Below are 72,089 nucleotides of genomic sequence, written 5' to 3'. Positions count from 1 at the left end.
TTTGGTACCATTAGGGGAAAGCATTTAAGCATTTTGTGTGAAATTTCTACTGGTCGGTAACACTCCTGTTCTTCACACTCTACGTTCCTGAGTCTCGAGCTGTCGACGCGCGACCTTGCAGAATTTGATGTTGACGACGCCTGAAGAATGGAACCGCACGCTTCCGATGCGCTTAGATGGGAAGTAAAATTATGGACCCTGATTAAGTAGTTCCGGGAGATTTGGCGGAGAACGCTGCAAACGTCGCGCACTCGTCATGAACGGCAGAGATCTTCCACCGACGAGACAATTCCTTTCTAGCCACCCGCTGCGTACGACGTCTGAGCGAAAATTGAACCATTACTCCGCAACGAGGTCATCGCCATTGATAGCATGTCATTCATTCGCAGTTGAGGAGTGTGTATCACAACGTCTACATCATAAACAGTTATCCTCAAGTGTAACGAAACCTGTTACTACTAAAGTGTTTCTATTTTTAGTCCTCTACTCTCCGTTGAGATGGCCTCGCGCTAAACGTCGCATCTTCATCAGGCATTTGATTATAGTCCATCAGTCCGCCATCCACATAATTGTAGTCCCACTGTAAGCCACTTATCATGGAGGGGAGACATGCTCCACCACTTCTGCGTAAGTTCAGCTGCTTCTGGGCAATTCATCGATTCGAAGGAGAAAGGAAATGGAAAGGCAATTGCAGACAATTTTACGTTTGAACTTAAAACTTTAAAAGTTAAAGATAAATTATTTTCAATTACTAATCACCATCAGTAAAGAATAAGAGTTCTCCATGATTGAGGCAAAAATATAATCTCAATAATATGTGCGCCTCTCACGTACTTCTAAAATGGCTGCTGCGAATGAAAGATCCTGGAACCGCGCAGGGAAGAGGAATGGCGGCAAAGGAAGCATCCGGCGTCCCTCACCCTTCCGGGGCGCATGCGCGCGAATCACGCGCCGCAGAGGGCGAGCGAGCCCTTCCCTTTCTCCTAAGTGAAAGCAATCTCGAGTCATTCCAGGGAACTTGATTACAAGTACTGTTTTCCTTCCTCGCTACAGGTCTTCCCTTCGCCTTCGACCCACCCGTCGATTTCCTCACGCGTGCTCTTCTGGTGCTCATCAATCCCCATATTCCTCGGGAGGCCCTCAAAACTACATGACATGGCATTCACATGACCAACTCGTTCTTTATCTCTCCTCTCATGAGCACAAAAACCACTCGACCACACCAAGCACTGCCTTAGATCCGCAGTTATGGCTGACCCAAGTAGGAGTAGTAAGGCGGCCGACAGATGAGGTCATTTGCGCCATAGGGGATGGACAGGAAAGGATGAAGGGTGGAGAGACACCCGGCGTCGGCATTAGCTTACTCTTTACGTAAGGGGTCCGCAGCTTAACGTCCCATCCGACGGGCGGCGCACTCACTCAAAGTGCCATCCACAAACCACCTCAAGTAGGGATCGAGATACCTCTGAAAATATTCAACACCGCCGGGATTTGAACCCGGGCCCTCTGGGTGGGAAGCCAGTACGATAGCCACCGCAACAATCCCGATCCCTAGCAGACCCAAGTTTCGCTGCCAAATAACGCGTAATGTTATGAGGACAGTACTTTTGCTCACTGCCATCTTTTCTGCATTAGCCAAACATTCGTTTTTTTATAATACAGACTTGCCTCCCTTTAAATATATTAATATATCCCACCATCTTACGCAAACATTCTTCCAAATCATATGAATACATCAACATGTTCAATGAGTTATTTCGCCAATCACACTCCCAATGCAACCGTTATCCTGGCCACTCCCTGCGCTGTGCACGCATTCATTCCACTACCTCACTCGAACTATTTCAGGCACCAGAGAAAACGTTTATCTCCCCAATATTTATCATCCAAGCATTACAATTATTTGCTCACTCTGTCATCACCCTAATTCATTTGCGTGGCAATTGCGACCACATGCGAATATGGTTACGGAATTGGTGCACAGCAGTGATACCCATTGCAGTTCCAACATGACCCAAAAGAGCTTCGATTAGTATGTTACATACATGTACTTACGACCGCTCTATGGCTTGAAGGCCAACCGTTTTTTTAATCCTTACTCTTGCTTTCGCTCCTTCAAACCGCAACATACACACTTTCGAGTTGGTTAATACCAGGTGTGCGCCCGTAAATGGAGGTCCCTTCCGAAAGACATCCTCCCGCCTCGGCCATCCAAACGCTCTCGGAAATAGAGAGAAGGCATTGTTTTCAACCAAAACTTTTGTCTTTATCCATATCTTTCACAGAATGACAAGTAAATGAGTACATTTAGAAACTATTTAATGCAGATGCCCAAGTACTCGACTCGCGCATAAATTAAACACCATTGAACTTTTAATTTTTAAAATTGAAGTTTTAAATGTTTAAACCTTAAACGTATCCGAACTTTTATTTCGCCCATTTTTAAACGCCACAATTTATAATTTGTAGCGCATTACATGATATTTTTTGGGGAGTACTTTCTCATTTAAGAAAGAAAAATTTTTTAAATATTTTTCGGCAGAACGGTTTCAATGTAGACTTATTGATTGCCGTACATCTGGGGGAAGAATCAGCGCGAGCAGGCGAATACCCTTCTTTAATCTGAACGCCATGCTTAATTATGTTGCCTAAAATTTTGAAACGACTACATTTTTTAACATTTTCATGTTAAAGTTGTATAATTTCAAACTTTTCAAAGCGCAGATTTTTATTTCACTCACTTTTTGGTCTAATATCTTAAATTTTAGTGTATTTAATTGCACTTTGAGGTTGTTCTTTTCCATTTAAGAAAGAAAAATGTTTACCTTTTTCGGTAGGAATGTATTAATCTACAGCTACATAATACCCCGCAAGCCGTCGTAAAGAAGTGTGGCTGGGGGTGGTAGGTCACCAGACATTCCTCATATATTCACTCTATTTCGTCATGAACCCCGCGATGCACCAAAAGCCGCGTGGAAAGGGGGCGACCGAACACAAATCATTCAACATGCCTACATACTATATTACGAGTATTAAATGGTTAGCAGCAACCTACGAGGGTAATCCCAAATGATTTTGCACGCAGCTAACGTGGCTCTAAAGAGATTAAAGGACGGAAAGGAAGACAAATGAGGAATTTCTTTGAATAATGGGGAAGGAGAGGGGATCAAATAAGTATTTTGTTCCTCCTAAATAAGCAAAACCCGACATTCCTATCCTATTCATTCCCTTACTCGTTTGCCCAACATTGACTCCTCTTCAACAAGCCATTGTTGCCAATCAATATGCTCTGCATCCATCATTCCTGACTCATTAAGATTTCTCCCAACAACCCCCCCTCCTCACCCACCATATTCCCTCGGTTGTTTTCATCTACATCTACATAATACCCCGCAAGCCGCCGCAAGGGCGTGTGGCGGGGGCTGTTAGGTCACCAACCGTAAAAAAGAAAAATACCACATGCAAAAAAACAACACGGAAAATTACACCCACAGCAGCGCACACACTCATGCAAAAATCCCTTCATCCAATACTCATGCAAACACATATACCGCAAAACAACTAAAAAACTGCACCCCAGGATACAGCACGAAAGCCATCCTAAAACACGCAAGCCAGGGCACAACAAGCAAGAATGTGAAACATCACTACCACATGAACATGCACCACAAAACACTCTACCCCTGAGGATACTGTAAAAGGCAGGGAATGCGACCCAACGTTGCAGGTAGCAGGAATTTGCCCCCGCGGAGAGGGACGAGTGATTGAAAGGGAAACTTAAAAACAGATGAACAGAACACGAATGAGGTCATTCGGAAAGAATGGGTTATTATAGCAAAACACATAAGGTTAGTGGAAGAGCATGCATTTAAATAAAACTAATTATTTTTTAGACGCTGAGGGTGGCAAGTGGAATTTTTGCTATCTATAACCCTGCAGTTGCTCTCCCGTATTGTCCGTGGGAAGGAGTCCTTGAGTCGGCTAGTTCTGGCATCTATTTCCCGAATTTTATATGCATGATCCAAGCGACTAATGTATGTAGGAGTACGAATAATTTGCGAGACCTCGGTGCTGAAACATGCGGATCTAAATTTATTTAATAATTTCAATCTTGCATTGAATCGTCTCTCAGCCAATGATTCCCACCCCAAATCCATGAGCATTTCGGTGACGCTTTGCGTTTTATCGTAGGAATTTTTTACAAAACGGACTGCCCGGCGTTGAACCTTCTCAATTTCCCGAATGAGACCTTTTTCACTCGGATCCCACACGCTGCATGCGTATTCTAAATGAGGCATTACAAGAGCGTGGTAACAACGTTCCTTGACCTTCGAGTCACTTTGGCCGGCAATGCGTCTAATGAATCCCAATTTTTTATATGCTTGACCGCAGACTTTACGTATGTGAGTCCCCCAAGTTAAGTCTTTTGTGAATGTGACACCTAGGTATTTTACCGTATCAACTACTGCTAGGTCACCTCCAGCTAATTTGTAAGCAATTCCCGTTGATCTTTTAAAGAAATTTACCACTGAACATTTATTATAATTTAGAGTCAATCCCCAGTTAGAACACCATTTAGTAATACAATCTAAATCCTGCTCTAGAATAAAACGATCCTCATCCCCAGATATCTCCCGATAGATCACCGTGTCATCCGCGAACATCCTAATTTTACTTTTCACTTCGCGGTTTAAATCGTTAACAAAAATCAAGAAAAGTAACGGCCCGATCACACTTCCCTGAGGTACCCCCGACGTGACTCGAACGCTGTCGGAACTAGCGCCATCAAGGACTACCCTCTGTTCCCGCTCTGAAAGAAAATCTTTAACCCAATTTATGGCGCCCTTGTTTATACCCGCGACCTTTAATTTATGAATGAGTTTACCATGTGGGACCTTATCAAATGCCTTTTGAAAATCTAAGAAGATGGCATCCACTTGCCTACCTCTCTCACCCGATAAGAGTAAATCATGTGTAAATAATCCTAATTGGGTTTCGCAGGAGCGGGTTTTCCTGAATCCGTGTTGATTGTCACTTAAAAAGTTAATATTGTCAAGGTGTCTCATTATTGAACTGACAATTATGTGCTCTAAGATTTTGCAACAGATAGAAGTGAGAGATATAGGTCTGTAATTACTGGGATCCTCCCTGTCACCACCTTTAAAAATAGGCGTTATTTGCGCGGTTTTCCAAATCTTAGGTACTTTGCACTCCTTGAGGGATTTTTTAAATATAAACTCAAGGTACGGGGCAATGTTTGGAGCTAAATGTTTTATCACCCTAGCTGGTATATTTTCGGGACCCGGGGATTTGTTGGGTTTAATCTCGTTAAGCAATTTTAGAATTCCTTGTTGGTCCACTGTTATTTTTTCCATGGGTGGAGTATGTATTGTTTCTTGGAGATGTGCGGTGGCAACATCATTCGAGAAAACGCTTTGGAGGAATGAATTTAGGATGTTAGCTTTACCCTCACTGTCTGTATGAATTATATTGCTACAATCCCTTAAGCAAGCCACGGTTTGTTTACTCCCATTTACTTCCCTAACATATGACCAGAAAGCTTTGGGGTCAGTGTCCAAGTGCTCGCAAAGTACTTTGCGTTTAAAGTCCAGTAAAGCGTTACGTAATTGTGTTTTGTTTTCAATTTTAGAGGATCTATATGTGTCCCATAATTGTTTATTCTCAGGGGATGATGTGTTCACGCCTGCCCTCTTTACCCTAGAGCGTAGCATTCTCTGCTTTCGAAGGGCTTTTCTAACGTCTTTATTGTACCACCTGGGGTCGCGATTTGCTTTAACGTATTTTCCTTCAAGTCCATTCCCCCTCTTCCATCTCTCTCCAAAACCACGCTTCAAAAGCCCCCAATCGATGCCTGTCTTCTTGCTTCAACAAACAAGTTTCCAGGCCATGCAAAACCACGCTCCATAGTATTCACTAGTCCGTCCTCAACATCTTTGCTCAATATTATACATGTCACCTCCTCCGTGAAGAGGTTTCCATGCCAAATGCAATTCTTCTTTCTATGCTCCTCTTAATTGGACCATTTTGCGCCTAAACACTTTCCACATTGTTAAACTATTCCACCTGCTCTAGTTTATAAACTCCCATGTTAATATTTGGAGCGGTGGCCCCAAATGTGGCGACCGCCAGGACGTCAAACCCTAAATGCGATAGACTCGTTTCCCTCGGGTCGATTCTTTCGGGTCACTCAGAATCGAACGTGACATCAAAGTGGATGAAGTTCTCTCGGGTTTCCAGCAGGGTAAGGTGAACAGCAGTCAATTTGTCGATGGATGCCTCTGCCATCGTCTTCAGGGTCCCTGATGAAGTAGGCAGAGTTAGCCGTGGAAGCGTTGGCCGCTGATGTCGTGTCGCTGACACGACAGGAAATCCGGGAGAATATCATCAACGCCCTTCGCCGGGAAGGCACCAGTTTGGAAGAATTTGCGCAGATAGGAATTTTAAATCGTAAGAGTATATAGAAAAACTGTCCCAAAAGAGGCGGGACATATTTTTTCCCGGATAGATAGACGGATGGCGGTTTCTCTGGCTGGGTTCGAGGGAGAGGTGTCCCAGGAAAGGCTGGAGGTCAGTAGTAGTTTGCTCCCAGGCTTTTTGGAGTGCGGATCGTTCCTTTGCGAAACCTCTGTCACATAACCTCGTTACGCACGGTCATGAACCGGCTATTGGAAGAGCTTCACGCCATCACATTTTGTATGAAACTGGGCAAACCCGGGAAAGAGACCCATGATACCCTCAAGGCAGTTTATAGTTATAATTCCATTTATACATCGGGTGTTTTCGAGTGGCACAAGTTGTTTCGGAGAGTGGTAGAGAAGGTGTTTAAGACGCCGAACATTCAAGACGCCCTTCGACCTCAAATAGTGATGAAAATCTTGCAAGTGAAGGCTTTATTGGACAGGGTTCGCAGATTAAGTGTTGGCATGGTGTCTGATGAACTTGACATTCCTAAAAGTGATGTGCAGCGACTTGTGACCAAAAATATGGTCGTCATGAGGAAGGTGTGTGCGAAGTTGGTGCCGCGAGTGCTCTCGGACGAAGAACAAAAGGAAACTCGCACGCGGATCTACCAAGAGCTTCTCGACCATGCCTCAGCCACCCTACAGCCCTGACATTGTCCCACCAGACTTCTTCCCCTTCCTCTGCTTCAAAGCCGTGCTGAGAAGACGTCACCACGGCTCGGTGGAAGCGTTACAACAGGCCGTGACGAGGAAGCCTCGAAGTATTCCGTACGCCGCCTTCGAGAAGGCGTGCGAGGCGTGGAAAACCAAGTGGCAGTCGTGTGTGTGTGTGTGTGTGTGTGTGTGGACGCACAAGGGTGCAACTACTTCGAAGGCTCTTATGAGTGAATGTATTATAACTGGCAACACATTTTTTTAATCAACCTCAGTCCTACCACCTTCGGGACAGAACTCGTACATACAATCTCTGAAAATGTAACGTGATAGCATGCGTTTCAATACGGTTTCGTGGAGCGCTTCTAAAAAATCCATTAAAAAGTTAAGTTTAGTATACATTTCCCCACTCCCCTTCCAATTAGCTGCATAATAATTCAGGTAGAATGGTCCAATCAAATTGTAATGGTACTACGGTTTACGGTAACAAGTAAGTTTGTCATCATTCAATTTTAAGAGATGTTAGTTACTAACTCATTTCCCGGGATACTTGGATAATCAAGGCCATCCGGTTGCTAAGCATTGTTTTCGATTTCCAGGAAAGAATTACAGTAATGAAACATCACAGGGTTCTATCATAAATAATGCACTGTGGGAAACATCTGATTTATCACACATTTTTTAATTAAATGTTTATTTAGGATATTATTTCAAACTCGCGATTTCATGATTTTGATTTCGAAGTTGCATTCCAAGTGCGTAATCATGAAAAATAAACATCTATTATTATGATGCAACAATTTCAGAGTGTAAAAATCATTCGCCTTGACTGGGACTCGAACCCAGATCCCTCAATATCCGGTCGAGTGCTTTAGCCACTTAAGCTACCGAGGCGTCCTCTTAAACTCTGAATTTTTGGGGCTTTTAAAGGAACTAGATGTTGTGACGAAATGCCGTACATACAATGTCACAGGCATTCGTATTCGTGCGCGAGGCGCCACAGTCCACGAGGTTAAAGCCAACTTTAAACACTTATGGTGTTTACACTTTGACAAATTCCAAAGAAACTGCGGGAGATGCTGCAACAGTAACTTTTAACGGAGTCATCCGCTAATGTGCATTTCCATGCAACAATTTCAGAGTGTAAAAATCATTCGCCTTGACTGGGATTCGAACCCGAATACGAATGCCTGTGGCATTGTATGTACGGCATTTCGTCACAACATCTAGTTCCTTTAAAAGCCCCAAAAATTCAGAGTTTAAGAGGACGCCTCGGTAGCTTAAGTGGCTAAAGCACTCGACCGGATATTGAGGGATCTGGGTTCGAATCCCAGTCAAGGCGAATGATTTTTACACTCTGAAATTGTTGCATTGAAATGCACATTAGCGGATGACTCCGTTAAAAGTTACTGTTGCGGCATCTCCCGCAGTTTCTTTGGAATCTATTATTATCATAAAATACGGCCAAATATTGTTTTATGATGCATTGTAACCCATGTGCACACACCGACACGTAGTCACCGGAGGAATTACGTGTATTGTAATACCAATAGGAAGAAATAATTACAAGAAACATATTGATAGTTGAGAATCAGAAGAGATAGATGAAGAGAGGAAGTGAGCGTACGGCTTGCCCATCAAGAATAAGTGAGTCTAATGGAGCCTTGCGCGAGTAAGGCCAAATGATTAATAAGGATTAGCATCTCATTGAACGTTGGTGTCGGGGGGATTATTAGGGTCCTTACTTAGTTTAATGACACTTTCCATTATAGCAATTATTTCGACCACTTACCCTTATTCAGACTTATGAAACTGTGTACTGAGGGATGAATAGTTCGGATGGGCAGTTTTAAGAAGAGGTGTAAGGCAGGGGTGTCCGTCATCATGGGCGCTGTTTAAACGATATGTGGAGGAAATGATTAAGGAGGCACGAGAAGAACTGGAGATGGGAATGAAAGAAAGTTGATCGACCGTAAGTTAATCAGTCAGCCAAAGGGAAGAAAGCATTGATGAGAGCACTCGAAGGTCAGTGCAATTGGCTGGTATGAGAAAAATGTAAACACAACAAAGGTTATGCGGTTTTCGAGAAAGAGAAAAGTCAAAGAAAATTTTAGATTCAATGAAATGATGCTTGGGGAATGTGATTAGAGCTTCGCTTTTCCACGTCAGTTAGGCCCCGACTAGGGCACGCTTCGGGTGCAAAGGGCAGGGCACGCTGCAGGTGCATTGGGTCCTCAAAAGGCAGGTTTACTTTTGAAAATTAGATGAAGTGCAACTTGGGACAGCTAGGTTTTTGAAAGTTGTTTAGGACAAGGTGGCCATCTCAGGATATTATCGGAATAATTTGGAATGGAAGCCACTAGTTGTCCGTAGGCTTAAATACAGGTTAAATTTTCTGCGTCAATTTGAGGCAGGTTACTTATCTAAGGATCTTAAAGACATATTATAGGCCTCGTCTCTCTATGGTAGATCCTATCACGGCGTAAAACCATGGATAATAGCGATAGAATGGATAGATTTAAAATGGCATTTTTTCCTCGCACGATTAGAGATTATAATAGATATGGCCGCCGGCGCAAAGGGTATAATTACCACCGGTACTGTTTATATTATGTCGTTATCCTTCATGAATTTTAAGTAGACCGATCTTTTTAACGCTCCTTCCGCATTATTTGAATAAATGCATCCTGTTATTGAATATCCTTGCACCATATAAGAAGTACCTACTTTCGTGTGATTACTTTTCATCCAGTGCATGATCGAACTGATATTTGTGTAAAGGTGTCATGATTGCGAGAGTGCATGCACGGTTGGTGACCTAACACCCCCCGCCATACGCCCCAGAGGTGGCTTGCGGGGTATTTTGTGGACGAAGATGTAGATAATGGCAAAAGCACTCTATGAACTCTACGCACTCATTTACAAAATCAGAGATTTCCTTAGTAAACTCTAGGATCTGCGAAATGACCTGAACTGAGAGGAAGTAGGAATATTCGGAAATGACCCTTTCACATCGGTGGGGCAATCGTGATTCCCCGTGCCAAGGAGAGGTGACTCTTTCGTGGGACATGAACTGGCTTGTGAAGAAATCAGCGCCATCAATGCAAATCGCCACTAACATCCCTCATTGAACAAGCATTAATAGTTGTTACTGGATCGACCAGAGAGAGTAGAGGGGTGATAATTGGAGAGTGGGCTTGGGGAATTTGGCTCGTGGTCTCTCGGCATTGGCGTGCGGTTGATCGGGGTGTTCACCTCGGCACCTCCTTTCCTTTATTCGCATGGGGAGGGGCCAGTAGGACAGGCACTCTAGTCAATATGAAATATAGGATAGGCATGATAGTTATGAGGAGTGAATAGTTTGAAATTAGGGTTTCCTGAGAAACGACCAGCAAGCACGCCGTACCACAGTGACACTATGGCCCCTATGACTGGCCGCGGGAATCCTTAATATGACAATGTATCCCAGTAAGTATGAGGAGGGATTTACTGTATTCTTCACTTCACTTTTGTATTTTTATAAACTAACATTGAACAACATTTTGCCATTAAAATCTCAATTTTGTTAAGACAATGGTGACATCAAATTATCAAGAACATCACGAGAAGTTCCGTAGGCGAAACTTCACTCGGCGTCTAATCCGCCTTACGCACCAGGTTTGTTTGAAAAGTTTCGGAAACAATGTTTTCCCGACTGAACGAGGTATGTCCAATGAATACGCGAACTGATGCCATTAAAAGCTTTCTTTTGCAAAATTTAGTCTGCATCGATTTCGTCCCCTTCAAAGTACTACCTATGCGTAGCACTTATTCCATCTTCTTTTCCACTGTTTAAAGCACCTTTGGAAGTCCTGGGCACTTCGGCTTTTTAGTTTTCTCGTCGTTTCTTGCTTTATTATGTCCACATCTTCCTGATGATGTCCCCATCATCACGTTTTTGCATTTTGGGAACAGGAAAAAGTCGCAGGGGGCGAGATCTGGCGAATAAGGAGGATGATCAAGGATGGTGATTGAATTTTTTGCCAAAAACTGGAGAACAATCAATGCTGAATGTGCAAGTGCATTGTCATGGTGAAGGATCCATTCATCGTCTTGAGTGAAATTTGGTCGCACCGGAGACACGCGATCTCTCCAACGCTTGAGAACTGTAAGGTAAAACTCAGCATTTACTGTTTGTCATTCAGAAAGAAATGTATTACGAACAACACCTTCGACATCAAAGGAAACCAGGAGCATTACTTAGATTTTCGATCGGCGTTTTCTTGATTTTTTGGTTTCATTCAATCCACTTGAAAACGGATGTTTTCTTCATTATCACCGTAAACAACTGTCAATATTTCAGTAATTTCTTTATAATATTTACCGCACTTCACCAAAAACTTGATGCTGACTCGTTGCTCCGTGATTTCGTCAATTTCCATTTTCGACAAGCAATAAAAACGAGGACGACAGAAACTAACATAACTGGCACCATGCGCACAGCACGACGATCCGCCAAGCACAGGAGGCTCATTGGTTCTCAGGCAACTAGCGCCGCTAGTAGGCGGGGTTATACTCCGCGTCATCGCCGCTAGATTGCACCAGGTTAGCGTATTCATTGCAAGACCTCATACGTCGTAGAGCGCTCGCTACACGCAGGCCCTGCGGTAAGGGGTCTGACCTTCGACGCGTTTCAAGTGCGAATCGCCTGCGAGCGTTCATATGACTAGTGTCTGAGTGGACCCATGTCTAGTGAATCGGTCCAAGCTCAAAATGCAGCGAACGATTGAACAGCTGTACGCCATCAAATTTTACGTTGGACTGAAGAAATCGGATGCGGAGACGTTGGGCATCATTCGCCAAGGGTTCAAAGATGAAAGTATGTCACAAACTCCATGTTTTAAGTGGCACAAGCCTTTCAAAGGCGGCCGAAGCACTGTAGAGGACGAGCCCCGCGCTTAAACGGCCGTCGACGTCAAGAACCGACGACAACGTGTGCATGAAGTGCTGAATTCAGACCGCCGGTCAAGTTCGCGCATGATCGCAGATCGTCTGTTGGCATTGATAAGATGACAGTGCACACCATTATCGTATATCACTGAAAATTTGGCGATGCGTAAGATCTGCGCTAAACTCGTCCTCCCGAAGGTATTTGGACGGACGACACCACCCTGGTACCTTAAGTGTCGTCAAAGAAGCTTGCATGCGTGCCCTAAAGGACCTTGCGGAATCCTACCTTCTGGGAGCCTTCGAGTCGTGAAGAAGCCCCAAAAGGGCAAAAGTGTGTGTCGACGTTCTCAAGGGATGCACTCGTTGAAGAATAATGAGGCAATGTATCAATATTTCAAGTAAATCTGTTTTCCGAAATTTTCCCGATACATCTTTACAAACCTTGTATAGCAATAGTGGAGACGGAGGAGGGTGATAGCGGTTAATGTTTTCCTTCTTAAGAATACAGAAGAGATGGTTCAATTTTCAATCTAATTGGAATACATTAAGTGAGGCTTGCCCTGCACTGTAAGTTTTTCACTCATATTAATGAAAGGCGTAGTTGGGAACGGCACAGTTATTAACGGAAAACGGGCGGCAGAAAACTTTCCATCAACTTTTGACAGCTTTTCCTAGTCTATATAAAGCAATAAAAGCGAGAAACTGTCGTTGTTTTAAGTCTGAGTATTTTAAGAGTTTAATATTCCAGTGTTGTATTCCGTGTAAATGGTAGGTATTTTTTGCTTCGTTTTTATCGGCTTTTTTCAATTATCGCCCGTTTTGGTTCGGTTTTCAAAGTTCTCGGACTCTTGCAATGTATCATATGGAAATAATACGCAAATTGACAATAGAATTAATAAGAAGTGATATAAGAAATTGAAACAACTTGTAGCAATGGAAACAAAAACTAGTAGTTGATAGCATGAGCTCAAAACTAGGCAGGGTGTGATACGGGCGTGACACGGGGAAGTTCGGCAGGGGCACTGCTATTGTAGTGTGGGTTTCTCGGAAACCCCCACTATTGGTTAACTCTCCCAAGGAGCACCCCCCAGCATACCAGACAATGTATGTTGATGTAGTGCGGGTTTCTCGGAAACCAAGACAAGACAATGTCCACTACCTAATTCCCTTGTTGCTACAATGTAGCTACTTTGAAGTCATCCCTCCCCCCGAAGCCGCGATGCCTTATTAAGCGAGACGCTCCTGGAGCAGGACCCCATTCCTTACCCATTCCTCACTCGATACCCTGTCGTAGTAGTAGCAGTATTTAGGGGAGGCGACCGACAGCTGAGGTCATTTGCGTCATAGGGAATGAATAGGAAAAGATTAAAGGTGGAGAGAAACCCGGCGTCGGCATTAGCCTACTCTTCATAACGAAAGGCGCCAAGGGGTCCGCAGCTTAACGTCCCATCCGACGGACGGCGTACTCACTCAAAGTGCCCTCCACATAGCACCTCAAGTAGGGATCGAGATACCACTGAAAAATATTCAACACCGCCGGGATAAAACCCGGGCCCTCTAGGTGGGAAGCCAGGACATTATGTCTCTGAGTCCGTCGGTCCAGCCTACGACCACACCAGAGACGCCCAGCCTTCCCTGCACCTATCCCGACGACCCGACTCTCTTCCCAATTCCTCACCCGGGATTCCACCCCCGCCTCTGTGTCCGTCGGTCGAACCTACGACCACACCAGAGACGCCCAGCCTTGCCCCGCACCTTTCCCTACGTCCCGTGTCGCCTGTGTCCGTCGGTCGAGCCTACGACCACACCAGAGATTCCCACCCTTGCCCCGCTCGCTCGTCCCTACTCCCCGGTGCCTGAACCCCATAGCTTGAAAAGGGTTAAATAAAGACTCATAAACCGAATACGACTCTCTCATTCTGTGCTACGCTCCCACCAATGATGTCGCGGCCGCCAACCACGCGACACTACCATGATAGCAAAACAAGATTATTAGCTGACGACAAGATATCACATATGCACGAGGCAATACAGATCCCCAGCTGAATGAGGATTGGTACCTTGAGATCCAGACAATATTTCAGAATGGTGTGAAGAATGTGTATTAAAATTGAGCCTTAGGAAAAGTATCGCAATAAACATCTGGGTGAATTGCATCTAACTACAGGATTAAATATAAAATGCACAGGATTGAATTAAGTAACTCGGAAAAATATATGGGTCGGCCCTAAAGAAGGTAGGTTTCTTCAGATAGGTTGTGGGAAAATATAATGATTAAGTGAGAGAGACTGTTTCTTCACTTTGGTAGGACCGCATTTTGAACAGGCGGCCAGCATCTGCGGATACGTGGTGAATTTCCGTTTGGGTTAAATGTGTTTTAGAGAATATCCACTATGTTTGTTAAAAATCACTTCGAGAGGCGAGTGAGATGTCCCGCGGAAGTTGACTCCAAGACGAGACGTAAGACTCTTGGAAAGGTGCAGGGCCCCCGATGTTGCTTTGAATTAGATTGGTATATCCGATCACAAGAATATGAAAATAAGAGAGAGAGAGAGAGAGAAGACACCGACAGATTCAAAGCAGCACTCCTCCTTCCCCTGCACAATACGCATTCAGAACAAAATCGAACCGATTCACCCGGATATATTTACTTCAAGGTAAACATTCAATTATTTTTGTCAAACATGCCCATTATTTCATGGTATAAATAATTATGTATGTGAATAATCGCATGGGCGTTTGTAATTCTGAACTTATCTAACGAATACCTGTGGTGAAAGGAAATTTTTTTTCGTGCAGGGCTGGTGATTTAACACCCCCCGCCACACTCCCTCGCGGCAGCTTGCGGGCTAATGAGTGGATGTCGATGGAATGGATTAAGCTTCCCCGGGAGTCACCTTTACCTCAGAAAGTTCACGGGGAAATCACGCAATCAATTGGTATACATATTCATATTTTTTACAAGGATATGTAAACTTATGAAAACTAAAAATTTTGTAAAAAGCCAAAGCAGGTACGACCAGCAAATTTGCAGTGTTCATAAGTCGTACTCCTCTTGAATACGCAAGTAATCCGATAACAAACTATGGCAAATCCTGCCAAATACGCGAGAATCCCTGGATGTCCCTAGGTGTGCTGCGGGTGTTCCTCGTGGAGGTTTTTCGGTGTCTCACACCTGGAAGGCGACACCTCGTGAGACTCTTGCCGACATGTTCAACATTACCAACTAGAATAAAGGATTCATTCTTCAACATTTTAGAGCGTGTAAAAAGTTGGGACTAAAATTTCGACATGTAGATGTGGCTTTTGTGATGTGACCTCTGTGATGTGACATTTGTAGATGTGAATTTTGTGATGTGACGCTGGGGATTGTGACCATAATGGTGTGCATGGCCATGGATGAATACTTGTACAACTTCCCTCTTCTTACTTTCCAGTCCTGCAATTGATGTGGCGGAGGTCTATCGTGCCAAGACGCGGATACGGTTCATTTTCTCCCTCCTTTTGCGCATGCAAAAGAACCTTTACAGTGGGCATTGTTAACGTTTGTTTGGCAATAGTCTTTCCGCTAGCATGCATATGGATTTGCACGTCTTTTTTGGGTTTTTTCGATGAAATATTTCGCCTTTTTCTTAGCCCTTTAACCACCTTTCCTCTTCTCTATGCCTTCTTTTCCCATCCCACTTGACACTTGCACACTGAAAAAAAACGTTTCGGTGAATCGCGGGGTATTTACGTGGATAGGATTCCAGTGGCAACCCATTCGAGCCGACACAAAAGTCCAGTTACTGGAGCATCGGCTCTCGGAAGGAACGGAAGGAAAAGACCGCTTTCCCGCGGCGTCGTTCAGGCCGTGGGGCTCTCCCGCCACCGCGGTCGGGATCCAAGCGACGTGGGAGGAACGAGAGTCGAGCCTCTTGCGCCGTAAGCGACATTTCTCCTTTCTCTAAATCTGGGCTCTCCAACCTGTTGACGTATCTCGCGAGGCACTAGCAAATCACTCCCTGCATTGGGAAGCTATAATTGCCAGCTGGACGAGAGATCGGATTCAGTGAGGGAGAGGGGGTGCCCGAGGGCCACGCGGCCGGGTTTCCCTACCCCCCCCACCCCGCGCCTGAGGGTTGAGGGGAAGATGCAGTGGGCGTGGTGTGACGTGACGAACGATCGGTAATATATTGAATTGACCCGTGGGCAAAGGGAAATCCTCAGCTTATAGTCCGAATTCCCCCATCTTACCCCTCCACTGAGCACTGCACTTCCGACCAATCGCGCATTGGTAATGGCTTCGCCAATTTGGCGCGCCCGCGACACCTACCCCTCACGATCAACGTGCGCTCCCTTCCCACAATTCCAAATGCCTTCGACACCCCACCCCCGGCCACTCCCCCTCCTCCTCCTCCGTGCCGGCCGACCTTCCTGCACCATCCGCTCTCGACTCTCTTTCTCTCCCCTCCACCCCCTCCCCCCGCGCTCAACTCCTCCACAATATCCGCACGTTCCCGCCAAACCGAAAAACCTTCGTACCTTCCCACTTATCCCCTTCGCGGCGGGAGGGGGTGGGGGGAGTGCCTATTTAAGACAAGGATCGGCGTGCGACTCCTTTAGTTGACCACCTCGAGGGCCTAGTGTCCATCCACCTCGCTTCTCTCTCTCCCTCCAGCCCTCGTCGGCCGTACCGAGTGCCCGTTTCGGCGAGTCGGACGGACGGACGAGCGTCTTTGGCCATCCCCACACACACACGCGAGACCCCGTGTCCACAGCGGGCGTGCCGTAGTGTGCCAACGTTGGGAGAACTCCGAAGACAGAGAGATCAACGAGCGACGGTTCCAAGAGTCGCCGAGAATATTTCCACCGCGAGTGTGCTTGCGCAGTCTTAGTTGGCGAGGCGGGATAGGATTTCTCGAGCGAGTGAGTCCCTTTGTTCGTGAAGATCGAGGATGGCGCCGCAGGAGAACAGCAGCCCGCCCATGAGCCCCCAGCTGGAGAGGGACGCACTGGAAGGGAACGAGAAGGGGGGGTGCCCATTGGGCGAGGGCACTGAGAAACAGCCGCATCCATCGTCCCCGGTCCCGGAGCAGCCGCCGCCCAAGGATTTCGACGACCTACTGCCCCTCCTCGGCGAATTCGGCCTCTACCAGAAGGTGCTCTTCCTCCTGCTAGCACCCTTCTGCTTCTTTGTGGGATACGTCTACTTCAGCCAAATCTTCATCACACTCACGCCGGACCATTGGTGCAAAGTTCCCCAGCTGGAGGGACTCACCGTGGAGCAAAGGTGAGTGCAGCGCACTCTGCCCCAATATCCACGGTCCTCCGTGCCCCACGCCCCTACCCTTTGACCGCGGAGGCGATGAACGCGAATGCCTCCCTAACGAGGAGCGGAGAAGGGGGTAATGAAGAGTTTTGTCGCGGGTCCTATACTCCACGTAATTTCCCATAAAAATGTGTTCATTATGTCAAAATTTTTATTGGATTAATTTTAAATCTCTGCAGATGAGATTCCATACAGAAAGCGTACCATGTTCACTCAATGGACTCGTAAAAGACCTTCCGGAGTAATTCAGGGGAATTCTTAGAAAAACCAGGAATTCGTGACAGAGGGGTCAAATGGTACAGCACATGTGGTCGAGATAATAATTAAAATGCTGGATCACACAGAAACAAATCAATTCATTACTCTGTCATTGAGCCAGTTATTTGAATTGTTAAACTTGATTGTTTAATTCCGTGAAAGTCGCACATATCCGTCGTACCAGGTTGTAAAACGCACTTTCCCGCCGTGCTTTATTATGCGGGAAATCACCGGGAATACTGGTGGCAATGTCTATTAACGGCCCCGAGAACCTTTTCAGAAGTTTCCAAATTTAGTTGCACCTCTCTTTCGCCGAGAACTTAAAAAAAAGCGGCAGAGGGACTTTGTATCTATACACCTTATCGCAATGGTTGTGGTTCCACTTTATTTCTCCTATTTAATACATCTGAGAAAATCTTTAGTGAGTAGCATTGACACTTGTTTAAAATTTCCTTCCGGTGAGAGAGGTGGTTGGGCCATCAATATATCCCAAAACCAAAACTCTTTGAGTGTCTCTCTTCATTTTGCGTTTCTAAGTTAGTTATATACACATACATATATATGCATGTTTGTATAAAAAAATATATACATTTAAATATATATATATATATATATATATATATATATATACATACACACACACCAAAGCTATGTGATTTTACGGGTACCAGATCTTCCTGGGAAACCATAACCGGGACAGGGAAAGGAACTGGCCCCCCTACCCTGATGTGTGAATTTTCACACGCCGTATAGGGCTTAGTACTGGATGAACTCTACCATCACCTACTAAACCGACCTTCGGGTTGATTACTGTGTTCATGGTTTTTTATATGGCTGTGTGTGTACTCCGGCGCCACCTTGCACATTTTTTGAAGAATTTTGAGTGGACGTTATATCCCTTTGCCTAACCCTTTAAACACCCTCCCCTCCACCGCCCTACTCAATCCCTCCCTTAACAGTCATTACCCCCCCTTCCTCCCAAAGTCATGCACTGCACCGCCCCTCCTCTGTACACACAGTCGCGTACCTGCCATAGTGCCTAATTATGCTTTAAATCAATCCCGCTCCCGATTCCGGCGCTGCGTTATGCAGACAATCCTCTCCCCCGTCGCATCTGATGGTGTCAATGCACGGTGGACCATGCTGGACCAAAACATGCAATTCTTCTAAGAGTAACGTGCACATTCCGATGCTGTGGACAGTCAAAATGTTATCATCTCTACCGGTTTCTCTCTTCCACGCCTCTTGACCCCAAATTTCACTTCTTCATCTACATAATAACTCGAAAATCGCCGCATGGACGTGTGGCAGGGGGCCCTAGGTCATTAGCCATTCATGCACGATCATTACTCGTGCATCTGCACAGGCACTAGTTAAAGCGTGGCATCGAAAAAAGTTAAACGGGACCTGCAACATGTCTTTAACATCCTCGGATGGGGGACATGGCTCAATTTCACAATATAAATGAAATCTCTATTTCAACCTACGGTGAACCACTGGCTCCAATCTTAATTCTTCCAATAGTGTCGTGACACTGTTTTGTTCTTCATAACAGCTGTTCACAAATCTAGCTGCTCTATGTTTCACTCGATTTACTTTACCAGGATGTAATTGGACAAGAGTGCAGTGATGCAGAAAATTAGGTCGGAGAAATACTACCAAAGGAATATATCGAATGTTGTGGTCTGCAATTACGTTCGTCCAAAATGTGAAGTGAAAAGTGGAGAGTGGAGTAAAGCTCGTTTCCCCTCTCATCGCAATGCCCAAGTATCCTTCTTATAAACCGTATATGCGAACGAACATCCTTCTTATGAATCCTAAATTTTTATTTGATATTCCGCAAATTTCGCGAATACATTTCCCCCGTGATATATTCTCAGTTATCGTATGCCGAATGTTTCTGAATCTGTGATTATTCAAATAATCCACCTGCGCCGCGTTTCGCTCCAAACGGCTTCACCCGTCCATTCCCCTCCCCCCCGTATTCACCCCCCCCCCCACCTTCCCTCGAACAAGGGGGCAGTTTCCGCCTAGAACCGAGGAGTTAGGTGCTCGGGCTTCGCCGCGTTGGCCTTCGATGGATTCGGCGAGTTGTGGGCGAGTCGCCTCTCCTCCTTTACTTGAAATACAGCCACAGCCGAGAGGGAATCGATATAACCGCAGAATTCACAGGAACCAAGCCTAAGAGGTACACCCTCAGGACGTGATAATTCCTGCAAATTGCATAATGTTTTTCAACCATATTTTTTCTGTATGAATCGAACTTTGAGAAATACCCAATGACAACCCATTCGCTTCTTTTCTATACGTAAAATATTTCAAAAGACATTAAAATTGTGTTGACGAACACATTTGTATTTGGGGATCCAAGGAGTATGCAATACAACAAGCACAAGTGTAACACAAGGGTTAAGATGGCCGAATTCGGTGTCATTCCATGAGTCTTTACGTCGCCGGATTTCAGGAGGAAATTGTAATTTCTGAATCCGATAAAATTGTCGAAAGTATTAAGACTCCGGTAATCTTCAAATTTTCTCAAACAGAAGTTTTCCTTCAAGAGTTAAATCCATTAGACTGTGCTTACGTAAAAGATGTTGGCAGTTACGTCACTTAGCTCACAGTATGAATTAAACGTTCACAGTATGAAAACATCTACCAATTTGAGATTTCTTGGCTTAATAACAATAAAAGTCTCGCAACCTGAGCCTTACTTCGGTTGTACCACGATGATGAAGAACGCCCCACGCACCACTGCCAATGCGGACAGCTCCAACTGTACCGCGGAGCGAGTGGAACGCACGCATGGTCTTCGCGCGATGACTCGCAAGTCAAATTGACGCGCACGAAAAATTATATTTTTGTCTTCGACCTTAATAACAAATACCATATTCTTAATCATACTGATTTACCCGTGGTGAATTTGAAGGCTAACTGTTCGCAACTCGGTTCATTTTCAGCCACATTTCCAGATGTCTTTATCTCTAGCAGAAAGTTGAAGGTTGTCTCGTAAGCGATGAGGTCGAAAATGCATATATAGCCCCATTGTACTACGGTGAGAGAGGTCATGTCAGAGATCAAATGCCGATTAGATTTATTTTTTCATTTATTGATTTAGTATTTCGTTTGTTTAATAGAACCATCTTTTTCAAACTCCTTCTGCATCATTTGGATATCCCTGTCCCCTTACTTTAATACTCTTGCATCATATACGAAGCACCTTATTTCGCGCGATGAACTTTTTTTGGGAGCATGATCGAACTGATATTTGTGTAGAGGCGTCATGATTGTGAGAGTGCATGGCTGGTTACCTCACACTCCCCGTCACACACCCTTGCGGTGGCTTGCGGGGTTTCACGAAGGCGTGCATTAAGATGCCATTTATCCCACGAGTGTTAAGGGATCAGAATAAAATCATCCGACCGCACTAGGGAGGGAAATTATATTTATTGTTTCATTCTAAGTAATCTATGTAGTATTTTGCCTTTACTCATCTGCCTTCAGTTTTTATACTCCTTGTTACCTAAGGCTCCTCTCGTATAAGTTATAGGGGTATAGCTCAATTAGATGGCGTAGTTCGTGTATCCGTAGTTATCGTTATGTTCCTTGTTTGAATTATTTTACAGAAATATATTGTGACTAAAAATTTAGAAAACTTAATTTTTGATGTTGCATGCCTGGTGTGCAATCACCATCTGCCAAACACCCTAGTGGTGGCTTGCCGGGTATCATATAGATGTATTCGGACACACCTACACCACTGACCTCGGGCTTAAGGTGCCATTTAATATATTCAATAATTATATCACCCTTTTAATGCTATTACCTATCCAGCTGCTGCCGTTGTCGTACCCAACACACGTATGTCCTCTTTGCGGCCCGCGGGGTAAAACGTAGGTGCAGATGCAACGGGAGGACCAAAACTTTATCGACATCATCGGATAAAACTTGAAATTCTGATAAACGTAAAAGTAAAAATCCTTATGAAAATACATCGCCTGCTGCAGTTAACCGATTTCCTAACCATTCGCTCGGGTCACTCTCTCCCTCCGAATTCGCTCCCGCTCTTCTCCCACATTGGCCATCCTCACTTCCGCCTGTACCATATGCATGTCCTCCGCTTTTGTTCCTTAACTTTCCTGCGCACAGTCTCCCAATCACACTCCCACCGCTTAGGCCTTCCATTTTCAACGAAACATTCCCCTCCTCTGTTTCTGTCGACGGGTGAAGCATTATTCCAGTCTCAACCACCCGGTTGATCTATCCGTTCGGGCAGTCTCCGACTTGTCGAGATAATTGTCTGCCCTGGCGATATAATGGGGGGAAGTATGTCTTCTCGAATGTCGGATGTAAAACCACAAGATTGGTACCTTTTCCATCGGTGTGATCTAGCTTTTGACTGCTTGCATACACAAGGGTTCCCTTCCAATATCTCGCAGTAAATGTGTTATACTAATTGTTCTTTCGTAAGAGTTTGTCGCGAATCTGGCGGCCCATTCTCCGTGCCAAGTTCAATTTTGCAGGAAAGTGTTTTTGGACGAGGATCAAACACTCGCCGCATATTTTTTTTTGGAGTCTCTCCAAAGAAAAACGGCCCTTCATCTTCTTCACTTTTTCGTCACCACACTTCCCCAACAATGCGTTCGAAGATTTCCAGCGGCTTCTTCAGCCCCCCCCCACCCCACGAGTGGTGCGCGCGTGTGGAAGAGTCGACGCAATGGCGACACCCAAATACTTCACGCGATTTGCAACGCTCGTCCGAACACCTCCGAGGCTATAAAGTATGGTAAGTCTGGTCGTGTTTATTATTGTTTGAGGAGTGCTTAGCCGCACATTTTTTTGATTTTTAATTCCAAACCAACTTTTTACTGCTGAATTCATTGATTAGTATTTGGCGAGCTGGGTCCTTAGCTGTCTCTCTGTAGATTACAGCGTCGTTGGCGACGTATGTAGCCTTTTACTTATGAGGTGATACCATTAATGTAAATAAGAAAAATCATATAGCCAATAACGCCACCATGATGGTCGCCGGGTATTACGTACTTGTACCCAATGAGAGCGAGGACCATCTCTTACTACTTTTTTGTGGTTGGCATGGATGCATCATTGCATTGTCGTCTATTCCGTGCCATCGCAACTTGAGCGTTCATTGGGCGCTGGAGACTTCATCGAAGGCCTTTATCAAATCCAAGGAAATCCCATCTGCTTGCTAGCTCCTTCCCCCGATTGCAGTGGATCGTGAGTTAAGAGTCCGAATTGCGTCGAACATGACCTGCTCATTTGGAATGCGGGGTATCTGCTGGACAGTAGACGGTTTTAAGTGCTAAGGTTGCCATGATGTTGCTAACGACGGCATGTTTCAGGAGGATAGGGAGGTTAAGGAACTTGATTGGCAATTACCGGGGTCTTGTTTATTTACTCGTTAGAATGTAGGTGTGAAGTTGCCTGCTTTCCAGCCAAGGGAACTGTGCCTTCCCAAATTGATTAGATAAGTATGCATCCTAATCAGGGGTGCAATTTCGGACGAGAGTTTTTTCGGGGATGTACTCTGGTTCGGGGAAGCATGCCGTTTAGCATCAAATTAATGACCAAATCGCAAAAAGCATGGACATTAGTTTTTCATTGATGACAAAGAGATTTTATACTAAGATAATTAAAGTCATATTTGTAAGTCAACGTACGAGGATCTCGGGCCGGCAAAACCTTTGACGCATGAAGTCGGTTCAAGTGGTTCCCGAACTTGATAAACAACCCGCCTCCACTTGGTTACTGTTTAACCCGCTTGGAGGCGTTTTATCTTCCCAAATGTGAAATTTTGTATCTTCCCTTCTCGATAAAGTGCCTCCAACCACTTTGCTGATATCTGGTTTTGTTAATCAGTTACGGCCGTTTATGTGAAGGCATGTTTTTCGAGTGCGGCGAAAAGTCGCATCCGCGGAAATTAGCTCTTTGAAGGAGCGGCATTATTATGTGAAATTCCTCGTGAAACTCTGCAAATCCTTATCAGAAGCCTTTGAGCAGATGCCAAGGCTTCACGTGAGGATTCTATGAAACGTGCTACGTGTTGTGAGTGGTTTGCCCGGTTAAAAAAGGGGCGGCAATCAGCGGAAGACGACGAGCGCCCCGGAAGACTATCAACGTCGACTGATGACCCCCACATCGAGAAAGTGAACGATCACGTTCGTTGAACTCGACATTTGACTGTCGGGGAACTTGCAGAAGAGTGTAGCATCTCGATTGGTCCGTGCCTCGCCTGATGCCAGCAGACCAGAAGCAACATGGAGTTCAAGTCTGCCTGAAACTGTTTGATCGAACTGAAGAGGATGAAATCTTCTTGTCCAGGATTATAACAGGTCATGGATGAGTCGTGGGTTTGCGGATATGACATTGATACAAAATACCAATCTTCACAATGAATCGGAGAAACATCCCCCCACCCCAAAAGCTCGACAAGTTCGCTCGGATGTTAAGGTAATGTTGACTGTTTTTTTCGATTCGAAAGGGGTTGGGCATTAAAACTTAACTATCCGGCCTAACTTAAGGCCAGACAGTCAACACGGAGTACCATGCCTGGGGGTAATGAAGCGCCAAAGAGAGAGGGGGTCGGATATAAGCGGCCCGAACTTTGGAGTTGCAGCCAGTGGTTTACTTTCACCACGACAGCTCGCCGGCTCATTCGTCTCTCGGAACTCGTGAGTTTTGAGCCAAAAACAATACCGCTGTGCTTCCCCACCAACCCTACTACTCACCAGGACTGTGACTCACTGTGACTTCTCCTCTTCCCCAAACTAAAAACCGCACTCAAGGAAAAAATTTGCCACCATTCCAGAGATTGAGCAAATTTCGGAGGACCTCATGAGCATTCTGGAAGAAGCGTTGGAGGACTGTTTCAAAACGTGGAAACACCGCTGTGATAAGTGTATTAGTTGGGGAGGAGAATTGAAGGAGACTCCGACCAATCATTTGATGGTGAAGTATTATTAATGGTAATAATTAAGTTCGGGAAGTGTTTGAGCATACCTTGTACAAGCCAAGCAGGAAGGGACTCTTATTGATGCGGTTCGCCACGGTGTAGCTGAAGACAGAATGGTAAACATTTCAAAGTTGGCGACAAAGAGCCAAGAATTCAATTGCGTCAGGCTCCATCGAGTGGCATTAGAAAAGGCTTTTTATATTCCACCGAAGTGCCATGCGGTACTACGGGTTTCATCACATATTTGACATCCTCGGGTACAATTCTAAAGATCACACAGGTGATGAAACTGGTCGTACTTCAATTAAGTTTGTTGAAATCAGCGTCTTTCTTAGTCCTCAGGAAGACCCATGTTTGGCCTATCGTAAAAAGTGGCCCACAGGGACCAAGTCCGGCCCCGCAGCAACCGGTTCTTGTAAAATAGTTGCTCCTCGTCCCAAAATCGTAAACCTCGCACTGCCATAAGGCGTAGAGTTAGCGGTGCCGGTCCCATTCGTCGGAAAGCGTACGAGGGCAGTGAAGGGCAAGGGGACTGAATCTATGTTGCCGTTCACTTCATCCACTTCGTAAACAGAAGGCAAATTATGACCCGTAATTGAATTTATAATTATATTTTTTTAATTTTGTTGGCCACGGAGTAACACAGAGTTCGCGAGAATGGAACATTATAAAAGGGCATAATTAAACAGAAACAAATAACAGTTTAAGGTGTTCGTGTATGACATACGACTATTTGCATTATTCCTGCAAGACCTTTTTGCGTTCGAATTAGCACTTGAGCAACTCATCACTTCCACATAATTACGGGGTTGTTCGGAAGTGCCTCACAGTGACACTGTTTCCTACCAGCCCATATTTATTTTATAGTCCTAAATATGGAATTAAATGTGCCGGAGAACGTCTAGAAATATTGATGACGCAATAACGTCATTTGATGTGTGATGGCAGCGTGTGAACTGTACATTATTCCTCATTCCTTTTTTAAATCTTTTTCATAAATCATTATATAGGATCATGCTTCTTAAAAAGGCCAAAATAATGGTCACTTCAAGTTTTCATTTGTAGCAACACTACTTTTGCATCTCATAGCTCTTTAAAATTACAATTTCAAAAGATTGTGGTAAAAATAATTTGATTTTCTTCTGCTTAACGTTATTTTTACGAAAAAAAAGAGTAAACTGTATAAAATATACGATAATCACAATCAGGAAATACATTAAAAGCATTTTCATTCGTCAATCTGCAGCCATCTCCGTACTTCATAAAGCATTTAAAGACGTGTGCCCGATTACCGTTTTGGAATACTCGCTTTGAGCCTCACCCTAACGTGCAATGGGAGAGCGCGCTAATCTCGGTTAGTTCGGACGCCGCGACCATCCGTCGACACCCTAGGACTCAACCCCAACCCCCACCTCTCCCACACCAAGGTCACCCACTTCCAAATATGCAAGAGGAAATTCTTTAGGCTAGGAATGAATTTGCAACGCGTAAACTGGCTTCTGTAACGAAATTTCAATGTGTGTAAAATTAATATTTTATTTCTAAATTAGCCACCGACTCCCCTTGAGGTGATCTCCAACCACTTTCTTAAAAGTGCCGTTCATTTTCTCCCAGTTGAGACTTCGGTTTAGAAATCTTGGAGGGCGTTGTTCGCGTCGTCGGATCGTGCTAAACGGGGAGCAATGCTCGAAATGACTCACCATGGTGACTCGAGAGTTTGTAGGGATCGCGAGTGCTTCGCTTTTGAACCATTTAGATGCATTTAGCGATGTATTTATTGTAGATGGCATCCAAGGAACCGCCGTTAATGGGAGTGCGGGGGCATAGGGGCCGACATGTCAGAGGAGAATGTCGCGTAGCCAGCCAATCGAATCACCCAATGGCTTATGAACCAATTGAAATATGTAGATACTTTGAGGTGCCATTTTATATAAATTGCATATATATATACATGGCTCAAATGTTCATCTTTTGCACTACAGTGCCAAAAGAAATAAAATACTCGACAATTTAAAGAAACCGTTGACAATATATGCACGGCAATTTCATTTTTAATACTTGTAACTATATTGTTTCCATTGATGGTTTTTCTCTTTTGAATAAACACACTTCTCCTTTCCCGAGTTTAGCCTAGTGTATTTCCCACGGGAAAACAAACAGAGAGCAAATCGTGTTTTTGGTATCCGACGCAATTTCTGTTTCGCTGACGCAAAAGAAGGTTAATCGGCAGAGTCCCCGCGGCAATCGACGAGTTACGTGAAGACCGCCGCTCGTGTGTCGCGGCACCTTCAGTGGGCGTCGGAATGAGAATCCGTTCGATTTCCTTGGCTCGACTCCTCCCCGCGCCATTACATCTCTTCATTCGATCTTAAGGAGACGCCCGAAAAACTAATTCCCTCGCGGTTTGTTTCTCCTCGCGAAGATTATGCTTCCATTTTTTTACATTCCAAATTGCGACAGTTTGTTTGAGCCTCAGTGTTATAACGACAAAGAAACGTTCGAAAAAAATAAGTCATTTCGTCAGCGGCATATGTGCCGATGGCCAATGCCAGCGCGAACTCGGGGCCGCACGCCATACATCTCATCAGCACACAAGGAGGAAGAATCCGCCGTGACATGGCGTGACGCATAAATACACGTGCGTGCTGCGTCCATAGCGACGCCACCGCGTGAAATGGACCAGACATTTTCGGTTCGCCTCTTAATCCGCTCAGCTTGATTCGCACATCCTGGGACTGAGCGCATTTCACGATTATCAGTTTCCGTATCCGAGCGACCTTTCAAAACCCTACTGCATATTTGGTTCCTGTTGCCCACCGCATACCGTTCGACGCCTTCTTTTCTTTTACTCTCGCTCATGAGCGGCTGGCAAAAGTAGAATTTTTAATAAACGATAAAGTACGAGTGTATAAAATGTGCCTTCCAACAACGTGAAAGAGCAGACTCGGCTCCTTAAATGTAACCAATAAAACTATGCAATATTTTATTTTTTAACTTATGCTTCGCTAGGCACGTGAGCCTGTTTACGACCCAACAGTTGCTGACGTCACAAATACTAAAATATGTTTTCTCTGGCGTACGTCACAGAAACTGCCTCATCAATGCAAAGGGATTACGCGCGATTCCCGATGCGCAAAAGGCATCAATGCGCGATTACGCAATCAAAGTAATCGCGCGCGCGCGCGCGCTCTCTCTTTCTCTGTCCCTCCAGAACAAGTGCTCTCGTGATTCGTGGCCGAAATATTCTGCTCTAGGCGGGCTATTAGCGAATTGCACCGCGGGCGAAAATTTCTGCTTCATTCCGGGTTGAACCCGCACGTCTTCCGGCCGGCGCGGGACCGGTCCGCTGCTTCTCTCTATTTTGGACCGTGTCAACACAGTCCCCTTCCCGGCATAACAACGCTCGGGTCGTCCGCGGCTGCCAAGCCTCCGCACACGAAGACATTCGCGGGGCATTCTTTCCGCGTTGACGAGGAAACGGAAAATAAACGCACCATCATGCGTCACGCAGCAACCCGTTACATACCTCTCTCCAAAACGACACCCTTCCTTGGGGACTAACAGACTGCCGGGACTTTGAACAAGACAATGAGGACAAGTCCCATCGGGAGCGGTGAAATAGCCGCGAAATTATGCAAGTACTCAAATTGAGGAAATATACGCGAAATTAATCACCTATGTACTGGGAAGTTTACGCATATGGGAGCAGGGGTAAAGAAATGGCGGCGCCCACCGACGCCACGGAGTTAGCTTTTGACGAACTTAATAAGTGGTGCGCCAAATTTGAGCGTTGGGTGAGTAAAAGGCTCGTCGCTTCACGAAGCACACGAAAGCTGAAAATATTCTTGCGAGTGGGTTGCACGGAGAAAAGAGATCTTATTTCAGGACAAACAATTATTCATTAGCATTGAAATATATTCCCCCAAACCGTCGCGAGGGAGTGTGGCGGGGGGTGTTAAGTCACCAGCCCTGCACGAAAAAAAAATTCCCTTTCAACACAGGTATTAGTTAGATTAGTTTAGAATTCATGCTTGGATTTACTCGTTCACACAAACGCCCATGCGATTATTCACATACATAATTATTTATACCATGAAATAATGGGCATGTTTGACAAAAATAATTGAATGTTTACCTTGAAGTAAATATATCCGGGTGAATCGGTTCGATTTTGTTATGAATGCGTATTGTGCAGGGGAAGGAGGAGTGCTGCTTTGAATCTGTCGGTGTCTTCTCTCTCTCTCTCTCTCTTATTTTCATATTCTTGTGGTCGGATATACCAATGTGATTTCGGAGCTATATTAATAATAATAATTCCCCAGGGGTCGAAGCAAAATCGGGGGCCCTGCACCTTTCTAAACGCCTTACGTTTCGTCTCTGCGCGAATCGCGGGACATCTCACTCGCCTCTCGTCGCAATTTTTAACAAACACGGCGGGTATTCTCTGAAACGAATTCAACCCAAATGGAACCTACCACATATCCCCAGATGCTGGTCGCCTGCTCAAAATGTGGCCCTACCAAAGTGAAATGAAGACTCGAAGAGTGTTGATGGTCTCAGTGGCTACACTTATCGGGGAGAAATTCGACCGAAAACCTTGTAGGATCAGTTGTGATACGAATCCCAGAAACGTGGAGAACAAAACTATGTGGGACTGCAAGTTTGACTTCTTACACGGGAAAGTCAATACTTAAACATCAATGACAGAAGAATGAAGACTGTGGCGAAGGCGTGCTTCGGAGAAGATGAGTTTGGGTGCAGGAAGAGGATGGGCACACCATAGCAGTAGTGGTGTCAAAATGAGAAAGGGACACCTATAAAGTGCAACCAGTATGTGCGTGTATGTTTTGTGCATTCAGAGAAGGCTCTCGTGAGTAAACTGGGAATTAACCCCCAAGAAAACGAAGGTGATGAAATTCTCAAGGAGGAGGCAGACTTAGATAAACATTGAAGTTGGGAGACTAGAGCGGGTGGAACAGTTAAAATTTATAGAAGTTGTTGTAGATAGGGGTAAAATAGTTAGAAAGAACAGTAAAAAAAGAAAGTCGGCGGTTAAAAAAGCACTTGGAAAGGGGCTGGAGTTCAATGCAGGTACCTCAAGGAAAAACGTAAAGAAATAGCTGGTGAGAAATCGAATGTAGGAGTTGGTTTAGCACGTTGAGGCGAGAGGGTGAGCGCGTGTGTCGGAGGCCCTCGAGAAGAGGGGAGGACTGGATTGAGTGAAATAGACGAAGAAGAAAAAAAAACAGGAACCGAAGTAATAGTCATGGGAGAGGAAGAGAGGCGACCGTTGGGAGAGAGGCGGCACGAGTGGAGGAGGAGAGGAGGCCGCAGGCAGCTACGGAGGGGAAATTGCTCCGAAAGCAAAGTGCGGTGGAGTAAGACAAACGATAGGCACTTCGGGTGTATTTTTGGGGGTTTTCGACAAATCCAGAGCTGAGAAATGACTTAACATGTAGAGCCAGGATGCAGCCAAAACCTACCGTATCCCTGTGGACAACTGCCAATAATAATAATAACAACAGTGAGCCTAAACTCATTTTAAGGAATAAGTAGCAATGCAAAGCGATTTTATAGTATCACGAAGAGTCGTTATGGAAGTTTTGATTTCATAAATATGCAGTCTCAATGTGTCGGAAGTAAAAGAATGAATCTCTCCAATGAACTCGCGGGAGAGAGCATGCAATGATTCCGGCGATGCCATTCCTCCGAGCGCCCTCATAGCGTCGTTCTATTTGCTGAAATTCCGTGCTCCCACGTCCTGGAGTACGCATCGCACGGCGGAGTAGTAATTAAGGGCAATAAATGGGGGCGATGGAGGAGGGGAAACTGAATGCGCGGATCTCTTCCTGAAAAGGCTGAACCGTAGGACGCTCCAGGAATCGAAACTTGCTCTGGGCGCTGGTCTGAAAGAATCCAATGGACGAAAAATCAACCGTTAAATTAGTTGACTAAATAAATTAGTTAAAACTCATAAAACACATAAAATAAAGGTAATTCAGCGGGTCAATCCTTAGTTGTTTATGAGTAGTTTAACAGATGCTCATCCCATTTACTTAAAGTTAATTGGATTTATCAACAAAACTTCTCGGATTGACTTTTTCATTATTACCACGAGGTTAACCTCGAGGAATATCTTAATTTTCTTAACTCAGATAAGCTCGGAATGGAACCTTATTTCGTGTCCTTCAAGTGTTGAAGCTCGCGCAATATTTGCATTTCCTTCTTTCGGAGGTGTCATTGCGCCATTTCATCATTTTCCATTTCCTTTTACACACGATCAAGTCTGGAGTGTGACTGCTGTTCCGTTGGACATGAACGGCCTTCGAAGACGTTTGTTCTTCACGAGAAACTTCCTGTGTGTCCACCTACTATTGCATAGCCAACCATTCGCTATGATCATAAATGCACACCTCCAAGTGCCATTATTTCATTAGTCATTAACGATCAATGGCGTGCGAGGACATATTTTGGTATTAACTCTAAAAATTTAATAAAAAGGATTGAAGGTTACCCCAGCAAATACGCCGAAGAAAAAATAACGTAATTAATAATCGCTGATACTTGTGAATAATTTTCCGCGTTCTGTGCTCGGCAATGTTCCGGAGAGTGAAAATGATTTATTAACACCTGCCAGCGAATCCCAACAGAAGGTGAGACGGACGACCGAGCAATAAACGAAATAATTCAAAAATTTGAGATTTTTTCAATATCGCAAATTTTGATTTGTTGGGCTCTTTCGCAATGGAGGCGTTGCGCGTGAATGACATGACGCGGGAACCGTCTGCATCTGCATGAATGCCCCGCGATCCACCGAAAAGGTGCGTGGCAGGGGGTGCAAGCTCCAGGTGGGAGAGGTAAGGTGTGAGGGAGAGGAGGAAGACAGTTCAATTGGTTGGGAAACGGGAAAACGCATTCACTCAAAAACCCCCAAAAAATCGTGTCAATCCACATCACCCATTCACCCACTTCGGTCGCCCCTCAGTCGACTGCCATCCATTGAAACAGTTCGAGCCTTCCGAAGTGGATCTGGAGCCTTCAGCCTTGATCCTCCAGAGTTGAACCCACCGGAGTTGGCGGAGGGTCCCGGTCTCGTTGCGATCGCTTTGGCACGTGGATTGACCGCAGCGTGCCACGAATAACGAGCCTAGCACTGCCCAGCGCGACGCCCGCCGCAGGGATTGAACTGGACAGGAAATATGACCTGACTACGTCCTCCCCGTGAGGAACACCACATTTAGCCTTTGGAAGTGTGCGTCGCAAGGTGTTTGTGTGTGTGTGTGTGTGCGCGCGCGCGGTTTCCCCACACCTGCCGGAGATTTCCTTGGCACGGCTGCTCGAGAGGCCATTACCTCCACAATTAACCTTAGCACAAAAGTGAAAGGAGCCAAAGAGAATCTGCAGCGACCGCAACAACACTCAATGAGCATTGTCTCCCGAGCAGGCCACTCACACACACTTGCAGATTTCCCGCCGAGAAATTAAGCGGGGAGCTCAAGGTCCTGGGTTTTATTTCCCTGCGAATTAGCAGGAGTGCCGCTAACCAATATGCGACTGCGTTCCGTTCAGTCTCCCACTGAAGGCTCGCTTCCTCGCCTGCCAGTCACGATCATCTCTTTAGAAGGGTCTTTCCTCAAAATTCCTCCTCTCTGGTGCTCGGAGGAAAAAACTCGTAGTCTACTCCTCTTGCTTCGTCGTTGAGCAAGGCACCAGCCAATCAGTGAGTGTGAGTGGGGGGGGGGGAGGGACGGAAATGCGTCCCACTGTCCTATCACTCGAATACATTTCTGTCCCGATCCAATCTTCATGCGGCGATTTGTTATTTACTCTGGGATGAAAAGTAACTAATTTAATAGACATTTATTGTAGACACGTTCATTGACTTTAATTTTTGAACAAACAATAGAGAAACCCTCTGCTTGTCTTGAGCTCCTCCGAATGTTTTTCATTTGCTTCGGCGCACTCGTCGGTGCACTTTTGCCGCGGCGCACGTCGCGAGGGCGATTCAAAACTGCGATTTTGGACTCCGACCATCAGATCCGCTGAAAATCTGAACAAAATGCGTTTATACGCAGTGAACATTATTTCGTGCCGTGGCCGTTACCTGATAGATCGTCGGAAACTAGATTTTGAAGACTTGATTAAAATGGCGCGATTTATTTAAGATGTTTATGCATATTTCTTTTGTACATCACCGGAGTAAAACAAAGTTTTTGTGAAAACACCACTTTTCCTCAGAAAAGTTTGACTCGTATCATCACCCGCTAAAAGGTGATAGTGTAGATAGATATGCAACAAAAGCAACGGATTGTTTAAAAAAATAACATCCTCAGAATGAATTGCCATGATGTTATCGAGTTTTCCAAAAGATAGTACAGAGGTTGGGAATAGCATGTTGCCGATTCGACGTTTAGCAAAAACCTGCCGCAAAGAGCGATCAAGCGGTTCAATGCACACCACACTGACCTCGCCGGTAATCGTATTTTCGCCGTTCTCTCCAAGCACACTAAGTACAAGTGAACACAAGTTCACCGAAGCACTTCCTTTTTATAGGTTAGTTTGTAAAGTTGTCCGTCAGTAGTCATTATTCAAAGAAGGTGCCGTAGATTTCAGAAGTCCTTGGAATAATCTACGGACAGATGGACGTCAATTAAAAATGAACAAGTTTTCCTTCACTTCTTCCTTGGGTCGTCCACGATGAAGCAACGCATCAACGCTTTCATTTACCGACTCAGTCATTCAACTGTATTCCAGGAAGTTTAGGGGAATCTAGTTTGCGTAATGTTTGCCCGGGTTCCGGCCGGATTGGCGTATCGTATTCACCAGGGGATGCATCCCGAAAAATACGAGAGGAGTGGGCGTAGACTCCGCAGGCCTCGAAGTGACCGAAATGAGCGGAGTGGTAGGCCGCCCATCGACTCCCGTGTTCCGCGGCGGTACACTTCGCGAGCGGTGGCGTCGAAGAGAGGCAGACGGGAAAACCCGCACTCCCTTGGGCTCATCGATCGCCCCATGTCCCCAGTCCATGGACGTCGAGGTTCTTCGCTGGTTGATAAGCGAGCGCGAACGCTTATTCAGATGGCACTTGGGATTGCAAGAAGTAGTGACGAATGGTCACGGAATGTGGCCAGGGAGTAAAGCAGCCTTAAAGGGGAAAAAAGAGGGATATTATTGCGTAGGGACCGCATTTCCACAAGTATAGGATTACGCTTCCTGAAGAATCCTTAGTGGCGGCGGAAGTCATCGCTGATGCCCACATTTCCAATGAACCACGGGATTGGAGCCGCCTCCGGCCAGCCTTCGTCGCTCGACTGAGGCTGGGGGGGAACTGGGGCTGTGGATGGGGAAGGACCCGGCGTGAAGATTAGTTTCCGTGTTGGGGACATGAGAACAGGCGCCCGAATGAAATCCACGGAAGCAGAAGAGTGGAGGCGAGGGGGCAGGGTGGCTGTGGCCGGGGGCACCGTCGGAAAGAGCACGCGACGCCTCGCCATTGTCAGGAGGGACGCGCCATGATCGCCCGGGAAAGGAAGAATCGGGAAGTGTTCGACGTCATGGGGCGATCGGGCGAGTGCTTTCCCGGGGCTTCAACGTTCAGGGTCGGGCGAGGTCTTCGCGGTCACGGGACGGGAAAGAAACACCAGACAGGGTGACAGAGGGGCGCTCGCTCCGGGCCGCCTCCTCGGTGACGCGCCATCGGCGCCCTGGATTCGAAAGAGCGGAGCCCCCCCCCCCCATCGCCACGTTCCCTCGGACGAGGGCCCACGCAACAACGACGGCTCACTGCGAACGTTGGCTAGGATCGTAGGGTCACGTGCGTAAGTGCGTACGAGTACCCTTCACTTCGTACCCTTTCGCTCCAAACACGGTTGAAATCATTTTTTTGTTTTATTTTTTACAGGAGGCTTACCATCTTTCAGTAATTTCCTAGAAACTGGCCGGCCTTTGCTTCTTCCTTCGTCTATACTAGAGTTGTATAGTTTTTCCATACATATCCTTTGTTACTAGGACATAAATCACTCCTCGTCTGGAAAGCCTCTTCGACCTCATTCCCAATAAACAAGAGAACCTAAAAGGCCGTCCTTTTACTAGCATATTAATAAGTCGTCGCCGAGAAAGATCGACTTCCGAAAGTATTCAGAGGATTGGAAAAAGCGCTGGCATTAGTGTATCTAAATATATAATGGGGACAACTCTGAAGGGGATGACACTAATGTAGACGAATAGATAAATAATTTTCTAAATAATGAAAAATTCCCGTTATTTATTGAACACGCCTTGTACAAGAGAATGCGAATAGTCGCCATGGTCTTTCTATCCATTCATCCATGATCTTGGGCGTATATATCGAATTGTACATCTAGTAGTGTCATTAAACATCCCAATTTTACAACATTCTCAACATAAATTCGCTAGCTTATATAATATTCGCATCTATAAGCCCCATACACTTATACACTTGCTGTACTATTGTCATGCGCCGCTATAGCATTCAGTCGGTGTTTGCTCACTGCATATTCTCTGAACGTTTTCCACAACTTTCCTCAAATAACCTTGTCGTTTGATTTCTCCAAGCCCACTGAAGTTTTAATTATTTCCTGGAATTAAAAGAAGAGATCGACAGGGTACCCTCAAACCTAGAATTTATTCCAAATACTTGAGGTCCGGGATTGAGGCTCTTTCACTAACCCGTTCAGTATGGAATCACTAAGTAATTTGAGTTCTTTTAATTTAACCTCCCACATGGAATAAGACGGGCTCCGGCGCCGGAATTATTTATTCCTCCGCAAATTCGTGTTCGCAACAGAATCAAAGGTTAAGAAATCCAACCTTGCTGATAAAATAACCCCGCCGATATCTTCCATATCTTATGCGAACACTTCGCGTGCATCCTCGGTTACATTATAATTATCATTTCCTCAAAGGTATGAGTTGGAAGAAAATCGCAGCCATAGTACGAAATGTGCCTCATCACATCCCATTGAGGTTCGCCTTGGCTGCAGCAGCTCTTTTCAATATCATTACGAGACACGCTCGATCAAATGATTAGTGGTTTCAAACTTTTTGCTGCTTCAAGAGCCCCAGATTTCTCATTCCGAAAGGTGGCGCAAGCGTTTTCATTTTCAAATAGCACGACCTCAACCGGCGAATACATAGTCAGGCGTGGTATGCCGCAAAAAAACTACGACCAGTGCAGATAAGTGCCAAAGAGGAAGGGGAAATCCTAAAAAAAAGTCTCAAAATAGAAACCAATCCACGTTCTGACCCAAAGTGAATGCTGTAAATGAAATTATCCCAGAGAGAGAGGTTTCGCCGAAGCGGGGGGCAAGGGCGCTTTCAACGTTATCCCATAGTTCAGGGTCGCTTTTCCGACGTATTTTCAACCAAACCATGAAAAATTGTGCGAAATACTCTTATCAGGCTTAGTGGCGCCCGCGCCGCTGCAATTAGACGTTGTTTACTCGTTTCGCTGGGAAGCGTGAGATGGCGGGGCAGAGAGGCAGTTGCCCTCCTGGCCGAGTGGTGGCCGGCCAAACTTTGCGAGGCGGTAAATGGAAGCGCACAAGTTGGCAATAGAGAGAGAATCCAGCAAAGCCAACAGGAAGCGTTTGAAACGGAACAGGAAACTCGCCTGTGCAATACTTAACAAGTTACCTTTACCTAACCTGAAAGTATAGAAAAATAACAAAAAATTAAAATGGCAATATTCAGTAGCGAGTACGTATGGTCTTACATATTCCATATTGAATGTGAAGAGATCATGGAGATCATGAACACGAAATATATGTCCGTACAGCACCTCAATTCTGATAATCACTAAACTCAGCATAGTCAATCGAAGTGATGGAGAATCCTTCGGTTAAATTGCTGCTCTTTGCGAGGCCGGATTTTGCGAGGAGCCACTCACGAGGGTTTGCAGTATGCAGGAGACGGGTCCATTGTAATTCGCACTCTCCCCCCCTCTCTCTCTCTCTCGAGGGACAAGTTCATGGAAGGGCTCCTTGAAGAGGAACTTGGGAGTACAATAATGTTGGCTTCCTATTATCAGATTAATACAATGTGAAAGACTTAAATTAATCATTTCCTTCGACTGTTTTGCGTAAACCACTTAAGTCTGTTCATGCACCACTTGGTTGTATTTACGATCTACAAGGGTAAACCCAGCGCCCCTCGGGAGAGAGAGAGAGAGAGGGAATGCGGATGGGGTCACTCCTTCGGGAGTGCGCAGTATGGCCTCTCGCCACCACCTATTCATTACTCTCTGTGTCCACTCGTACCCGAGTGTGCAGTACTTGTGCGCAAGGGTATAATAACCGCGGTCAAAAGCGCCCTCGTCGAAAGCATAAGGCCGTGAGTCGATGGCCTCTCGGCTGAGGAGGGCAGTTACCGGCTGAGCGCCCTCAGCCCTAGAGGGTGAAAGCTCCCAAAGAAATCGCGATAATTACGCAACCGAAGGGAACTTTCAATAAGTAGTTTCAATGGCAAAAGAATACACTGTGAAGAGTTAACTGCATTGTGGATAGAAGTATCATAAAAGAAATGTCAATGTGAATTTTCCGAAGAAAGTGCGTCGATAAGGGGGGGGGGGGGGCTCGTCCCTCCAGCATCCGATCATTATCCACGGGGGATCCACCACATCGCTCACCCCCCCCCCGTGGACATCGATCGCGATTGCGGAAGGAAGGGCGTGTGCGCCCCCGTTCCCCAATGCCACCGCCCCCACGAGGATGAGTCCGGCGAAAGGGGAAGTCGCCTGATGAAGACGTGTCAGTGGCTTGGAGTTTGCAGTCCCCGGCGCTGCGTCGGCTTCTCGAGGAAACTTCTTCCGATCATTCGCCCACTTGCCTAAATGTTCTACAAATAAGGAGTTTCTGAAACTCATTATTTCACTAATACTGTATAAATTAAACCAATCCGACAAGTTATATCCTATTTTCTGGTATATACAGTAAATAAAAGGGAAAAGAAAAGCCAATTAGGACATCTTTTGATAATTGTCAAGCATCAGTAATTTTTAACATATTCACTTATTGGGGAGTAAAGATAGTCATGTCTTCGCAAATGGTGATGAAAATACTATATCTTAAAATAATTGGGTAAACATTCTGAAATTCAAAGAGGCCATAGTTCATAATTTTCTCCCTCATATTCATATAAAGAATGACGACGAAGTAAGCAGGTCGAGCGAGAACAGTTCCGCGTTTGCTCGCCGCTTTCATTTGGGGTCTAAACACGCAGTTACCCCAACGACGACTGTCAAACAAAGAAGAGAGACTCGGCGACAGAGTCCTTTGGTGTTCCTGCTTGTTTAGCGGTCATAATGAGAACTCCTGACTTGAAGAGGGATATTGTAGGAAGCTGGCCTCGCTTGATCTCCAAACGTTTGCGCCCTTGGAACTCGAATGTCATTATTTCAGACGACACCGCGGGGAAACATAAGAATTGCCTCTCCGCGTTCCTCGTAGGGAGAGGGTAACCGAATCCACGAGCATTTGATCGGAACTCTCCGACTTACTGCCGAACCTTCTTATCTGTAGCCCATTCAATGGGCAATTAGTCCAAGGTCTGAGGATGCAGAGCCGCGTGAAAGACGCGTCGTCATGGAAACGCCATAGTCTCTTTCGCAACGGTTAATGAATACACTTTCGATGCATTCGTGCCACCTCTGGAGGAATGGTGCTCGCCGCGGCGCTCGACTAATTTAACCGCAAAATGCTCCATGTTTGAGTGTTTGGGTTGGCAGCGCCTGAAAGGCCTTTCCCTCGCCGTGAAAGGATATTTTCCGCGAGAACGATTCGGTTTCGAAACGGACATCGGTCTGCAAAGTCAAAATAGATTTGAGTGCAAAATGCGTACACCGTTCGACTGTGGTTTTGGGCACAGGATAGCGGATGAACACACAGAAATGAACCACAAACAATCACAGCTTTCCACACAAAGGGAATTCCTGTATAACAAACTCAGGAAATCCTATGTAATGCGAGGCAATGATTAAAAGATCCAGAAATTATTAAATGACGCGGCTACAAGTAGTACTGGTGTCGAGCGATTGATGGTATTACTGAGAAGAAAACCTCTTTGTCTCGGATGTTTTTACGTTAACTCGTTGCGGAGGAACAACTTGCCGCTTCGTCGCCACACAGCAATGATTGAATTTAAAAGATGGCTCGGCACTGGTGTCTGGGACCATGTGTGCTGAGGAGATGAAGATTCTCCCAGTGATAAGATTGTCCAAGTCTCTCAATGCAAAATATTCGCCAGCATGACGTTACATTTCTATACGGACGGAGTCTTTTCTGTCTCGAACCCTGCGTTGTCATTGGCAACATCATGGGCGTCCGAGGGAGTCCTTTGCGAGCGGACTCGTTTGAATTTGAGGGAGCAAGGAAGAAAATCGTCCCTCTCCTCGCCCCGCCCCCCTGCGGCCGCCCGCCCCCAGCGTGCCCCGTGCCTTTTGAGAATGAGCGCGACGGCCGGGAGTGGTGGGTGGCAAAGATCGTAAGGGGTAATCGCCCGCGGCCAAGGGGGCCTCCCCCCCCCCCACCTTCGTCACTGGTACTGCGTTACCCTAACGCAGCGCGAGGATACGGACAGTTAACAAAGAAAGGGTGGAATTGGCGCGCTATGCCGGAAGGTTAAAACCCTATCGGGAAATAGGATGGGGAAACATATGCTAACAGTTGGAGAAAGTCAGAAAAATTAACAATTGAACGAGGGATGAATCAAGAGTTACCGAAAAATGTATACATTACGGAAAAGAAATTACACCGACAAGCTTGCACAGTACTAGAATATGATGTAGATGAAGTTAAATAGAAGTTCACTTAATGGCGTATTAGAAAGGGTATTAAGTGCACTGAAATCAAGTAAAGCCGTGGGGGTGGAGAACACCGCTGCGGAAATACTTCAAGGTTTAGGAGAACATGGGAGGAAGAATTCTAATGAACTAGTTGGTGGAATTTATGAGGGAGGAATCAGGCCGGAAGACTTCGTCAGATAAGTGTTAGTTTCTATTCTAAAAAGAGGGAAAGGCAGAAATATGTGAGAACTACAGAATAATGAGTTTTCTTTCGCACGCAGCTAAAGTGGTTCTCAGAAGTATCAATAAGAGGACGGAGAGTGGGTCAAATGATTGCTCAAGGGATGATCAGTTTGGGTTAAGGGAGGGGAGGAGCACACCTGATGGCATAGCAATGCAGAGGTCACTAATAGAGAAGAATGTATAATACAATCAGGATGCATTATTGCTCGTAGTTCGAAAAGTCGTTCGACAGAGAGTATTGGATAGAATTTATTCATACATTGCAGAAAAGAGGAATAGATTGGAGGGACAGAAGGCGGATCCGCTACCTGTATATGTCTCAGACTGCTCAGGTGTGAGTGGGGAATGGAGAGTCCGGATGGGTAGTGTTAGGAAAAGGTGTAAGGCAGGGTTGACCATTATCACCTGTGCTATTCAGCGTATATTTGTAAAAAATGATTAGTGGCATTGAAAGAACTGGAAAGAGGAAGGAGGATTCGATGAGGAATAAGGCATAAAATCAAGGGATTGCCAGCTCGCATGCTGAGCTCATTGGAAAGTCAGTGCAATAGGTATGGAAAGAGAATAAATGTAAATAAATCAAAGGATATGCGATTTTAGAGAAAGCGAAGAGGTATTCATAGGGGTTCATTAACTAGAATAGGTGGTTTCCCTATATGTAGCTCGGAAATGTTTCGGACCAAAATGGTCAAAGCAGCAGGGAGGTAAATTAGGAGAAGAATTGCACTTGGGAAAGAAGCTTTCACAAAGAGGAGGGAGAGAGTCACAAAGTTGACAGGGAAGTTGATTAAGGAAGTTAAGAAAATACTTTAAAACTTTGATATGGAGCGTAGTTATGTACGGCGCGGAAACGTGGTCATTGAAGCAGGAGAATAGACATAGACTGGAGGCTTTTGAAATGTGGGTGTGGAGAAGAATGGAGAAGGTGAAATGAACAGAGAAGAAAACAAATGAGGAAGTACTTGGTATTGCGGGCGAAGAGAGGGGTTTGTTGGGAGAAATCCTATGGAGGCAGGAAAAGTGGATGAAGGGGGTATTGATCGGTGGTGAGATGTTGAAGACTGTAATTGAGGGGACAATGTTAGGCAAACGAGGAAAGGGAAGGAACAGGATAGGGATGTTGGACGGGATGAAGGGAGGAAGGAAGTCTGCAGAATTTGCATTAACTTATTGTGTCGGAGTTTGTTCATTTTGGAGAGGCAATTAAATGCTTCGTTGCGGCGTTGTATTAGCCGAGTCCTTCTAAAACCTACTTTATCCGATAGAATACCGATTATAATACTAATTTCTCTGATTGTCACACATTCATATCAACGAATTTGACTCAGCATTGTGATTGTTGGAAATAATATATTTTGTTTGAACTGCTTACGCAACACTTAGCCCCATTTTAAGCGAGAAAAGTCAGTTCATGGCAGTCTGGCCTGTCTAGGTATGAGATACGACAAATAATGCAGCACTAGATGAGATTCGTGTGTGGCTACGTGTAACTTCCCACTTTGGTCGTCACGGGAACGGATTTTCGTGGCTATGATGTCAAAATCTCAGCTAAAATCTCAGAAAGCGAGAGAAATGAAGAAGTTTACGTTCTTGCATGCTCTTTTCCATAGCTTCCATCGATCGTGAAGATCGTGGGAAGTATCCTGGATATTTATGAGAAAACACGACGGAATTCAGTTAACCATGTTGCCAAGACAGTTATAAATAACTAATGAAAACTCTTAATAATTTCTAATCCTAATCCATGATATCGGAAAATAAGTGAAGACTTTCCCGCTCTGGCGCTTTGAAACCTCTCTAGAAATATCCGCAACGAGAAATAGACTGACCGAGCATCGTTTTCCGGTTAATTCCTCTGGACACCCTCACCGTGATTTTTCGGGGACGCATTGTCATCGCACATTTTTCGCGACACCGTCCCCGGCCAACGCATGTTTCCGAGAGGTCCGCATTCCTCGGCCAGGATTGACGCAAATCCTTCCCCCCAGCGGAGGGATCGCGCCAACTTGAAGGACGGCCGGATTCGACGATAATCAATCTATATGCCACCTCTCCGTCCATTTTCTTGTCGTCGCCTGTCGTGTGGAGCGGCGGCGATCGTAACTATTCGCGACCTCATCCATCGACGCCTTAATCTAATAGCAGCTACGCACTGCAGACGTGGACAGACGGTCGTCCCTAATCCATCGGAAGTGGGAACCGTACCAGAAATGAAAGGCCGTCAAAGAAGGTAATAAATTTTGATTTTCGACAGTCAACTTTGCTCTTGGCAATGCCTGCGTGAATTCGTGCTAGGACTCACTTTCCTATATCTCCAGAAATTGCAAAGCAATATTCCCAGAGCAATCACCGTAAGGTACGACATTCACTGTAAGTTATGGTATGCCAAGTCTCTTCGCGCTGTTCCGATTGGATTTAACAGCTCACTCAGGCACGTGCGCGCGCACACGCACGCACGCACAGAGAGAGAGAGATGAGGGCGTGGAAACTGTTCGTTTAGAAAAACGCTCAAGGTACCATAGCATAACATCACTCTGGTCGGTTTCCGTGAGAAGCGCCTTCTTCCGTTTACCCTCGGCGAAATTCTCTCGAATGTACAGCACCGATTTTGACGGTGGATTAACCGAACTTAACCTTTGGGCATTAGAAGGCGTGCCCACTCGGCTTCTTCAACGCGATGACCCCGAGGGGACTCCTTTCTCTTCCCGAGAGGACAAGCGTCGGCGGAAATATCCGCGTGGAGTCACCTCGCAGACGATCTGAATCTTTCCCAATGGAAGGACAAAAGAAAAGGAATTTCATTAAAAGTCCTGATGATCGACGGCCGTTCCGTATTTTTAACCTCCCTCCCTCTTTTTCGAGCGAGCGGCGAGAAGTGAAAGCGGAGTTTCGTTAGGGACGACTCCCGGTGACACGAGCGAGGGAGTGCTCCCCCATTCGCCCCAGAGGGAAAATAAACCGCATCCCTCATGCGGCCGCGCGAGTTCTTATATATTATATATATATATATATATATATATATATATATATATATATAGTACAATACACAGTAACACACAATATAGAAACACAAAAAAAGAAGAACACTCACACGTTATTTCTTGATATTTCGACGGAAACAATCCGTCTTCCTCTGAAGATATAGAAGTAATCATTACTTCTATATCTTCTATATATATATATATATATATATATATATATATATATATATATATATATATATATATATATCCCTACCCGGACTACAACCTTGACGTGATGGAAGGCCTTGTGCGTTCCGATGATCCCTAGAGCTATGCTGGCGGGAGTAATAATAATTGCTCCTGGTAGGGTCACCCATGCCAGATAGGTCGCAGGTTGGGAGCCAGACGAAAGGTAGTCCACGCAGCGTCTGTTCCTCAGTGAGGCGGCTGCAATGGCGTCTGACCCCAGTGGGGCGGCCAGTGATTGATGGTGTCACGTTAAAAACACTATTGAGGAAGGCAACGCAAAACCACCTCAATTACCATTCCCAAGAAAAATATATGATGGTCACTACAGAGATTTTGAGTCCTGGCAACGGGGAAGCAAGGCTTCCGCGGTCGTCATCCCACGAAACCCTTGCAAGGGAAAACCGGCAGCAGCAGGACAGAAGACGCAGAAGAAGAAGACCAAATTAGTTAGAATAGGAACGTGGAATGTTAGAACAATGATGAAGACAGGGAAATTGGAGAATATTATGCGAGAGATGGAAAGGGGAAAAATAGATATTTTAGGTCTATGCGAGGTGAGATGGAAAGATAGCGGGGATTACTGGAGTGATAATTATAGAATAATATACAGCGGCGGGGACGAGAGCCAACAAGGGATTGCCATAGTATTAAATGAAGAGGCAGGAAGAAACGTAGTCAACATAGAGCAGGAAACGGATAGAATAATACTAGTAGAGATAAAAGCAGAACCGACGAACTTGGTTATTATTCAGGTATACATGCCACCGAGCAACCATAAGGAAGAAGAGATCGATATGATATACGATCAGTTAGAGGACATAATCGCATGTGTTCCTGGAGAGAAACATTTGATAGTGATGGGGGATTGGAATGCGACGGTAGGCGAAAGAAGAGATGGTTTTGAGGTGGGATGCTACGGTTTAGGCACGAGGAATGACCGTAGAGAGAAAGCAGTTGAGTTCTGCAGGAGACGGGTTAGTCATCACCAACACTTAGTTTAGACACCACAAAAGACGCAGGTATACATGGAAAATGCCAGGTGACTCAGAAAGGTATCAGCTATATTATATCCTGATTTTACACAGGTTTAGGAACAGTGTGAGAAATTCACACAGCTTCCCGGGAGCAGATGCGGACTCTGACCACAATTTAGTTTTTATGAAATGTAGTGTCCCTTTCAAAAAGATGAGGCAGGGGCGGCGAGTTAGAAAATGGAATGTAGAAGCATTAAATGGATTGAAAAGGAAGGAATACAAACAGGCGGTAGAGGAAATCATGGAGGATGGTAAAGAGCTAGGTACTATCGAAGAAAAATGGGAAAGTGTCAAGAAAGGGTTGTCTAAAGCCGCAAAATACACTATTGGAACCGTTAATGCTAAAAGGACTAGGAAACCATGGATCACGGATGAGATGATTACAAAGATTGATTAGCGGAGAAAATGGAGGAATGTAAATACAGAATTAGCCAAAATGAAGTACAAAGAGTTAAAATATAAATTGAGGCGGGCAACAAATAAAGCAAAAGAAGCTTGGTGGAAGACGCTGTGCGAGGATATGGAAAGTCTGCAGAGGAAGCGTGAAATCGGTGCGCTGTACTGCAAAGTTAAATCTTTATCGGGAAGTAAGAAAGGAAGATCTATACTAACAGTTAGATATAAGACGGGTAAGATAATAGCTGACGCAGGAAAGGTCCAAGAGCAACGGGAAGAATATATAGAAGAACTGTATGATAAAGAACTTAAACCAAAAAAGTTAGACATACATGATGTAGAGGAGGATAGCTGAGGTCCAGGCATACTCGACGATGAGATAGAAAGGGCATTAAGGGAGATGAGACTCAATAAGGCCGTGTGGGTGGATAACATTCCTGCGGAACTACTAAAATGTATAGGAAAATGTGGGAGGAAGACTCTTTTTGGACTGATTCGTAGTATCAATGAGGAAGGAATCTGGCTGGTAGACTGTGTGAGATCAGTGTTACTTCCTATTCCGACAAGGTAAAGGGTACATCATGTGAGGACTGCAGAACAATAAGTTTGATATCCCACGCAGCTAAAGTTGTTCTCAGGATCATAAACAAAAGGATAGAAAGTAACGCAAATGATTACTTAGGGGATGACCAGTTTGGGTGTAGGAAGGGAAGAGGTATGCATGATGACATTGCAGTAATGAGATTATTAATTGAGAGGAATATAGAACAAAACCAGGAGGTATTTGCCTGTTTCATAGATTTCGAAAAAGCGTTTGATAGAGTGAATTGGGAAAAACTAATGAGTATATTGCAGAAAATAGGAATAGATTGGAGGGAAAGGAGGCTAATCCGCAACCTGTACATGTCTCAGACTGCTCAGGTGCGGGTGGGGAACGGGGAGTCCGGATGGGCAGTGTTAGGGAGGGTTGTAAGGCAGGCTTGCCAATTATCATCATTGCTGTTCAACCTGTATGCAGAGGAAATGATCAAAGAGACATGGGAAGAACTGGAGGTAGGAATGAAAGTGGGCGGGGAATTCGTAAAATCAGTTAGGTTTGCTGATGACCAAGCTTTAGTTTGTCAGTCAGTCAAGGGGCTGCAAGCATTGCTTAGTGGATTGGAAATTCAGTGCGACAGGTATGGGATGAAAATCAATATTAATAAAACAAAGGTTATGCGATTTGCTAGAAAGAAAATGGCTAAGCTTAACATTAAAATAGGTCAAAGTAGTAAGGACGTAAGGAGAAGAATTGTGCTAGGCGAAGAGGCTTTTACAAGGAGGAGGGAGTTGATGATGGGGACGCTGAGTAAGGATGTCAAGAAAAGACTCGTGAAAACTTTGATATGGATCATACCTATGTACGGTGCGGAAACGTGGTCATTGAAGCAGGAGGATAGACGTAGACTGGAGACTTTTGAAATGTGGGTGTGGAGAAGAATGGAGAAGGTGAAATGGACAGAGATGAAAACAAATGAGGAAGTACTTGGTATGGTGGGCGAAGAGAGGGGTTTGTTGGGAGAAATCCTATGGAGGCAGGAGAAGTGGCTGAAGGGGGTATTGACCGGCAGCGGGATGTTGAAGACTGTAATTGAGGGGAGAATGTTAGGCAAACGAGGAAAGGGAAGGAGCAGGATAGGGATATTGGACGGGATGAAGGGAGGAAGAAGGTACTCAGAGATGAAGAGGACTTGATGTAGATGTTTTGCTAGGAGTCACAAAATATTTATTTATTAGCTGTGTCCATCCAAAAACCTCCGTTAACCGGAAGATTACCTACTGATAATAATATACACACTTAAGGTCGGTCACCTGTCTCAAACCTCGACACTCTTACCAGACATATCCAATGAATTTCCCGTTATTCAATGCCAATATTTCTCAAAAACATTCCCCGGTTTTCTTCTGGGGGGCAAATTATGTTTCTCTACAATATTTATTTTTATTTACCTCGGATTTGTGGTTTTTCGTAACGCTGCGCACGTTAATATATAGGCTTTAAAAGGTAAACAGATTAAAAAGAAAACGCTTCCAAGTATTAAACTGATTAAATTAACAAATGGGCAATTACTTTTATCATTGAATGGAAATTAGGACGCATTCTTATAATGCTAATGCTACATGCCCAACCGCGTTCTGTCGTTTCCATTCCTGACATTGTGAATAACTGTGAAATGCCGCAACAAATGAGACCGCGAGTGGGCAGGTAAAGCCAACCGCAGTGGGTGTCCGAGGGGAGTCCGCATACCGACAGTAGGCAGTCGACCCCCCCTGTGGCAATCGTGGTACGGCCGACCGTGGAGGGGAGGGCCCATGATTACGTGAGTTTCAAGAGCAACCAATATCCTTTCGAACGAATTTGTAGAAATCAGAATATCTTCCGCTCGAGATGCAGGAACTAGTCGGTGGATTGCATTATGATTTTTCCATCATACATATGAGGGATTTCACGCTTTCAGGGTCTTAAAAGCGAATGATCGCCGTAAATCGGAGGAGATATATCATTAATAATATTTCAATATGCTCATCCGTGTAGCGTGGTTTGTTTGTTCCGCCAGGATGAAAAATCCGTTAACTAAAGAGAGAAAGCACAGCCGTGGGGAAGTGAACTCGTGGAAGACGCGCAACGAGCACCTATGGCTCGAAATGGACGCGCGAAACGGAAGGGCAGCGACCTCCGCCACAGAAATCAAACACAAATCATTGTTGAGAATGGCAGCAGTATTGAAGCACGGGATGGGAAGTAGGCCCAGTGAGCTCGAATGGACGAACGTATTTGTATCAAAAGTTTCCACTGGCCTCTTGCGCTATAACGACTGTCAAGTTGACTTTTAGCCCTGAGAGTCCGCTCCCAGGACGTCGGATGCTCCGCAAAGTACGTAGATTCCACATGAAAATGCAAAATGCTCGCACCAAAGCTTTGGGAGGCCGCAATCGATCACTCTCCCTTGATGGGAAGAGTGTCCCCTCCCCCGTTCAAGCGCCTTCCGTCTCGTAGTGCCCTCTCCTGCGGCCCTCGCCGCGGCTCCGAGACTCGCCTAAGGACCGTCTGTGAAGACGTTATCCCGCGTCGCGTCGTCCCCCCTCGCACAGGGACGCGACACCACTCTCGGCCCACACCGGAGTCGACGGACACACCGATGCGACGAGAAGTTTCACAGAAATTTTCTCCAACCACCGTGCAGCTCGCATTTTTTGATTTTTACCTTTTCCGAAGCTGAAAAAACATTTTACGTAGTAAAATCACAGTTCTCAGCTTTATATAATGGAAAGAATTCATAATTGTAAACATAAATTTTAGTAATTCCCACAAATGTAAAAGTTTTACTCATTTAAAATGTTTAAAGTATTGCTTAAATGATGAAATGCTTTTTAATAAAAACACAATAACTTGCCGATAATTACGGATTAATTTAATGGCCGGTGAGGTGAGGCCACCGTGGCGACTTCACCAAGTGTTAACCCTTGCAGGAAAAAGTAGTGAATCTAACCCGTTGATTGGTCACTAACCATTTATACGCGTAGGATTTATGCAAGGAGGATGGTGTGCGCCGGCGACCGACTCTACTGTAGACCTTTCGCCGCCGGCCTATTGCCGTCCGCACCCGCTTTGCCGCCACGGCCTTGACCCGTCCCTTTGTCCTTCTCCGCAGGAAGATGTTGGCGATCCCGAGAAGGCCGGACGGATCATTCGAGCAGTGCCGCATGTACGGAGTTAATTTCACGGAGATTCTGATGAAGAACGATTCAGGGGACGGTGCCCTCCCGGAGCCCGACCCGGAGTGGCCGCTGGCACCCTGCGCCCACGGCTGGGAGTACGACCGCTCGGAGATCCCCTACGAGACCATCACTTCCGAGGTGAGAGGGCGCGGACCCCGCCGCGAATTCCCGCTCCTCGTTCTCGGGAGAGAATCCTCTTGCATTCGTGTTCTGAATGTTGAGCCTGATGGCCTCGCGATTCGGCGAGCTAGAGCATTTGTTAAAAACCATTGAACTAAAAAAACCTCGCCAACACTAATGAGAACCGTTCGGAGAGAGAGGTTCCGTTCGTCCGGCCAACCCTAAGGCCGCGGGTTCGAATTTCGCCGAGGACATGCGAGCGATCATCCGGGGCAGAGGGGGGGGGGGCAGCGCCGTGCGGGGTCAGCGGAACTGAGCGGCAGCTGGGAATTCATACGCACATCTGGCCTTGGCCATGTCTGTCATGGGGTTTGCAAAGACCAGAAGGCGAAATCCCGGCAAATGACACTTTTAAAAACGTTAAAAATGATCTTATAACAGTCTCCATATTCGAATGCTAGATCCTTAGTTTACCTTATTTATTATTAAATGCATGACATTCATTACCATTTGCATCATAACGCAACAGGCAGTTCATAATAGATCAGGTATTTAGCAATTTCGTACTACTCTTTTTCGGAAAATTCGCGTAAAATGGAATGAAATGTCGACAAGGCTTTTAACGAACCGAAAGCCCGTTATCATTGTTTTTTTATATCCTAAGTTTAATGCATTTCACCTTCTTGGATTTAGGTGACTACATATCATGGGAACAGCGGAGTAATTTCTCTGAAGTATTTGAAATGGTAATTATCAAAAAATGAAAATATCAGCTTGCGCGCCTAGAATAAAATTAGGGCAGAGTGCTGTAGGCGATAGTTGTTTGAAAGAGCGGAACAGGTCCGGCGCAAATAACTACATGCGACTGTCTGGTTTCGAATTTGGAAGAGAACTAAGTGCCCACGACATTACAGGCATTGTTGTCTCACTCGATACCTTCGAAATTGTGTGATGAGTCGAAACGGGCAGGTTACGATACAAGTTTGATATTACTTCCGGCTTCGCAGATGGACTGGGTGTGCGAGTACTCGGGTCTGCCGCCGGCGGCGCAGTCTTCCTTCTTCGTGGGAGCCATCGTGGGCGGGCTGGTGTTCGGCTGGATGGCAGACCACTACGGGCGCATCCCGGCCCTGGTGGGCACCAACGTGGTCGGTGCCGTCGCTGGGATCGCCACCGCCTTCCTCTCCACGTCCTTCTGGGCCTTCTGCGCGCTCCGCTTCCTCGTGGGACTCGCCTTCGACAACTGCTTCACCATGATGTACATCCTCGGTGAGTGGCGCACGCCTTTCAACGTGGATCCTCTCTTAGAAACGCACCCACTCTCATTCTACATTCGACTACATTGACAATTGAATTTTCAGGGTGGGGGATCACATCCTCTAACCTCCCCCCGCCCCTCCCCCTTGCCCCGCACCCCGCCCCCCGATTTTGTATCACTCTCCGAAACGCGTGCCTGCCCCGCCGCGGTTGGCACCCTACCTCGCGCCCTCCGCGAATTCCATTGACTCCGACATTTTCATTTGGGATAATTTACCAGGCAGAGGCACAGTAGAGCAAAAGAAAAAATATGAATGTCAAGTAGATATAATTTGCATCACGGGTCGTGCGAAAGTGTGGCTCTACCCTTCGGGAATCGCTTCGTTGCATGCGACGGAGGATAATTTCAACTAGCGTACATGTCTTCTCTATATTGAAATTATTACAATACCGTTTAAAATGGCAACTTAGCATTAAATGAGCGCTTGAACTGAATTTCATACCACTACTTATTTTTCATAAATACGATTTTGTTGCTAAAAATGCTGCTGAAAAATAAGGATATTTCCTGTTGGGTTTAGTTTTCTGAGCTGTATTATCAATAAATGCTCTAATGTGAACACTTTTTAATTTTTTTACGGATTGAATACTATCAGAATAAGCCAAAAATTTATTCTATATCAGTAATTTTCTGTTGCTTCGAAATTTTAAAAACCACATAAAAATAAATGCACCATATCCATTGCACAGACCTATCCACATTTTAAGCTTCACGGCGAAAGAAACAGAATACAGCCTTGAAGTTGGATATATTCCATCCAAAATCCAGGGAGCCAGAATCCTCACTAATGGGGGAAATGGTAACAAAAGCCAAAGATGGCCCAACTCCATTTAAGGATGGCTCCTAGTTCCTTCCGTAAGAGTCCGCACTTCAAAATTCATTCAGGTATGGATCTCGAGCAAAATCCATGCATCCAGACGGGAGGCCTCTTTCAAGAGCAGAACTGTTAGTCCTATATTTGAGAGAATAAAAATATGGACCCTGTCTGGAATACATAATACTCTCATGGGGTGGTCAAAATTGCACCATGGTTAATGATCAATTAAAAATTAAGCCTGTTCATCAACTCCCTTGGAATATTTCCGTGAATCACATTTTCCCATTTATGTCTGCATACAGTACTGGAGTATGTTGGGCCCAGCTGGAGGACATTTGTGGCCAACATGTCCATTGCAATCTACTTCACTCTCGGGACAGTGACTCTGCCTTGGATAGCATACGCAATCAGTGACTGGAGGTACTTTGCCATCGCCTCATCGGCACCTCTTCTGCTGGCAGCACTCACACCATGGATGGTTCCCGAGAGTGCCAGGTAATCAATAACAAACCCCATTCACAGTGCATAAAACATTCATATACCCATACACCTCCTGCCGTACATCCATGGGGGAGTTGAAGGGTGTGCAGGCTAATAATGACTATGGAACCCACTGCAGTTTTATGCATAAAAATTCAAAGTGTTCACATGTCTGCTTACCTGTATAATTTTCTGGGTATTTCTATTAAACTAAATTCATATGGCATATAAAATTGCAATAACTTTCATTCATGTTTTTTGTCAACTCATTGGTATAGCAATATTGCTACGGTCCACCAGTTTTCTTCAGAGGTATTTTGTATGAAAGCTGATTTCTGTATGCATTTTCACAAACTGTTGCCATTTTATTTAAACACATGGTTCTTTATCATGTTTCATGAAATGCACTTGATTGATAGTACCTGGCAATCATTGTGAGGAAACCTATGCAACTGCCTCAGGATATCTTTGCCATATTTCTTTAATATGTTTTATTATATGGTTAAATTTCCTATGTGCTAATTGTTTAAAATGAATACCATATGCTCAAATATATCTTCAATAAATACCCATTATTAAAACTTAAAAATGCTGACTAACATATCACGAGAAGAGTCAGCAGATTTCCTTGGATCATATTTTCCCAAACCTGTGTACTCCAATTATGCAATACTCACAGAATAATACTAAGCACCAAAATTCAAAATGTGATTGTTTTTATAAAGGAATTTATATTCAGGAGGAATGATGCCAGTTCAAATTTCAAGATCATACCACTCTAAATAGCATTTTCCTTTACCTTCCTGTAGTTTTACCAGTAACTAATAAATGAGATCAGATGAAGCAAGGAAGTTTCAAGTTCAGGGTAGAATGCACATGTGAATGATTCAGCAAGCACCCTGTTCCCATGTGTACGGTGCTCCTCAACACTCGTGGGATGTGTGCATGGGGTCATCAAACAGAAATTCAATCGTGATCCAAAAATCCATATTCTCTGAGGAATGGGACCCCTGACGTGAAAGTACATGCACCCAATGAGTGCTACCAATTTCTCATCTGTAGGGGACATTGCAAAGAACTTACACTCAAAACAACGTGAGGGCATATTTCTCATAAAATGCCATTTACCTTTGTTTCATATGTGATGCCATGAAAACACAGGCAAGACACTGTGCCAATGATTTGACTTTTCCCACTCCATAGCTCTGGCATCAAATTGAGATAGCGAGCAGTGGGGTGATAATACCAGAGAAGATTTGTAAATATACAAGTAATGACAGGATAGCAATGAATTGGCACATAGTTGAACTTATAGTTTCACCAAAATTCTAGTTTAATACCTACACAAGTGAAGAGTTGTGAAAAGAAACATTTCCAGGTGCACGTAATCACCATTTTCTCTCAATTGTATGATAATTAATCAAGATTGATTTTCTGATACATATAATAAAAATGTAAGCTTAATTTCTGAACATTTTCAGTGATCAACAAATGAATGTAAGGTGTGAGTTGAGTTGAATTGGTTTTATGGGTTGAATTGAATAAGTTTTTTATGGGTTCTCCAGAAATTATTTGTTTATCCGCAGAGTGAAATTAATTTGGTGTGTGCAAGTGAGGAGTCTATCTAGGTATATAGGAGTCTGTGTCAGCTAAATATAAACTGTTGTCCCTTTCAGGTGGCTTGTGTCTCAGGGCAAGGTTGACAAAGCAATCAAAATTATGAAGAAGTTTGAGAAAATCAATGGGAAGAAAATTGAACCTAGAGTTTATGAAGAATTCAAGGTAAGTTAATTTGAGTGCTTGGCACACTCCCTGCATGTTTGGCCCTGCTTTAGTTTGGCTGTGGCTCAGGAGTAAAAGGGCAAGTGGCAATGCCGAGTGCCACATGAGCTGTTGGCCACAGTCTCGCGCATGTGGTGGGTCAAAGCCAAAAGGGAGAGCATGGAACAAGTCAGCAGCGTGACATTGACAACTATCACATGGGGCACACATGCAGATAAAAAATGCTCACAGTACCTTCTGAGTTAGTGCAAGCTTTTAACATTTTTGAGAAAGTACAAAAGGGCATGATAAGGAGCAACTTCCATCAGAGTTGGTTCTCATGAGAGGATTTTTTAAGAACACTCCACTAAAATAATCATTCATCAAAATATTTTCGTCTGTGCTGATGTTGTGATTTCCAAAGTTGTCTTACCCCTGTCACTCAAGGAAAAATGTGTATCATGAATAGAAAATTTTGAAGACCTGCAAAAATATTAAGTGGACTTATATCGTTCAAAATCTTCTTAAAATGCTGTCCAATGCTGTTGGTGCATTTTCTATTAATGTGTAAAATGAAAAATCTCCATTAGCTGCCAGAATATTTGACATCAACAACAAGTAAATCCCCTTCCATTCACATGCCAAGTCCTGGTGCAGTCTCCTTCAGTGGCTCTCGTCTGCAGCATCTCCCATGGGTTGGAGGGAATATTAAACAACTTTTCGTCTTACTGAAGCATGCATCAACCAACTATAAGATTTAATGAGGGAATTCCTGGTATAAAAGCGCTAAGTTAATAACTAAAGTCTTGGTGGAGTCTAGACAAATTTTTATGCTGCCTGATAAAATTTAAGGGTTTTATAAAGATTAAAAAAGCAAAATCTTAAATTGGCATCAAGACATAATAGGTCGAGAGGTTGCAACTTCAATAAATCAGTGGAGATATACCATAAATTTTCCAAATAATACATGCTGTGGGTGTTCTTGGGTGGTATTTCAAATGGCAACAAATGTAGAGTAGCTCGACTTGCATGCCTGCTTAGTGACGCAAATCCAGCAATACATTGTTTTCTTTGCAGGAAAGTTGCGTAAAGATCAAGAAAGATGAAGAGGAGGAGAGGAAATATTCCATATTGGACATCTTCAAGACTCCTAGAATGAGAAGGACAACTATACTTCTCATCATCATATGGTAAACACACAAATTTACATGGATATGTTTATTCTCTTCATGTAAGAACTTTAGGTGCATATGAAAATCATGAATTCATTGCTAAAGCTTGCGAGACAGCTTAAAGTTCTGAGGATGATGGACAGTGTACAGAGAGCATCTGAGGAAATGCTTCTCCTTTTCAAAAAAACAAATGGATTCCATTCCAGCATTCCAAACTTTGCTTAGCATAGCATTTGACATTTCTCTTCCTGGAATTAACAGTTAATGCCTGGGATACTGGTAGACTTCACTTTGATTAAAAATTTGTTTTCAAAATACCTTCACCACAAATCTGTTCAAGTCCAGGCTGTCCTCTTTTTCTGTGTCAGATCATATCTATGTCAGAGGAGGGAGTTAGGGATGAGAGAAAGTGGTTGTCTAGAATGGGCAATGTATGGATTGCATTGCAAGTCAGACAAATTTCTATGATAGATGAAATTGATGTCCTATTGTAAGGGCAATAAATAGAAAAGGTTGTGATTACTATCTGGATCAGTACAAAGGGCAAAGATGGACTCCCGTGGTAGCACTGATGAAGGCGCCCTTCTCTCTTGCAGGATGATTATTTCTCTTGCTTATGATGGACACGTCAGGAGTGTGGGAAACCTCGGCTATGACTTATTTGTGACATTCACAGTCGCCTGTGCAACAGAGCTCCCAGCAGACACGACCCTCATCATTGTCCTGGATAAGTGGGGCAGGAGGTGGCTGGCATGTGGCACCCTGGTCATCTCTGGTGTGTTCAGCATCCTTGCCACAGCTGCTCCACAAGGTGAGCAATGCATCCAAATGTAAGGTCCCTTTGAGGAAGAGGAACATTTTTGGGTGAAATTTTTGTGGGACTATGGGATGGAGACACTTCTGCAAGTTTTTAAATATGAGGCAGGCATCACACTGTGTTTCAGTCACCGCCTTAGTATAGCATAGATGTTTGGTTTGTTTGAATCTTTAACATTTTTGCTTTTTCAATGAAAAGATATGGACAAAAATTTCATTCATTATAGCTGTAGTTCAATCAAGATAATCTGACCAATACTCGGTAGACTAATGTGCATCTATAGCCCATCTCGATTAAAATAGGAGGGAAGCATAACATTTCTCCTTTGGAATGGAAGAGACAAGGCTCAATGGGTACAGCAATCAGAGAGGGGGGGAAGGAATGCAAGGGGAGGGGAGAGTGGGGGAGGGAGATCGCTTTCCTCCCCTCCACCCGTGATGTGGCCACCTTCTTTCTCATGTGACCCACTCACACAGACCTCTCTGCCACCACAAAGCTCATTCTCCTTGGGAGGACAGCATACGACCCTTCCGCATTCACCCTCCGATTGCCAAAAATCACTCGCTGCTCATGATGTACACGTATGTACACGTGCTAGCTAAACATATTCGAGTTCCTTCTGAAAAGAGACAAAGGGGTGTATTAAGTTTTCCAACTAAAGTAAAACAATGCTTTAGAGTCTGTTTGAAATTCTCAAAATATTCCAATTGAAATAGGAAATATTACAAAAATTGTGGCTGAGTTGCCACAGAGGAAATGGAATAATGATGGTATCTGAGATGAAATATAACAGCAACACTAGAAGAAATACATGCAAGGTTAATAAAAATTTGTACCATTTATACAAATGTTTGCTCTTAATTTACACGAGAGATCTAATTGAAAGAAGTTTAAGGATGGAATTGTCATTTTGACGATGGGAAATGCTGCTAGCACACACAATACCTCTAGATTTTCTGTAAAAACAAAAGGCTCCCCACATTCAGGTTTCCCACTAATTTAATAATAAGAAGCACTAGAGGCTAAATTTCCAAAGCTAAAAGTCAATTTCCACCATCAAAAAGTACTAAAGACAATGAAAAACTTCTAAATTAACATTGAATTAAATTTGTATAAATGTAAGCTGTTAAAAAAAGCCCAGTCATTATGGAGCTGTGTGTGAACAAATTAAGACTATTTGCAAGCTGAACTTTAGCTTTGAGAAATGGGCTTCCAGTTTTATCAGCAGATTATGCCGAAATCTTGTTGCCATTGTTGCTATATAGCTGCATTGCACACCACTTGATTGGTTTAATGCCCTTAAGGGAAATCTGTTTAAAAGTTTAAGACAATATGGGAGCATAAGTAAAAATGGATTAATTCGTAGCATTTGAGGGGAATTCTGACCGGAAAACTTAGTGAGATCCTATTCCAAAAAAGGCAAAGGCTACATCATGTTGGGACTACAGAAAAATGATTTGGATTTTACAAATAGCTGAAGAGGTTCTCAGGATAGTCAACAAAGGATGGAGAGCAGGGCAAATGATTACGTAGGGGATGATCATTTTGGGTTTAGGAAGGGGACAGGCATGTGCGATGCCATTACAGCAATAAGATTGCTAGTCGAAAGGAATATATAATACAATCAAGATGTATTTGTCTGTTATGTAGATTTCGAAAGAGTGTTTGATAAAGTGAATTGGGAAAAGTAATGAGTATATTCCAGAAAAGACGAATAGGTTGGAGGGATAGGAGGCTGATCCACTACCCGTATATGTCTCAGACTGCTCAGGTGCGAGTGGGGAACGGTGAGTCCGGATGGGTAGTGTTAGGAAGAGGTGTAAGGCATGGGTATCCATTATCACCCTTGCTGTTCAACGTTTATGGGGAGGAAATGATTAAAGAGGAATGGGAAGAAGTGGAGGTAGCAATGAAAGTGGGCTGTGAATTCATAAAGTCAGTTAGATTTGCTGATGACCAAGCTTTAGTTTGTCCGTCAGCCAAGGGGTTGCAGGCATTGCTGAGTGAATTGGAAATTCAGTGTGACAGGTATGGGATGAGAATCAATAATAATAAAACAAAGGTTATGCGATTCTCTAGAAAGAAAAAGGCGAAGCTAAACATTAAAATAGGAGGGCAAAAACTAGAGCAGGTAGAACAGTTTACGTATCTCGGTTGTGTTTTGGACCAAAACGGTCAGAGTAGTAAGGACGTAAGGAGAAGAATTACGCTAGGCAAAGAGGCTTTCACAAGGAGGAGGGAGTTAATAACAGGGACGTTGAGTAAGGATGTTGAGAGAAGACTCGTAAAAACTTTGACATGGAGCATAGCTATGTACGGCGTGGAAACCTGGGCATTGAAACAGGAGGATAGACGTAGGCTGGAGGCTTTTGAAATGTGGGTGTGGAGAAGAATGGAGAAGGTGAAATGGACAGAGAAGAAAACAAATGAGGAAGTACTTGGTATGGTGGGCAAAGAAAGGGGTTTGTTGGGAGAAATCCAATGGAGGCAGTAAAAGTGGATGAGGAGGTATTGGCCCCCTTCATTATTGATTGGAAGAAAAAGGCTAAGCTAAACATTAAAATAGGAGGGAAAAAAATAGAGCTGGTAGAATAGTTTATGTATCTTGCAAGTGTTTTGGACCAACACGGTCATAGTAATATTGACGTAAGGAGGAGAATGGGGCTAGGCAAGGAGGCTTTTACAAGGAGGGAGTCGATGACAGGGACATTTAAAAATTTCATTATATAAAGTTAGGAATACTTACAGAGAATAGTTATGATGCAGCAGTACATAAAATACTATTTTAATGTGATGCATTTTAAAAATGGAAGATTATAAAATACTCTGTGTTGAAGAACATTTTGATCTTCTTGCTAATTGAAGTTCTTTTCATACTCAATTTCAAATTCTAGGGTTTCTAAATTATGCTTAGTTTCCGAGTGATAACTGCATGGTGACGGGTAAATAATATGATATTTTCAAGTGGTTTTCCACAGGTCAACATCACATATACTGATGATAAATGAAAAGAAAACTACTTTTAACCGCAGCTGATACCACTCATTAGTCCCAAGCTCTGACTGAATTGCAGGGAGAATTCTAGCTATTGAAATACACCAGTGCCAATTAAGGTGGCAGCATGCTCCACAGTGTTTAGCACATTTTGCCCACCACAGATTGAAATTGATGAGATTTCCATATCACACAATCTTAAAACATCATAACTTGAACTGACAAAGTCAAATGTTAATATATATATTTCCAGGGGCAGTGGCAGCTGCTCTGGCAATCATGGGACGTTTCAGCATCAACATCTCTTACAACATTGGCCTGCAGTATGCAGCTGAAATATTACCAACAGTTGTACGTGCCCAAGGTGTTGCATTTATACACATCATGGGCTATGTCGCAAACCTGATTGCTCCATTTGTAGTGTACCTGGTAAGTGTGCGACAGTGGATGAAAACGTCCTATTGGATGTTCAAATGTTTCAAGCCTCCCGAGGTTGTTGGGAAAATTATAATTATCATCTCCTATGGCCTTTTCCCACCTATCTCATCAATTTGCTGAATGTGGTACACAGCCCCCTCTACTTCAGCCTTTCACATCCCCTTGTACACAATTCCCTTCTCATACAGATATGAATATGCATTCCAGCAACCCCTCCTCATTCTACCCCATTTCCTTTCCACTTGTTTTTTCATTCTCCAATAGCCCTTCCTAAGCCTCCCAATCCTTTTCCAGCCATAATTTCTATTGTTTCACTTGTAGTTTTCTTTTTCCCTTATTTGACATATTTCTTACTTTCCTCTGCTGTACGCATCCCCTTATTCTTCCTCAGAATGTCTTCAACTGCCTTCTAACTGCCTGCACTCTGTTTGTCCCCAGTCAAGTTGCCAATGCTCAATTTTCTTTCTTACTTCCACCTCCATTTGCTTATGTTTATCAGCATACTTTGAGCACTCCATTATGTTCTGAATCCACATATGCTCTCAGGAAACTCAGTGAATTGATCATGTTGTTACTCAATCTATTCAAAACCTTAATATAAATTAACTGATATCTTCCTCTGTGTCATGGCATTTTCTACCAAATTGAATGCATGTTGGGGGAGAATGGTGTTGAATCTATACAGGTGAGTGGTGGATTTCTAATGGTAGATGAATTAGAAGAAACAATTATGAATACCCTGGAAAGGAAGCATTAAACATTAATGCAGAATTAGAATGAAGTGGTAGGTAAGGATAGTGATGGGAGAAGGGAGGAGGGTATGATTTAGGAATCATTAATGATTGGGGGATGAGGTTGATGGAGTCCTGCAGAAAAGGGGTTCAATAATAACTAATGTCAGGGTCAGTACAGGGAAATAAAGATGTTTGGGGAAAGGTGAGTAGAGCTAAAGAATAAGGTGGAAAGAGCAGCAAAATGAACAAGAGAAGTCATAATAATAATAATAATTCTTCAGGCAAGTCCCTTCTTCCATCTAACTCATCATCAAATACATTCAATGAAAATATAATTGCATTTGAGTGGTAAATAATATAAAACAGAACTAGATAATGACAACAGATTTACAATGAAAATGCATGAGTACCAAGAGTATAGAAGAATTGCAAAATTGTGGGAAAAATGCAAGGAGTGGGGCTTTTATCCAAAATGAAAAAACCCACTGCAGGAAAACCCTCATACATGTAGGGAAATGTGAAAAACCTGCGAAAACCTACAGATAGATAATACTAAGTCATAGAGAATAAGAGCATTAGGAGGCCATGGAAGGGATATTTAAGATGATTGATTAAAGCAGGAAATGAAAGAATGTGAAAATGGAAATGGGAAATTCAAGGAGCTGAACAACAGACTTGGGTATGAAACTGATGGGGGTCAAGGGAATGTAGAGTAAAGTTCTGAGCAATGACAAACAGAAAAATCAGATATATTGAAAAGTGTAAATGCAAAAATGTAATTGTTTAGAAGAATGAAAGTATTGTTGATGATATATAATGATCAGTGTTTTTGGTAATCACTTTTCATCTAACTTTGGACCATTTGGTATTTTACCAGTTAAGGTAGGTTTCAGATGGATACAGCCAATACAATGATACAATTGTACGTTTCCTTACCTCTCCTATCAAAAGACATCATGACATCTAGGACTAGAACAAGCTCTTCTTCAGTTCCGCATCCTTCCTTCCTCCCTTCATTCTGTCCAACATCCCTATCCTATTCATGCCCCTTCCCCATTTGCCCGACAGTCTCCCCTCTATTCTTCAACAGTCTCTAACATCCCACAGCCAATCAGAATGCTTTTTGTCCATTTCTCCTGTCAACTAATGATTTCTCCCAACAATTCCTTCTCCTCCTCCATCATACCTAGCACCTCCTCATTGGTTTCTCATCTGTCCACTTCACCATCTCCTCACCCACATTTGGGGAGAAAGCAGTTGAGTTCTGCAGGAGACAGGGGTTAGTCATCATCAACACTCGGTTTAGACACCACAAAAGACCCAGATGTACATGGAAAATGCCAGGTGACACAGAAAGATATCAGCTAGATTATATTCTGGTTGGACACAGGTTTTGGAACAGTGTGATAAATTCACACAGCTTCCCAGGAGCGGATGTGGACTCTGACCACAATGTAGTTTTTATGAAATGTAGTGTCCCTTTCAAAAAGATGAGGCAGGGGCGGCGAGTTAGAAAATGGAATGTAGAAGCATTAAATGGATTGAAAAGGAAGGAATACAAACAGGCGGTAGAGGAAATCATGGAGGATGGTAAAGAGCTAAGTACTATCGAAGAAAAATGGGAAAGTATCAAGAAAGGGTTGTCTAAAGCCGCAAAATACACTATTGGAACCGTTAATGCTAAAAGGACTAGGAAACCATGGATCACGGATGAGATGATTATGAAAATGGATGAGCGGAGAAAATGGAAGAATGCCAATACAGAGTTAGGGAAAATGAAGTAAAAAGAATTAAACAATAAATTGAGGCGGGCAACAAATAAAGCAAAAGAAGCATGGTGGAAGATGCAGTGCGAGGATATGGAAAGTCCGCAGGGGAAGGGTGAAATTGGTGCACTGCACAGAAAAGTTAAATCTTTATCGGGAAGTAAGAAAAGAAGATCTATGCTAACCCCGTTAGTTAGATCTATGCTGACTCCGTTAAAAGTTACTGTTGCGGCATCTCCCGCAGTTTCTTTGGAATTTATCTATGCTAACAGTTAAAGATAAGGTGGGTAAGATAATAGTTGACGCAGGAAAGATCCATGAGAGATGGAAGGAGTATATAGAAGAACTGTATAGTAAAGAATTTCGACCAACAAAGTTAGACATTGAAAAAGAATATCACGTAGAGGAAGACAGCTTAGGTCCAGGCATACTAGACAATGAGATAGAAAGGGCATTAAGGGGGATGAAACTAAATAAGGCCGTGGGGGTAGATAACATTCCCGTGGAACTTTTGAAATGCTTAGGAAAATGTGGGAGGGAGAGGCTATATGGGCTGATCCGTAGCATTTATGAGGAGGGAATCTGGCCGGAAGACTTTGTGAGATCAGTTTTAGTTCCTATTCCGAAAAAGGTAAAGGCCACGTCATGTGAGGAATATAGGACAATTAGTTTGATATCCCACGCAGCTAAAGTTATATTCAGGATCATAAACAAATAGATAGAGAGTAGGGAAAATGATTATTTAGGGGATGACCAGTTTGGGTTAAGGAAGGGGAGAGGTACACGTGATGCCATTGCAGTAATGAGATTATTAATCGAGAGGAATATAGAACAAAACCAGGAGGTATTTGCGTTTCATAGATTTTGAAAAAGCATTTGATAGAATGAATTGGGAAAAACTGAGTATATTGACGAAAATAGGAATAGATTGGAGGGAAAGGAGGCTAATCCGCAATCTGTACATGTCTCAGACTGCTCAGGTGCGGGTGGGGAACGGGGAGTGCGGATGGGCAGTGTTAGGAAGAGGTGTAAGGAAGGGTTGCCCATTATCACCGCGGCTGTTCAACCTGTATGTAGAGGAAATGATTAAAGAGGCATGGGAAGAACTGGAGGTAGGAATGAAGGTAGCCGGGGAATTCTTAAAATCAGTTAGGTTTGCTGATGACCAAGCTTTAGTTTGTCAGTCAGCCAAGGGGCTGCAAGCATTGCTTAGTGAATTGGAAATTCAGTGCGACAGGTATGGGATGAGAATCAATAATAATAAAACAAAGGTTATGCGATTCTCTAGAAAGAAAAAGGCGAAGCTAAACATTAAAATAGGAGGGCAAAAACTAGAGCAGGTAGAACAGTTTACGTATCTCGGTAGTGTTTTGGACCAACACGTTCAAAGTATTAAAGACGTAAGGAGAAGAATTGCGCTAGGCGAAGAGGCTTTCACAAGGAGGAGGGGGTTGATGATGGGGACGCTGAGTAAGGATGTCAAGAAAAGACTTGTGAAAACTTTGATATGGATTGTAGCTATGTACGGCGCGGAAACGTGGTCATTGAATCAGGGGGATAGACGTAGACTGGAGGCTTTTGAAATGTGGGTGTGGAGAAGAATGGAGAAGGTGAAATGGACAGAGAAGAAAACAAATGAGGAAGTACTTGGTATGGTGGGCGAAGAGAGGGGTTTGTTGGGAGCAATCCTATGGAGGCAGGAAAAGTGGCTGAAGGGGGTATTGACCGGCAGCGGGATGTTGAAGACTGTAATTGAGGGTAGAATGTTACGCAAACGAGGAAAGGGAAGGAACAGGATAGGGATGTTGGACGGGATGAAGGGAGGAAGAAAGTACTCAGAGCTGAAGAGGGACCTGATGTAGAGTAGGATGTTGTGTTTTGCTAGGGGCCACAAATTATTTAATTAGTAATTATGTCCATCCAAAAAAAGAAACCTACCTTAACCAGTAGATTACCTAATAATAATAATAACATTCAGACTGACATTTGGTGGCAGTGTCTGGGTAACATTTAGGGAATAATTATTTTTATCTTATATTGCATAGAGAGATTTTACATCTTGGTACGTTTCATTTAAGAACCATCAATGTTGCGGTGGGCTCCTTTCCACCATCCCCCTATTTTAAAACTCCACTTTCTCCCATGTTATTCAACTGTACCTGATGACAGAATCTTGGCTGTAAGCCATATTAACTGGGTAGTACCTGGATTCTACGTGAGAAGATTCTAATATCAGTATGAAATGATATTCCAAACAGGAAACGGTTGATAGAATCCTGCCACTTCTGGTGTTGGGCATTCTCTCATTCATTGGAGGCGTGTTGGCACTTTTCCTTCCTGAAACGTTGGACCAGGAGCTGCCAACTACCCTGCAAGATGGAGAAGATTTTGGAAAGAATCAAAAGTTTTGGGAGTTCCCCTGTTGTGGAAAGAGGTTTGTCATTCCCTGATTTGACTAATTTAATTGTAGGATTCAAATTCATAAAAGTTATTATTGTTATTTGATTATACCCTATGTTATTTTATCACACTTAATAAGAGAGCTCTATTAGGTTGCCTGGTGGGTAATGCATAGTTTTTTTTTGTGTTATGAAATTGGAAATGATGCATAGGAGATGTGAATAGTTAGTCTTATTTCATGGGTCATATTAATCCCCAATTCCCTCATTTCCTTTCAACGTCAGCCACCTTCCTGATTCTCCCTTAAAGAGATCCTCCAATCTGGCTGAGAGCTTTACTAGATTTGTGCATGCATTCTGAATGTCAATATTAGAAATGAAAAGGAACAAAAACCCGAAATGGATAATTTGGTTGACCCAATTTTGATGAGTTGTGATGCCTCCCTCTGATATTGGCCGCTTGATCAACAGATGTGGAAGTCATAATTTTTAATATATTCTTTGTTTATTCTAAAAGTAGTTGCATGATAGTATATGAGCATAGAAAGCTTTACTCATTTGGCAATTTCCTTTTTTAAGAATATTATGAATAGAAAATTGTACAAAGAAAATAAAAATGATACAGGTGATGCTTGAATTGTACCATAAACCTGTTCAGAGCATAATGGAATCGATTGAAAATGGTAAATACTGCATTTAATATTCTTGCAACATTTGATAGACTCTGGAGGTTTTACCATGAGGAATGGCACAATTGATTTCTGCTAAAATATTTTAAACTATCATATTTCAAATCATTGTTAAGTATAAATTCCATACTTTATTTCCTTATTAAATTGTTCTGAAAATTTTACTTAACCAACGTATCAGGAGGCCATGAATGGGAGCAGGTCGAACAATTAACATATTTGAGTGACATTTTGGATGAAAATGAATATAAACATGAAAGATTGCATCAATAAAAGAAGCATTTGCTACGAATAACAGGGATTTAATGACCAGGAATATATGGAGAGTGTAAATGAAAATGTTTGTCTCAGTGTACTTTCACTCTCTCTATTCACTAGCAATAAACTACAATCACTACTATACTAATATTTGTTAGGTGACTCTTCTAAGGCCAACTGTGAGGTGAACGCAGAGCAATCTAGGAGAGAATAGTTTGTATATCCTGATTTGCACCTCATTTCCCTCATTTGTAATCAAGCTTACACCCAAACGGTGGCATGCACTATCAATTCCATCAAAGCTTCTTAGCATTTCCAATGTCTAGAAATAATTTTTTAGGCATTTTTAGTGCCTCCCTTGTGGTGAAGGACGCACTGGCAATAAGTAAATAGATTTTATAGGAATTAACGGTGATTATTTTGGTTTTTCCCACAGCAATGTGTCAGACGAGGTAGTGACTGTTTCATCAGTGGGACAAAGCAATTTCTACCGGGCTGGCTCTGGCAAGTCAGTGAGGTCATCAATACGCGGTGAGCTGTATCGCTCGACCATGCTGTCCCAGAGGGGTGGTTCAGTGCGCTCGAGAAAGGGAGCCCCTGGAAGGACACTGCAGACACATGCGGTGGATTCAGACTCAAAAGATCAACAAGTTGCCAGCAATGGTGGTGACAGCATCGTCTGAGTCAAGGGAAGACTTGAGGTGGAGAAGAGAGCGATTGGTTTTGTTCCTATTGAATGGCCAAAAGAAAATAGCTGTGATGTTGATGAAACAGTACTGAATTCATATCATTTGATTTTTCATATTTCACCCTTCACAAAGCGGGATGAATACCATAGGCACACCGCTCTCCCCCTTACACTTGGTGACAGTGCCTTTTCATGTGAACATAATTTTTTCATTAATTGGACAATTCTCTCATTCACAATTTTATGGTAATAATTTTTAACTGGAAAATTTTATTGAACTTAAACTTGGAATTTTACTACTACATTTTTTATATTCATAACTTAATAGAAAATAATTTCAGACAATTTCCCTTTGGAAGGCTACATATCTTTTAGAAGCATATGGCATGGGCGAGTTAAGCAAATACAGTTAACCTATATATTTATTGTGGTTCAATTGCCAATGGTATTCTATCTCATCTGCCTAGTCAAGCACTATTGCTCCACCACCACAAATAAGTGGGAGGATTTAATTAATCTGTGTAATGGTTTTGAAGAACTGATTGATTGACGAAATGGAATCATTCTCTTCTGATTGGTGACTCAGCAGCATGTGTGTCATGCTGATATGTATTGATTGTGATAATTTTTTTTGGAATGAATGGGGAGAGGTACTTCAGTTCCACAAAACATCCATTCATGTTTATCATATTGATACATAAAATACAAGAAGCTAGTGCGCAAAGAATCATTATTTATTGTTTAATGTATTGAATTCTTGTAAAGAAAATGAAAATGAAGATACTACAATATGGTTCCAGCTGAGGTATCCCATTGGAGAAATATTTATGTAAAGAAGCTATCATTTATTAATAATTTATATTAATAAATTGCTTCAAAATTACTGACAGTAGATAAGCCAGAACATTGTTATGGCATATAAATAAAAATTAGATTCAATATTTTGTTGTAATTAATTTTTCCAAGATAGAAGATAACCTGTTTTAAAACAAGTAGGCGAGGTCATGCATTATAATCAATTCATACAGAGAGAGAAGTCAAGATGCTTAGAGAAATAGTATTTTTTTGCATTAAGGCACATAAAATATGAAGTTGTAAAAGCTAGAAGAGATAAATACTCTTTCTATGTCATAAATGCTGGTGAATATCATATTGAACTTCTATAAGACAGTAAAAATAAAATTGGGATCATTTCTATGTAAGAAATTCTTTAGGTTATAAATAACTGGAATTCTTGTATGAACAGATTTATCAGTTCTAAGATTATTGCATGAAAACATAAGAAATTACTAAATTGATTTCCAAAATACACAACTATTGTCAAATTATATAATGACTCCAAAGACTCCATAGTTTTTACAATGGTAATTGCCATATATTAATATAATTAAAGTAAAAAGTAGATATAGGGTGCTATTACGAACTAGTGTGTTAAGGAGTTTACTGATGCCACACTTTGAAACTCCACCCGCTGTTATTATGAGTGAGTGGTCTAGAGTCTCACCACCCATCACTGTGTTTATCATAGGGGTCAGAGTTTTTTAGTAACCGGAAGCGTTGTGTATATAAAAAATTATCACGTTCAAATGGTCCAAAAATGACATTAGCCATTGGTGATTAACCTTTTGATTAGCAGACAAAATGGTAAACGGGAACATCTCAAGAAATAGCTGTTTTTTTTAAGTAATCTACCGGTTAAGGTAGGTTTTGGATGGAAACGACTACGAAATATTTTGCAACTACTAAAAAAGCAAAATCCAGCAACCTACTCTATATCAAGTCCTTCATCGCAGTGTACTTACTTCCTCCCTTCATCACGTCCAACATCCCTATCCAGTTCCTGCCCTTTCCTCGTTTGCCAAGCATTCTCCCCTCTATTACAGTCTTCAACTGATCTTCACTGCCGATCAATATGCCCTTCATTCATTTTTCCTCTCCTCATGGTTTCTCCCCTCCCACTCCAATCCCCTCTCCTCCCCCACCATACCTAGCACTTCCTCATTTGTTTTCCTTTTGGTCCATTTCACCTCCATCCTTCTCCACACCCCCATTTCACTTGCCTTCAATCTACGGCTATCATCCCGCTTCAGTGACAATATTTCTACGCCGTATATAACAACGGTCCATTTGAAAGTTTAAACGAATATTTCTTAGCATCCATACGCAATGTCCCTGTCATCGACTCCCTCCTTGTAAAACCCTCCTTACCTAGCTCAATTATCCTCCTTACATCCATATTACTATGATCGGATCGGTCCAAAACACTTGCAAGATACATAAATTATTCTACCAGCTCTATTTTTTTCCCTCCTGTTTTAATGTTTAGCTTCGCCTTTTTCTTCCTGGAAAATCGCATAACCTTTGTTTTATTAATATTGATTCTCATCCCATACCTGTCGCACTGAATTTCCAATTCACTAAGCAACGCTTGCAGCCCCTTGGCTGACTGGCAAACTAAAGCTTGGTCATCAGCAAACCTAACTGATTATACGAATTCCCCTTCAACTTTCATTCCTACCTCCACTTCTTCCCATGCCTATTTAATCATTTCCTCTACATACAGGTTGAACAGCCGCGGTGATAATGGGCAACACTGCCTTAAACCTCTTCCTAACACTGCCTATCCGGACTCCCCGTTCCCCACTCGCACCTGAGCAGTCTGAGACATGTACAGGTTGCCGATCAGCCTCCTTTCCCTCTATCTATTCCTATTTTCTGCAATACACTCATTACTTTTACCCAATTCATTCTATCAAATGCCTTTTCAAAATCTATGAAACAGACCAATACATCCTGATTGTATTATATATTCCTCTCGATTGGTGATCTCATTACAGCAATGGCATCAGGCGTACCTCTCCCCTTCCTAAACCCAAACTGATCATCCCCTAAGTAATCATTTGCCCTACTCTGTATCCTTTTGCTGATGATCCTGAGAACAATATAAATTGGGAAATCATACATTTGGAAATTAAACTTATTGTTCTGTAGCCCTCACATGATGTAACCTTTACCTTTTCGGAATAGGAACTAATACTGATCTCACAAAGTCTACCAGCCAGATTCCTTCCTCATTGATACTACAAATCAGCCCATATAGCCTCTTCCTCCCACATTTTCCTAAGCATTTTAAAAGTTCCACGGGAATGTTATCTACCCCCACGGCCTTATTTAGTTTCATCCCCCTTAATGCCCTTTCTATCTCATCGTCGAGTATGCCTGGACGTAAGCTATCTTCCTCTACGTCATGTTCCTTTTCTATGCCTAACTTTATTGATTCTTTACCATATGGTTCTTCCATATGTTCCTTCCATCTCTCTTGGATCTTTTCTGTGTCAACTAATATCTTAACCGACTTATCTCCAGCTGTTAGCACAGATCTTCCTGTCTTACTTCCCAATATAGATTTAATGTTACTGTGTAGTGCTCCAATTTCACCCTTCCTCTGCGAACATTCAATATCCTTGCAGGTACATGCATATTTATTATTTCTGATAAAGAATACCAAATTAAAATATGTAAATTTGTTGATAAATGGATGTAGTGGAGAAGAGAGTAAAATGCTTCTTAGACGAGAAAATATAGACTATCATTCATTTTCATACGAAACAACCTAATGAGGCAAAGTGTACTTTAATCCTGCAGCATCAGTTGTCACTTTTATGGCTCATCATATGAATATCACCCAAAAGAATTTCTCTGGAGAAAATAGGTCGTGTTATTGAAGCTTCTCTACTGATGTCTGTGAATCAATGAAGAAAGCAATGCATCGATGGTTTATGAAAGATTATTACATGTTTTGTCCTAGTGATTTGTTTATTTATGCATCGCAAACTTCTTGTCAATGTGATAGGATGATGGGAAAAACAGCATGAAACCTTGCATTGATGCTGAAAGCATATGTAACTGATTTTATGTATTATTTAAGGGAGAGAAATGTTTTCAAACACATCTTTTGATAGATGTTGAATAAACAGATGTGGGGAGCATAAGACAATTTTCAAAGTTATAGAATAAAATGAACACAAAGGGATCCAAGAACATTTATATACATAAGACCAAATACAGGAAAAAATACAGCAGTAAGTACACAGGGGCCACACACACATCTTATGAAGTATTCAAGGTAGTTCTCTTGGAATAATGCAGAAAATAGTAAAATTCAAAAGGGAACAGACAAATGCCATGACATACAGGCTGCAGTAAATAATGAAAATAGTAAATTAAGAGGAAAATGGACAGAGGACAAATGTAGAGATATTGAGGGAATTATGCCTATGAGAGATGACTCCATAACCTGGAGGATATCCATTACCTCACAAACCTTTGAGAAAGAAAATTAAAGAAGTAATAATTGGAGAAGAGGATTTTGCATCAAGGTGGAATGAATTGTAAAAGGAAAAGTAATAATATAAAAAGAACAATTTTAATCAGTATTTGTAAACAGGAAAATTGGGTAATGATATCTTGAGAGAAGAGCAAACACTTCCAGATGAAGAAATTACGCAAATCATGAGCATAATAGAATTTGATCAAATCCTCGGAGTAAAAGTACAGTAAAACACCAGGACCAGATCTAAAACAGGCGACAGTAGACACGCCCAAACAAGCACTTCATATCAAAAACAGACTGTCAAAATGTGAAGGACTCAAGACAGAAATGAAACATTACCTATTCATAGATATCACATTTTACAGGGTGGAAGGCTGGGCCATCCTAGAAAAAGCCAAAGAGAAAATTTGAATTTTTCAATGTGTTGGTGCCTATTGAAAATGACCTCGACAATCAAGCATTGATGAAGTTTTGGGCGGAGTGAAATGAAAGTACCTAACGACAGAAGCAAATAAAACAATAAGCAAGCCAGTGGGGCACTTGATTGCATGTTTAACTTGAAATATTTCATATATGCCTAAATGCTAATTGTAGGATTGTACCAGGTTAAAAGATGGACCATCCTAGAAAAGAATAGGAATTTCCATTGCTTGAATGTTCCTGGGCTTATATTTATGATACTTTGGGTTAATAAGCAGTAAAAAATTTCTCACCGGAGTGAGGAAGTTGACCTATGTATTATAAGCAATAAGCTAGCTGGACACTTGTAGTGTCAGTAAATCTAATTGGGAAATATTAGAAGCGTTAAAGAAAAGAGGATAACCTAAGATGAAATTTATGGATGCCAAAAATAAATATATTTTCACTTGAATGTAAAAGAACTGGCCTTTATCAGAAAATTCATTGCAAAGAGATTATGCATTCCACCCTCAAACTCTAGCGGTCAAGTTTGAAGTCCTCCTGAGCCAGATATTGGCTCTTTATGTGGTACTTATTTCTGCCTTCTTCACGAAGATTAATATATTTAAATGCTAGACTCTTGACTTAAGTAAAATTTTCACAATATAGTCATACATGCTATGATCATTTAGGTTAAATACAGTTTTGTAGTCATTTAGCCTTAGCCTTAGATATTTATTCACGAGAATAACCCTTTTACAGAGAGAAAGGCAAAAACATACTTAAGTGCCACAATTATAAAAAGCATATACATCTACATAGCAATAATTAGCATTCTAAAATTCTTGAAATATTTTAATAACATTTTTAAGGGATCCTAATGAGATTGAAAGTAGGTCAATATAATGGGAACTGTTGGCATCTCTCATAATCTGGTTAATAGGCGAGTAGTTAGTGTAGTTTTGTGCATGATGTTTAATTTCAAAGATTACTTCATACCTTGTGTTATTTGAAGGTACTTGGAAAGATATTGCCCTCAGGAGTTCTAGATAATCAATCCAGTTACGCAGTAATTTATAAAGAAAAGTTATGCTATTAATTTTTCTACATGCTACCTTTGAAGGAAATACTTTACTTTTTTATGAATATCACCATAGGTCTTTAATTATGCCAATGATTTGGCATTACATTAATAATATTACGGTATAACAACCTTAATTCTATCACCACCAAAATTGATGAAATATGTTGGAATATCACAGTTACACCTTTCTCGTTTACAGTTACTTTAATCCACCTTCAAACTTTGAACTTGTTCATGAAGTAATTTACCATTACTAAATCATACTACATAAAGCTTACTAAACCCTAGATTCATAAACTATATTTGCAGTTACATCGTTTGTGGCGGTTAATTTGTTGATGTAGCAGTTCATTTGTTTGTGCGATTCAGGGGTGTGCCGCGAGGTGTCACCCCAGGCACGACCTACGAGGAGGCATTTTGACCCACACGGAATGAGTCACGCCTCAACCCCAGCCGAGCGTTCATCCCTCTTGTGCACGTTGCGCCCATGGCGTATACCTTTCCGTGTTGACCTTGGTCTGTTATCCACAGCACTCAGAATAAATCTGCTGTTCATTCAAACGCTTTATATGTGCTTTATTAGTATTTCCTAGCACCACCTGCGCTAAAATATTTTCCAGCACTCCCACAAATTGGTGACCCCGACGTGATCGCTATGGTGACTCAAGTGTTGCGCGCGAAAAGTTTTTATATTTATTGTGTGGAAACGGAAATTTGCAGTGCTCGCCGTTTATCTAAATTTGGAAGTGCTAGCTTTTCACGCAACCCTCACGGGAATATGGCCGAAAATACACACGCCGTCAACCACGTGGCCATGCGGGTGCCGCCATTTTGTCCGGAGAAGCCACAGCTCTGGTTCGCCCAACTCGAGGGAAATTTTCGCCTCGCGGGCATAACCGAGGATACTGACAAGTTTTGGATGGTTGTGGCGAATCTCGACACCCGTTACGCACAAGAGGTCGAGAACATAATCGTCAACCCTCCCTTAACGGACAAGTACAAGCGGTTGCGAGAAGAATTGGTCCGGCGGGTTTCGCCGTCCGAGGAGCAAAGGATCAAGCAACTCCTCGGGAATGAAGACATGGGTGACCACAAGCCGTCGCGGTTTCTGCGACATCTTCGCTCTTTGGCTGGCGGACCCGTTCCGGACGACCTTTTACGGACAATTTGGCTGAGCCGCCTGCCGCGTCCCGTCCACGCCATTTTAGTCACCCAGGCGTCGACGAGTTTGGCAGATCTCGCCACCCTGGCAGACAAAGTAGCGGAGGTGACTCATTCGCTGTACGCTGCCGCAGTGGCCCCCGATCCAGTTATTAGTGCACTGATGGAGAAGATAGAAAACCCCTCACAACAAGTGGCAGCGCTCGCCAACGAGCGCGGCCCACACTCGCATCCCCGTTCCCGCAGCCACGGCCGAACCCCACCCCTCCACCAATCCTCCATTAATTCCCAGCGAGACCAAGGCATCTGATGGTACCACCGCCGTTGGGGGAGTAACGCCACTAAGTGTACCTTTCCCTGTTCATACGACGCGGGAAACGAAGCGGGCAGTGCTTGAGGGCGGCAGGTTACTGCTTTGACCTACCCAACCGTCTTTTTGCCGTTGACGCCGCGTCCGGCGTCAAATTCCTTGTAGATACTGGTGCCGATATCTGTCTCTACCCAGTCACGCGGCTCCATGAGCGTCGAGGGAAGTCGGATCTTCAGCTTTTCTCTGCCAACGACACTCCCATCGCCACATACGGATCTGTCGCTCTCTCCCTTTCCCTTGGCC

General features: G+C 43.5%; 2 protein-coding genes across 2 annotated transcripts; both read left to right on the top strand.

Annotated features, from left to right (window-relative positions):
- The first annotated feature begins 16,693 nt into the window (after positions 1-16,693).
- Positions 16,694-65,398, top strand: LOC139689318 (organic cation transporter protein-like). Its single transcript, XM_071586397.1, has 10 exons — positions 16,694-17,337; positions 47,982-48,186; positions 49,176-49,437; positions 50,606-50,798; positions 52,460-52,565; positions 53,622-53,734; positions 54,313-54,527; positions 57,781-57,956; positions 62,724-62,899; positions 64,248-65,398. The coding sequence occupies exons 1-10, from the start codon at positions 17,003-17,005 to the stop codon at positions 64,492-64,494; spliced, it is 2,028 nt and encodes a 675-aa protein (XP_071442498.1). The 5' UTR covers positions 16,694-17,002; the 3' UTR covers positions 64,495-65,398.
- A 5,695-nt stretch (positions 65,399-71,093) lies between these two features.
- Positions 71,094-71,786, top strand: LOC139689331 (uncharacterized). The gene has a single exon (XM_071586415.1). The coding sequence runs from the start codon at positions 71,094-71,096 to the stop codon at positions 71,784-71,786; it is 693 nt and encodes a 230-aa protein (XP_071442516.1).
- The last annotated feature ends 303 nt before the right edge of the window (positions 71,787-72,089 follow it).

The sequence above is a fragment of the Hetaerina americana genome, unplaced genomic scaffold, assembly GCF_022747635.1.
Source record: "Hetaerina americana unplaced genomic scaffold, ioHetAmer1.1.p SCAF_22, whole genome shotgun sequence".
Classification (NCBI taxonomy): Eukaryota; Metazoa; Arthropoda; class Insecta; order Odonata; family Calopterygidae; genus Hetaerina; species Hetaerina americana.
Note: the sequence above shows the minus strand (reverse complement) of the source record. Positions and strands in the feature narration are given on the sequence as shown.

What these genes read in the sequence shown, in the direction of transcription:
- LOC139689318 (XM_071586397.1), top strand. Translation starts at nt 17,003, where the DNA reads ATGGCGCCGCAGGAGAACAGCAGCCCGCCCATGAGCCCCCAGCTGGAG. An exon ending in GGACTCACCGTGGAGCAAAG is followed by an intron (nt 17,338 to 47,981) that starts GTGAGTGCAGCG and finishes CCTTCTCCGCAG; the next exon opens with GAAGATGTTGGCGATCCCGA. An exon ending in TGCCACAGCTGCTCCACAAG is followed by an intron (nt 54,528 to 57,780) that starts GTGAGCAATGCA and finishes ATATATTTCCAG; the next exon opens with GGGCAGTGGCAGCTGCTCTG.
- LOC139689331 (XM_071586415.1), top strand. Translation starts at nt 71,094, where the DNA reads ATGGCCGAAAATACACACGCCGTCAACCACGTGGCCATGCGGGTGCCG.